Source organism: Oryctolagus cuniculus, chromosome 9 (assembly GCF_964237555.1).
Source record: "Oryctolagus cuniculus chromosome 9, mOryCun1.1, whole genome shotgun sequence".
In the NCBI taxonomy this organism is placed as follows: domain Eukaryota; kingdom Metazoa; phylum Chordata; class Mammalia; order Lagomorpha; family Leporidae; genus Oryctolagus; species Oryctolagus cuniculus.
Window position 1 is genome coordinate 8,809,491 of NC_091440.1, and position 72,089 is coordinate 8,881,579.

Here is a 72,089-nt window from a genome sequence, read left to right on the forward strand (position 1 = left end):
TCTTATCTGATGCCAGTGACCACAGGGCTGATGGGAATTTCGGACTCTAAAAAAGATTTGTCCTTGAAGACCCTCTTTTCTTGCTACATGGAAATTCCAGTTGTTTCAATAAAAAATGTTGTATCTGTGATGGGAAAAATTCTCCAACATGGGCTTAATGCTTAGAATTCCAGTAGTTTTCCATGGTGAATTTTGGTCCTGTAAATAGCTGCTTAAATATTTAAATATCTGTTTAATATTTGCTCAATAGTATTGTGCAACTCCAATTTATCTTTACTGATTTTCTGTCTGGATGATCTGTTTATTGATGAGACAGGAGTGTTGAAATCACCCATAATTATTGTATCGGAGTCTACATCTCCCTTTATCTAAGAATGTTTGCTGATGTATCCGGGTGGTCTTGTGTTGAGTGCATATATATTTATGATTTTTATGTGGTCTTTCTGAATCAAACCTCTCATAAATATCATTTTCTTTTTTTGTTTCATTTTACTTTTTTTAAAATTTAAAATCTGGCTTATCTGATATAAGGATACCTAATCCAGCTCATATTTTGTTTTCAGTTGCTTGGTATATTATCTTCCAACCCTTCACTTTCTGTCTATGTGTATCTTTATCTGTGAAGTGAGTTTCCTGTAGGCAGCATATAGTGGGATCTTTGTTTTTTACCCATTCAACCAACCTAAGACTTTTGGCTAGAGAATTTAATCCATTTATATTTAAAATTAACACTGATAGGTAAGAACTCTCACTTGACATTTTGTTTAGTGGATGGTGATTGTACATGCTCTTATACTTGCTCTGTTAGTGAATTTGGTGGTATCAGGTTTTTTTAATGTTTACTTCTAATACGGGACAATCTTCATAATTCTTTGCAAGGCTGGTCTGGTGGTGGTGAATTCTATGTTTTTGCTTATCATAAAAATATCATGTTTCTATTTCATTTCTAAAAGGTTGGAAGCTTTTGTTTTCTTTTGTTCTCCTTTTTTCTTTTATGACCGTGAATATATCATCCTGCTCTTCTGGTCTGTAAGGTTCTTGGGGAAAGTCTGCTTTTAGTCGGATTGACTTTCCTTTATATGTAACTTAATCCTGTCTCCAGGATGCTTTCCTTGTCCTTAACTTTTGACAATTTGACTACAACATGCCTTGAAGAAAATCTTTTTGGTTGAGTCTGCTTGGGTATGAATTTCTTGTGTTTGGGTGTCCCTGTCTTTTTAAAAATCTGGGAAATTTTCAAACATTGTTTCATGTAGCAGCCTCTCACTGCCTTTTCCCTTCTCTTATTCATCAGGAATCCCTATAATGCGAATATTTGTTGGTTTAATGGTATCCCATTATTTCATGAAGCCTTTTTTCATGCTTTTTAATTCTATTATCTTTATTTTTAGCTGATTGGGTCATCTCAAGAGTCTTATCTTTGAGGTTAGAAATTCTTTCTTCCATTTAGTCCATTCTACTATTAAAACTCTCAGTAGTATTTTTTATTTCACTGATTGAAGATTACATCTCCAAAATTTTGTTTGGTTATTATTGATTTTTAGTAATATTTTCATTCATATCAGTCATCTATTTCTTCATTTCTTATTTGTCTATCTATATTATCTTGCATTATATTGCTTTTTCTTACAACCATTGTTTTGAATTCTAATTCTGGAATTTCATATATTTCTTTCAGATCAGGATCTGATTCTAGAGAATTACTGTGTTTTTTGGAGATGTCATGCTACCTTGGTTCTTCATGTTTTCTGTGTCCCTACATTGATATCTGTGTATCTGGTGTAATACTTCTTCATGGAGTAGGTTTTATTTTTAAAGAAATTATGCTTTAGATGAAATGTCAGGTATCATTTAGTTCATTGCTTTGGCTTTGGTTTTCAGTCAGCCCAGAAGTATAGCCTCTCACTGATTTCCTCTGTTTTATTCAATGCCAATTGTGCCTAAAAGTGGCACAGTGATATAGTCCTCTGCAGTTCATGGGAGCAGAAGTGTGACTTTGAGATGAAGTAGGTTTCCTAGGGTGTGGGTCTTTAGTCCACAGAGAGTTCAACGTCAGAGTCACAATGAGAATTGTGATGGCCCAGGCATTTCCTGTGGTGCTGAGGGAGAAAAAGGAGCTGCCTACTTTTTTCTCTGGCAAGTCTGAGTGATGCTGGAGCTTATGGCACCAGTGATATGGCTTCTCATCTTTTAGGACTGTGTAATGTGGATGGGCCCTTCCTGAGTCCTGCTAGGAGAGTGCTACTAGTGCTGTGGCTTATGACAGCAACGTTCATAGCTGAACTGAACCCCACTCTAGTAATGCAGGATGACTTCAAGGTAAGGTATACTAGAGATTTTTCTCAGGCAGGTATGGGCCCAGAGAGTTGGAATGCAAATGTGTTTTTCTTTAGATCCATTGGGTAGATTCCAATGGAACTGAGGCAAATACAGCTGATTCTTAGATTTCTGGTATGGCAGAAATAGTACAGTAAAGTCATTATCTAAATCGTCTATGGTGGGAGTGGATTTTCTCATGGGTTTCTGCTGGTGCTATCCCCTAGAAGCTAAGGGGAATCACCCTGGATCACAGAGAATGAGCAAGTGAAGCTCCAGACCTCATGGCTCAGAACTCCCACAGTTGCGGGTTATCAGTAAAGGCTCTCAGCATCTCCCCATAACTGACCTGCAGCCAAGAGGGTAAGTGTCTATGCTTGCTCTCCCATGGCAGTTATCTTGACACTATACCCATATTGTTTGTAGTGTTGAGCAAAGAACCTGAGCTATTCCTAAAGCTTGAAGGGGTCATGTTTCTTTTTCAAGAACACATTGACTCTACAAGCCATTTCCACTTCCATTTTTGGTACTGGTATTAGGACTAAGACACATGGAAATTTCACTGTGCAATTAGGACTGATTTTCACCATATACAGAGCTAAATTCCAAGTAGTGGGAGGTAGGTGTTTCTCAGCTTAAGCTAACATCAAGCTACTATGATCACTGTTGATGATAATGATGGTAAAAGGAATAAGAGGTTATACTTATTACATAGAGTTTATTATTAATTCCATATGATGTTCTAGGTACCACATCATTAACATATTTAATCCAAAACAAGACTGTAATATTGATATTGCTATTGCCTCATTGAATAGGTGAGGAAAATGGAGGCTAGTGACTTGGGGCAAGGATAAGTGGCCAAAAGAAGATAATTAACTTTGTCCTAGACAACATTTGCTCCAATCATTTTAAGAGCCTGAACGAATCTGATTCAGGAATGGATATCACCATTGTGAAGTCATTATAAGGAGCTGTTAAAGGAAAGAATAGAAAATTATAGGCCTAGAATAAGAGACTAAGAGGGGACTAGCAAATGTGCTACTGAGGAGTATGGACAGACATACATCTGTAATAAGGCTACTAAAGCATGTTTGCCTGGACTTGACAGCTTATAGATAGAAAGGGAAGGAGAATATATTTTGGTTTTGATAATCTAAGAAACTACTTAATAGAAATTTTCAAACCCAGTGTTCTGCATATACATTAATGATTACCTATAACAACATGAGTTTGTGCCAGAATTTATCAGAGTCATTCACAATGAGTGCCTTATTTCAAAACTACATTCATAAGTAAATTATTTTATTGAGTACAGCCAAAACTATTCACATTTTTACAATTTCTGATGTTTATAGGTTCAGAATATAAGCTGATTGCATCATTGAATTAGGTAACTCACAAGCAAGGTGATCTCCACTATATGAAATGCAATATAATAGGCATGTGGATCATATCCTCAATAAATCGCAAGGCCATTTTGTGTTGACACAATCCTTTAAAGAAATTCCAATAGACAATGGCATGCTATCTGGATAATTAGGGCATAGGCTTTTTCTCTGACATTTTAGGAAATTGATTCTGTTATCCACTTCATCTGTGTATACAGACTTTGTTCTAGTGGCTAAATAACTAGACAGACACTAATCAAAGCATGTGCTCTTGTATTACATCTGATCTTTGCTTTAATGATGTTTAATGAACAATGTGGCTCATTAAGTGAATTCAAAATATGAAAATAGATTATGCAAATCAGAGGAACTAATAGCTAACTATTATTAAAATAATTTACTTATCTTTTATTATGGATCAATTATCATGGCAAAGGTTATTTTTATTTAATTTATAATAATCACTACTAATATGTTTAACAGTTGCAAACTGAATCCCATAAACTATATGAGAACATGGAATAATGTTAAAAATACAATACTTTGCAAATGATAACTTTATCTGAGAACTTTGCTGAGAATATGTTCAGAAGAACATTTGATTATAAGCATTAGTTCTTTGATATGTCCATGAGATAGACAAGTAGAGCTAACAAATGAATACTTAAATATATATATGTATTTGAAGATATTTGGAGACTTTTGTGTTAGAGATAAAATTTGAAAGTCAATAGTAGTTGAAACTGGCCGGCGCCATGGCTCACTTGGCTAATCCTCCGCCTGCAGAGCTGGCATGCCAGGTTCTAGTCCCAGATGGGGCACCGGGTTCTGTCATGGTTGTACCTCTTCCAGTCCAGCTCTCTGCTGTGGCCCGGGAAGGCAGTGGAGGATGGCTCAAGTGCTTGGGCCCTGCACCCACATGGGAGACCAGGAGGAAGCACCTGGCTCCTGGCTTCAGTTAGGCGCAGCGCGCCAGCAGTAGCGGCCATTTGGGGAGTGAACCAACGGAAGAAAGACCTTTCTCTCTGTCTCTCTCTCACTGTCTAACTCTGTCTGTCAAAAAAAATAGTAATTAAAACTATGAAGATTAATGCAATCAATTCAGGAAATGTTAATTTAGAAGTAAAAGAAAGCTAAAAACAAAATACTGAACAAATAATATTAAATTATGAGAACCTGAAAGAATCTCTAATAAAAAGTCATAAAAAAGAGTGACAGGAAGGGAGATAGAAAGGAGGCAAGATGGATATATATGGGACATATTCAGTACATTTTGGAGGGCTATTAGTCTGGATAGAGGTTGAGAGGCTTGGTTCCAATACAATTCTCCTGTAAGGATTGTAATCTTGTCTATTTTGAGGATATAAACTGTCCAGTAAACACTCATATCCATAACTACCCTCAACGTACACACATACACACATGTACAGACATAGATACTTACATACAGCTACATACACCCAAATATTCACAAACACATGTGTCTTGGCCAAAGCCCAATGCTCTACTAGGAGACCCTGGAAAATGAAGTGATAGGAGAGAAGGGAGAGAATTCTATTTGTTTGAAAGGCCATGTAGAATTATGACCTAAGAAAATTATTTCAGTTATAGATAAATGTGAATATTCCAATTAAATGGGAAGTCAGACTTGTTTGATAGGAGGAGGACAATCCAACTTTAATGCAAATAACAAGTGATAAATAACTATAGTTATCATTTAATGTGATCTTATTATACAAGAGGAATTATATTAATAGATAATTTTAAAGAAAATGTCCAAGTTAAACATTTTAACAAACTCAAGACTTAGAATCCAATATATTACTATTAGATGTTTGGTCAGGACTCTGCTTAACTGAAACTGAGAGCCTGGAACTCAGTCCAGGTGTTCCATGTGGGTGGCATAACCTTGTGACTAACAGGAAGCAGATAGGCAAATACTGAAATGAAAAATGGATTCAGGATTTGAACACAGACACTCCAATGTGGGATACTAGTGATCCTACTGCAAGCTTATCCTCTAGGATGAACGCCTGTTCTGATAATGCTTTTTTATACAATGAGGGTTCACCTCACCCCAGTTAGAATGGCTTACATAGAGAAATCAACTAACCACAGATGCTGGTGAGGATGTGGGGAAAAAGGGACACTAACCCACTGTTAGTGGGAATGCAAACTGGTCAAGCCACTATGGAAGTTAGTCTGGAGATTGCTCAGAAACCTGAATATAGCCCTACCATACAACCCAGCCATCCCACTCCTTGAAATTTACCGAAAGGAAATAAATTGGCAAATAAAAGAGCTGTCTGCAACTCAATGTTTATTACTGCTCAATTCACAGCAGCTAAAACATGGAATCAACCTAAATGCCCATCAACAGAAGACTGGATAAGGAAATTATGGGATATGTGCTCTCTAGAATACTATGCAGCAATAAAAAAAATGAAATCTGGTCATTTGCAATAAAATGGAGGAATCTGGAAAACATCATGCTGAATGATATGAGCCAGTTCCAAAGGGATAAATATCATATGTTCTCCCTCATCAGTGACAACTAACTGAGTACCAAAAAGGAAACCTGTTGAAGTGAAATGAACACTATGAGAAACACTGATTTGATCAGCCCTTGTTCTGACTGTCGAAGAACAACTTACTATTTTATTCCTTTTAGTATTTTTTTGTTCTACTGAATACCATTGGTTGAACTCTTTAACACACAATTATTCTTAGTCATTTAAATTTAACTGAAAAGTTATCCCTGTTAAATATAATAGTGGGAATAAGAGAGGGAAGAGATGTACAGTTCGGCACATGCTCACTCAGACTTAGCCCTAATGGTAGAGCTAGAAACATGCCAGGTGATTCCAATTCGATCCCATCAAAGTGGCATGTACCAATACCATCTCGCTAGTCAAAGTGATCAGTTTCAGTTCATAATTGAACAAAAAGATAGGATTAAGTGTCAAAGGGATTACATAAATAAGACCAATGCCTGCAAATAATAATTGATAGAATTAAAAAGGAGAGAATGATCCTATATGGGAAGTGGGATACAAAGCAGACTCATAGAATGGCAAATGTCCTAAACAGAACTCTGGCCTCAGAATCGGCCCTTAAGGATCTGGCTAAAAAGCCCATGAGAGTTTCTCAGGCATGGAAAGCCAAGACACTGTGGGAAAAAAAATGACCTAAATGAAAGATCTCTGCGAGTGAGATCCCAATGGAAAGAATGGGCCATCAAAGAAGGAAGTACCTTTCTCTGAAGGGAGGAGAGAATTTCTACTTTAACTATGGCCTTGTCTAAATAAGATGGGAGTTGGTGAACTCAAGAGGCTCCCATAGCCTTGGCAGCTCATGACAAGAGCCTCAGGTGATTACTGACGTCATAAATAAGAGTGTCAATTGTGAAATCAACAATGGGAGTCACTGTGCACTTACTCCCCATGCAGGACCTCTGTCCTAAATGTATTGTACTATGCGAATTAACAGTAAAACTACTACTCAAACACTCAAACAGTACTCTATACTTTGTGTGTCTTTGTGGGTGCAGTCTGTTGAAATGTTTATGTAGTATATACTAAGTTGATCTGTATATAAAGATAATGGAAAATGAATTGTGATGAAGAGTGGGATGGGAGAGGGAGTGGGACATGGGATGGTTGTGGGTGTGAGAGAGGTTATGGGATTGGAAAGCTGCTATAACTCAAAAGTTGTACTTTGGAAATTTATATTTATTAAATAAAAGTTTAAAAAAATTGTTGTTTATGAGACGTTAGGAGTTTTTCTGGATAGCATATAAGTAGTAGAAGTAGATGTAGATCCAGCTATGTCAGGGTTCAAAGGTCACAGTTTTAAATACATTGGCACCATTGCATGTACCTCCATAGAAATAAAATAAGGGTACAGTGGAACATCTCCTAGGTGGAACTAGCACCACAAAGCACACATAGAGATTTCATGTTTGTGTTTGATTTTCAGGGAAGCCAGGCTGGTAGGCAAGTGTTCCTTTTAACTCACAAAGGAAACTGAGTATGTAAGTAAGTAAGTAATGTAAGTAAGTAAATGTAATGTAAGTAAGTAAATTCTTCAAATAAAGTATGGCTTCTCTCCAAATTCCTGTGTCCTCATTAGTATCTTTCTGATATCTTACTTTTGTTCTAAGTTACCTTGCCCATTTGCAATGGCTGCAGTAGTGAAATGAAGACCAAAGGAATAATTAAAATTAAGAACTCCAGTAACAAGATTTTTCAGCATTGATTCCATCAATTAATATACTTAATTTGAGTATGATGCAATAGATCACAAAAAACAATTCCTCCTTGAATTAGCTGACTAAACATTACTTCTAGAACTTAAAACCAGTATTTGACCTTTAACTCACTGTGAATGACTACAATGGGTTGCTCTAGATGCAAGACCACCCTGTTGTCCATTCATAATGAATGAAGCTGATGTTAATTCATCAGGAATTAAGCTGATGTTAATTCCGAGGCATTGTTTCTCACATGTTCTCTTTTAACACTGTTTTCAAAAGAAGGTAAGTCCTTCCTTGTCTATCTTTACAGTTTTTGATTTAAAGCTTATTTTATCTGATTTGAGCATAGCCATTATTGTTCAAATTTGGGAATTTTTCAACTATGGCTTAATTTAGCAGGTTCTAAATACCTTTTTCCTTTTTTCTTTTTTTTTCTTCAGAAATCCTTATAATATGAATATTTGGTCCCTGAATGCTATCCAATTTATCACATAGCCTTTCTTAATTCTTTTTCTTTCTTTTCACTTTATTTTTGTCTACTTGGGTTATACAAAATTCATATTCTCCAGATCAGAAATTCTTTCCTCCACTTTTTCTATTATGCTGTTGATGCTCTCTGTAATATTTTATATTTCATTGATTGAAGATTTCTTCTCCAAAATTTCTGTTTGGTTCATCTTAATTATTTCTATATCCTTAGTGAATGCTTCATTCATGTCACATAGTATTTTCATCATTTCTTTATTCTAACTGTATTCTCTTGCATCATTTACCTTCCATACAAACATTATTTTGAATTCCATTTCTGGCATTTCATAGATTTCCTTCAGTTCAGGAACTATTTTGGGACAACTGTTGTGTTCTTTTGGAGGTGTCATGCTATCTTGCTTCTTACGTTTCCTGTATCTGCATTGATATCTGCACATCTTGTATAATAGTCTCTTCTTCTTTATGGAGTAGGTTGGATCTGAAAACACTTTATCTTATAGATGGAATTCAGGGTATCCCTTGGCTTTTAGTTTTGGCTCTGGTCCTTAATGAACCCAGAAGTGTGACTTCTGAATTATTTCTTTAACTTAATTTCATTGCTTTAATAAAGGTCAGCTGTGTCTATAAGTAACACTGCAACAGTTCATAGAGCAGATGAGATTTTGAAATTAATGTGGGCTTCCTAGGGTGCTTATCTTCAGTCCACAGAGATATGGATGTCAGTTACATTAGGGTTTGTGATAACCAGGGCCTTGTCCTTGTGTTGAGGGACTCAAAGGGGCTGTCCTGTTATCCAACTAGCAAGCCTCTGTGATGTTGTGGTTTATGATATCAATAGCTGTGGTTCTATGAGTGTGTGATGTGGATGGAACCCTTCCCCAGGTCCTTCTGGGAGATTAGTGTTTGGCCTTAAAACACCAAAATCCCTTGCCCCAGTACTGGGGGATGTGAGTTGAATCCCACTCCAGTCTCACAGCGAACAATCAAAAGATATACATGGGATTTTTCAGTTGCAGTTATTGGTTCAGAGGTGTAGAATACAGGCAGACTCATCTAGGTCCAACTGGATAGAGTCCAGTGGGTTTGGGGCAATTAGTCCTGGTGTTGCAGGATACAGTGGGGTCATTATCCAGATCTCCCAGGGGGGAACCAGGTTTGGGGAATGGTGATGGCCACCGGCCTGATGCAGAATGATGCCGTAAGCACTCCAGGTATTGGACGTAGATTTGAGTTACTACAAAGATTGTCATACTAACATCATCATCGCCAATACAGATTGGGCAAGGCATAGATGCAGATGCCTCCAGTCCTCATGTAGCATGCACAGGTGATGCTGTGATCTGTGCCCCTGTCTCCCCACACAGTGAACTAGTAGGCACTGGACAAACTTTGTATGGTTCAGCTAGGAATTTTTTTTTGGATGTTGCTTGTGGTAGCTCCAAGAAGTGTAGGGGATCCCCTGGAGTAGTTTGAATGAGTGAGCACTTTGGGACATGCCCCGAACTCCCCAGAAACTATTGATACATTCATATACATACAGCCAACTGAATGCTGACAAAAGTGCCCAACACATACTTTGTAGAAAGGATACTATTCTGTCAAAACTGGATGCATATATGTAGATGAATGCAATTAGATCCTCACCTCTCACCATATACAAAAATCAACTCAAGATGTATCAAATGTATACATTTAAGACCTGAGACTATGAATTTGCTAAAAGAAAATGTAGAGCAAACATTTCAAGCGATTGGTATAGGTGCTGACTTCTTTAATACGACTCCCAAAGCACAGGCAACAAAAGCAAAAAAAAGACCCTTGCATTTTCTAAAGTGATTGTGTTCTCTACATACTTCATTAAAAAATTACTGAAACACATAGCATGGAATAACTTGTCTTAATTTCTTGTTGGTTTAAATTTTATTTTATTATCTATCTTTGTGTGTGTATACAAAGGTACACATACATGAGGTTGACCAAACTTTAAATTTAACAAGTTTCAAAGTATTGATTTGTTTTTCAATTCTGAAAATGAATGTGATGAAGTCAATATATCTATATCTATTTATCAGAAATTCTATGAATTATTGTGAAGAAATTTTAGTTCTAGTAAATCACACTGAAATGTCTTTTGACCTTCCATTCATACTATTTCTTCTAACTTTTCCATGTGTCAAGCCTGGAATTTGACAACACCCTAATGGTTGAATATTTTTATCTCCTCTAATTTTTTCTCTGATTTTATGATGATTAAGTTAACCTTTGCACACATGCCAATAATAGGTTTTTATTGGTTATTGGCTGTCCAATAATTCTTCTCTCTAAATCTAATAACTAATTAACTTACAAATTAATTAAATATTATTAGTCACTAATGAAAATATGAATTCTAATCATGTAGAAATTTCTTTGATTTTTCTTTGAATATGTGAAAGATTATCATGAAATTATATTTTAGTAATTTGCAGTTATATTGGATATTTAAGAATCTTTACAACAGAGTATTCTAAATACATTAGTAATAAAGCTAACACTTTCCATGTGCTACCGCAAAAGGGAGCAAAGTAGTCATCACACTTGATAAACACATCTTGTGATTGGAATAAAGTATGTACACAGGAAGCACACTTTCAGTTATGAGAAAAATAAGAAATAAAATACACCTGCTGAGGAAGCATTTGTGCTTCCTCCTTTAGCTACATCCATCCAGAATAGCATAAAAAGGGCTGAATACATGAGTTCCCTCACAGGCAGAATGAATTAATAACCTCAAACCCATGAAGTTTAACAGTAGATCACATGAGCCAATCCATGTAGTGTGTTTAAAGTCATGTAAGAGCTTAATGCATGGAAATAAATCATTAATTTTTATTGCTCATCATTTTTATCTATTCTTTTGCATAAACCCAGGATAATTTCTACTTCACAATGTTCAGTGTTCTTAGAGTATTTTTACTACTAACTGTCCCAATATTCCATGTTACTTATTATTAGGTGAAAGCTAAATCTCACTCAAATGAACAGAGTAGCCCACAGTTACTGGGTCACTCACTACTGGAGCAGGGGCTGTGGACACTAGACTTACAGATTTCAGGTTATCCCATTAAACTACAACAAATCATATTTAGTTGGAAAACTCATTGTTCTGTGTATAACGTTTGAAAATGAAATTTTATATGCATATTTCTAGGTCTGAGCAAATATTAAAAATAGTACACTTAAATGCTTTTGTCAAGGTGCACATTATTTAAATGAAAGTATAATCAGATAGGGAGCATGCTCTGATATTGACAGGGAAACTGATATTTAAGCATATAGTCTTTGTGAACTTTTAAGCTTTAATTTTGAATGAATAAGTTATAACTTTATGTACATTTTTATTCAACATATGGTTGCAAAAATGGGCTCATAAATAGATTGTCTTGATTCAAAAATATTGTGGCAATTCAAATTATATACTTGGTATAGCATAGCAACATATTTTTTTTGCTTGCCTCTTTTTGTTTCTTCCTTTACAACACATTCTTTATCCCTGTTTTGTTTGTTTATGCTTGTTAAGATAGTTAAAATTTATTTTGCCAAGTTAGTGCAATGCCTTCTTAAATGCCTTGAATTGTAAAATTTATAAAGAATTAGTTATGTAGAGCACAGCATCAGTTATACATAGCATTATGTGACAATAATTCAAAAACCCAAGGCCTATTCTCACATTCTCACACTACATCTCTGCCAAATCAGTTTCTGCTGCTAAATGGAAGAGTGATTGATCCGCTGAAGCCTAAGAATCTACAGCCAGTTTTTGTCTTAAGGGTGACAAGATGTCTCAATAGCAAACTTCCACAGCTAGTAAAATAAGGCAGAAACTCGAATAGAAAGAACTCTGATGAAAATGATTTTGCTAGACAGGAAATCAAACAAATTGCTTTGAAAGAGAGAATCAAAAGAACAGATGACTCTGAAAATGCAAATGCATTATCCATGCAAAATATGTCTAGGGAGGACTGAGTAGCAGCTGGACCGACAGTGTCAGACAAGGCACTAAAATCTGAAGAGTGCAATAAAAGAATATTTTTACTGTACTTATCAAGTAATGGCAGACTTGAATTCTCAGACATACACGTAAAAGTACAGAAAGGATATCTGAAAGGGCTAAAAATTGAGAACACAGAGTCGCAGAGCAGAGCAAAGGGCTGAAGTGATGAGGTCCTCACCTCACAATAGGAGGATAAATGGCGATGCGGTGATGATAATATCTCATTTGGAAGCACCACATCCTGAGATCAAGGAGCTTGCCTGAATTGCAAGGAGCCAATTCACACAGGTTTTGTTCACCTGAGTTAAGCATGCAATTTTAAAGTAGATCTATTTCTGGAAATACATGAGAGTATTACTCCATAAAGTTCATGGATAATGGAATTAAAATATTTTGTGAAAAACATTATGAAATTTGTGCATAGTTTTTTTTATAATATGCATTATCCATGAACGTTCTGAAGCTCACTTATATGCATGATTTCAAGATTTTAGCAGCAAAATGAACTTATCCTTTAATTCCATTTTCTTTTTCACAACTCCCTTGCTTAAGCTTTAGAGTATATAAAGCAGTTGAGGAAACCGCCACAATAAGAAAATGAGTCTTTTGTATGTGTCTTCAATGAAATATATGTTTCATATATTTACTGGCATTAAAAAGACTACAAAAAGGGGGAATCTGCATCATTAGTTCATATCTATGCAGCGTCTATTAGTATTATCCTTCCCAAGCAAGAATTAAGAGAGCAGCTGTGAGAACATAAAACAGGGAATGCTAGCAAGCACTGAGAAAAATTTAATTTATAGGCTCCCTTTGAATCTTTTTCCTCATCTAGTATTTCAAAAACATATTTTAATTTGTTTTTTTAAAGTATCAATGGTAATCACACTACAAGATAAGTTCATACATATATAAATATATATATATATATTTCTTATTCATACATGCATCGTCAGGTAAATAATGAGCATGGATTTTGTAGACTTGAATATATTTGGACATTGTAGAATATAGACAAAATACACATTTAAAAAAACTAAACAAAAGTACAAACATTTTTTCCAAAACAACTTATATTTTTTTAAATTCTGGCTAAGATATGTGAGTCCCGATTTGAAGGTGAGTGTCTAGCACTTTCTGAGCTTTGTTTTAAGATGATCGGGTGGAAAGAAATGTGAGCATTTCATGAACAAGAGTCTGTAAAAGTAATTTTCTGTCACTTGAATGGAATTCACTATAAATCTACTGGTTGGTTGCCTGGTTTGCCCATTCACCCAACACTGCCATCCGGTGGGTCAAAATACCACTCAATTTTCTGTTATAAATGTCTGGGCAGGGAGGGGACTTAATACTGTCCTGGACATTTAATGGAAACAAAGGAAGGTGGTGTGAACATTCAGGTGATGTATCACAAAATTCTCACTTCCCAAGTGGGCACCTCCTGCTGGATAATCCACAGAGAAACTCAGGGAAGACATTACCAGAGGCAATTGTTTCTTTACACTGGTGATTTTGAGTGTTCCCTTGAATAGCAAAAATATTTCCCAACTATTAGCTCTGCTTCTAATCTTAGTACTACTCAAAGGCATCCCAGGGAAGACCAGTGAAAGGACTCAACATTACGTAGATACTAACCATCATCTTCTTTTCCCAAGCCATCTTCTCTATTTGAGCACACTTCAGCCCCAGGACTTCCTCAAAATCAAGTTCTATTTCATTTCTTCTCATTCCAAAAAAAGTATTCTTGACTTCCAGCTTTGAACATATGAAAAGTGTATTTGCCTTTTTACCAATTCTGTTGTTTAAATATAAATCCAAAACAATCACATCAGAAACCAAAATTTCCCCCTTTTTAGACTTTGCTATTTGGTTCTCAGTGTAATCTAATTTTTCCAGAGTCATTGTCTTAAACAAATTCTCTTACATACTATCATGAAATTTTGGAATTGAACTCTTCTGTTTCAGATCTCATTTAAGTTTAAAATCACAGATTATTTAAACACTGATGTGATCTAGATGGCTTACAAAAACCATCAACACACCATTAAAGGAATTAGTTTATGTAAGGATTCTTCTTTGGCACATTAATAAATTGTCTACTGAATGCAATGTAAAGCTTGGGATTGAGAGTTTAAAGAAAGACAAGTATATATACACATATACATTATGTATTATATATATATATATAAATCAGAGGACTTTAATAGATTCTGAAAATAAAATGCTGCTATAAAATAAATAAATTTAAATATTTTGTCACCTTCACACAAATAGATTCTAGCAAATAAATTTAGAAGGTAAATGAGACTTTCAAAGAGGATTGAACCCTGCTTTAATGCAGAATTTCAAAACATATTCTGCAGCATAAGAGAGGTCATTATAAATACCTTATTATTAAAATTATAAATAATTCTATTAAAATAATCTTACTACTAATAAAACATTTTGACAGTATTTTATAATTCTGTTTTTAGTTGAAACTTCATTAGTTACATATTTTAAACTTTTGATTTTTTTCAAACACGTACTGAACTTCATTTTAAAATATTTTGATAGTGGTCAGCACTGAGACACAGCAGGTGAAGCCACTGCTTTTGTCACTGGCATTGCATATCAGAGCATGGATTCCAGTCCCAGATGCTATGCTTTGATCCGGCTCCCTGCTAATATGCCCAGGAAAACAGCAAATGATTTCCCAAAAACGTGGGACCCTGTCACCCACATAGGAGATCTAAATGGGGTTCCCAGCTCCTGGCTTTGGCCTGGCCCTGCCCTGGTCATTGTTGCCATTTAAGGAGTAAATCAGCAGATGGGAGATTTCTTCTTCTCTATGTATCTCCTCTCTTTATTGCTCTGCCTTTCAAATAAATAAAATAAAGCTGGATTTTTTTTAATGTCCTAGGTATTTAACTTATGTGTGTCCCGTACAAATTCCATTAAGCAAATGCAGATACATAAGGAAAAGTAATGTATATATGATCAATGATGATGCTGTAAAAGGGCTCTTTCAAATTGATTACTTCTTTCAATTGTGATTTAGTTGCTTTTAAAAAGAAAAGCTTCCATTTATTCTCCACTGAAGGGTACCATCTTTGTCTTAAGGAATGTAAAGAAATTGAGTGGTGAATTTCCTCTCACATTCCACTTGTAAATACTATCATTTATAATATTCATTTATAAATAAAGACAGTATTTTTTTCAAGTCTACCATCATCATGTATTGGAATCAATTTCTTTCAATGAGAATTGGAAGCCACAAAACATAGCAATTACCAATAATTTTCAAACTAATTTTATTCTCTTTGCCTGAAAAGATTTCCCCTTACCTGTCAGCTATTCTAATGACTATCTCCTTCCCTTCTTTCAAGACACCTGTTCAAATGTCACACCATCCTTGTGGCCTCTCTGGACCTCTCACTTAGAATCACAAGATTCTGCATATGGTATTTTATGCTGACTCAATGTCTCTACTCTGGGATTTTGTTGATCACAAATTAAAAAAAAAAATCAAAATTTCCAACAGATTGTGAATTTCATTGAACCAAATGTCTTACATCAAATGCTTTTTCTTTAAGGCCCTTTTCCCAATAGATTTTCATTTTGTTCCCCACGTCTCTGAATCTTGCTCCACGTCAGGGACAAGCTGTGTGTAGCTGGAGAGGCCATCTGTTTCTCGTCAGGAAACTCCTGAGGTTGTGTTTACCGTGGATGATGGTGGCCACAATCACACAGACTTTATGCTTTATCGAGATTGCTCAAATTACAACTCTATACTCTCTTGAACTTAATTCAAATAAACTTCCATAGACCTATGTGATGATATGTCAACACATTCTCTTGCTAATCTCCACCCTCCTAGTGCTTCTAATGCGGATGGAAGATGAAAACTAAGTTTTCACATATGTCTTTGGATGGATGCACACAACCATATCCCTTGAAAGAAGTTCCCCCATAGTATCAACATAAGAAATAATTCCATCACAGTTGTTTTTCTTCCTTATCTAGATTGATTGTCTCACTTCTTTCATTTCTTTCTTTTATGAAGATTTTATGTAAATTTTTGAAGAAAATACATTTCTCAACAGCGACATTTGAAGACGCAAAGATGATTCTCCCTGCCAAAACTGTCAGGGAAGCATCCTGCATAAGATGAATTCTGAACATCATTTTGAAAGTAGTATTAGAAGGAGAATTTTAATGCTCATCTTTGAATACTTCCATATTTCATGCTGAGCTTGCCAAGTAGACAATTATAAGCCTTGACCAATGTGTCTTGAATGTTACCCAGAAAAACACAACCTTGTCATTATATCCCAGTGAGGAGGACTAGAAAATCTACTATGTCAGCTGTTCTATTTTGTGATTGGTCTCAGATAGCCTGAAGATTTTATCTTCCACAGGTAAACTACAATGTCTTCTATAGGAAACACTTTAATGTTTCATGTAAAAATTTACTCAAGAAATGATTTGAAGCTATCTCATTTGCAGTACATGTAAAATAAATTATGTAGTGTTCATGATTCCTTATACCCATGTCTCTGTACTTCTGTACATTTCCATGTTTCTCAAATGACACTCACGCATATCTCACAGTATTATTTCAGTTGATGATTATTATGTTTGAATTGTTTCAAGCAAGGATAAAGTTCATCTTTAAATATCTTCATTGCTGTCTTTAACACACACACACACACACACACACAGAAAAGATGAAACTAACTTGGATAGTGAGACCATTAGTTCAGGGTGAAAGTAATTCTGAATAAGGAAGAAAGTTCTTCCATATTAAGTGAAGCATTCTAGAGGGTTCTCCATATATAGGATTTGTCGTTCACAGTCCAGGAGGAGCCTCACTCTATTTTATTTCTTAATTTTTGAAAGAAAGAGACAGAAACAGAGAAAGAGATAGGTAGAGAAATATCTCCCTTTCACTGGTTCATGTCTTACAAGCATATAAGAGCCAAGGCTCTGCGAAGTTGAAGCCAGAACCTGGGAACTCAATCCAGGTCTCCCATGTGGATGGCAGGAAGTCAACTACTTGAGCCATTGTCTGGTGTATCCCAGAGTGTGCATTATCAGGAAGCTGGAGTCAAGAGCAGGAGCTGATAGTTGGACTCAGGCACTCTAATATGCAATGAGGGCATCCCAATTAGTATCATGTCGCTGCATCAAGTGTCACCTTCAAAAGCAGATAATTTTAAATAAAAACACTTAATTTTTTTTTGTTATTTTCTCGTGTTAAGCAGTCAGTACTGCTTATATATGTGAATGAAGCATAGGATTTCTTGGTTTGATCTGAGTGAGTGAAAACTTAATCAATTCAAATCATTGTTACCTATATTGTGCAAAAGACTCTGGTTAGGGATGGTAACACACTCACACACACACAAAAAAAGGCTGATCACCGATGAAAGAGCACCCAGCAATGAACACGTCTGACACAAAGCCAGGAGAAAATGTGGCTTTAGGTGAGCCTAATAGCTACAAGGTAATTCCCTTGACAGCTTGCTTCTCAATAGCTTTCAGGACATATACTAAAATCACGGGGTTGAAAATTAATACAAAACAGGATCATTTTCATGTCAAGTAGGATGATAGTCTCTTTCTCCCCTTTCTATTTGGAGAGTTTTCTATCACCCTGATCTCTCTGTTTCTCTATTTCTCCTCAAAGGGTTGGATTTGAAATTATACTTTGTGGCTGTGCTTTGGGAAGTCTAACATTGCTGCTTTCAGGGTGTAATGAGTGCACATGGCCATTGATCCGTGGGAGATTAGTTCACTCTCCATTGCCTTCGATGTGAACTTTGACTAAAGTATTCCTAATATCACTTCCAATGTGAAGCCACCAATTACCCCATTATTCCAAAGTGCTACATGCCCTTGCCTTCCTTTTTAGATATTATTATTTTAAATGACCTCAATACTACTGTCATAAAGACACTGCCTTCAAAAGAAAAAGAATTTTACTTTATATTTTCTTTTCTTACTAAAATTGGATTCATTTGAACCACATTGAAATGGGTTAACCATATTACCTTGCAATTTTCTCGTGATTTTTGAAGTTATGGGACGAAGTAAATTCATCTGATTCAAATTGTTTAAACCTTTCTGACTTGGAGGTAGCTTAACCTCAAAAGTTAATGCTCTATAAAATGTTCTAAAGAACTTTTTTTCTACTTTACTGTCCTGACTTACGAGCACTGGATTTCAGAAACAAATTTCAGATCTGTCTTTTATGTTTCCAGATGGAAAATAACTTGCGATTAATCTCTATTGAAACCCACTGATTTTGTCACTGTAATATCTAACTGAAACAAAATTTGCCTAAAACTGAACAACAAAATTTCTAAATAAAAACTATTTAGAATATAGTCACCAAAAAGAGAAATCATACTTCTGTATGTATTAGCAAATATGGATACATGTATAAGGTAAAATGCATATGTAAGTTTTATAAAGTTCATCTTTATCTCTTTTCCATATTATCATATTTTATTATTGGGGCATAAATTAAGGAGAGCGTTTCAGAAAGTATTATTTCCATTTCATCATTTAGCAAACTGTAGCACAGAAAGTTTAAATAGCTTACCCAAGGTTGTGGTTTTGTGTTGAAGTGGTACCAGATATTGGGTTTCAGTCTTTGCTGAGCAATGTCACCTGTAATTAGGTATCTAATCAAGGTGGGTTTTGTTGAAAGTTTCAGCACTGGTTTCCACTTCTACGACAATATCTGAAAAATCCTTCACTAATTTAATGGATTAATCAGTTGCCAAAGCCATGTCATATCTCTAAATTAGTCTCTTAAGTGGTGTCTTTAATTTCGATTTATCAAAATATTTGTGCCCAATAGGAGTAGCAGCATACTTGTCTTACTTTTCAATATTTGGAGTACTATGTTCTAAAATCCCTCTTAAAAAGGTCGAATCTGTAGGATAAAATTTGAGAAGAAAGTTTGTTCCTTGATCATTCAAACAAATTTTATATGAATACCATACATTTTATTTCATTGCAACTATTTCCAGAACCTATCCACTTAGATCACAAACAGGTGCACTAATGGCTAGGTCCTTTTTGACTCCATAATGGTTAATCTGGTAGCAAGCAGTGACTTCACAAATTGATAATTGAATCAAGGTGGGAAATGTTGACTACTGTCACTACTGATAATGTTATTGTATTGAAATGCGAGAGATACAAAGAAGATTGTTTTGGGAAAATGCACGTGTCTCCATGTTTCCATCTCACTATCTCTGACATTTATAGTACATCCGAGGCATCAGCTGTTTGGCCTTGACTACAGTCACATTTGTAATGTGATTTCCTCCAAAACCCACTCACACTGAATATTTTCTATTTAGTGTACAAAGTGATATGTAGCAGCAGGTATCTGGTAAGATCTAGTTAAACATAGTAACTTTTTATTTCAAAATAGTTTTAAATTTATAAAACAAAAAGTTTGAACAAATGATAAGACTCTGCATATACTCCACTATTAACATCTTATATTACTCTGACGTGTTTGTAACAATCTATACACCACATCCAGCTTCCCCTGTTATTAATATCTCATGTTAGTTTGCCTGTCCCAGTTAAAGAATCACACCAAGCTTTCCCTACATTCTTTGTCCAAACTCCTCTATCCCCACCATCCCTCTCAGCTTCTAGTAATCAACATTCACTCTTCAGATTGATTTTTTGCTTATTTGTTTATTTATTCAATCCCCACATATGGGAAAGAATATGTGGTATTTGTTTTTTATGTCTGGCTTATTTCACTTAACGTGCTGCCCATCAGTTATATCAGTTTTGCCACAAAAGATAGGCTTTAATTATTTGTCATGGCTGAATAGTAGTCCATTGTAGTTATATACCATATTTTCTAACATTTTATGAAATACAGTGTGCATACTAAGAAATGAACATAAGTATACAGATAAATGAGTTTTGTCCTCTGAGCAAACTCATAAAAACACCCAAAATAAGAACAAAATATTACTAGTACCCCAAGAGTCCTCCTTATTCTCTGCTCTGCATTTTGAGTCTCTTAGAAAAATCAGGCTCACAAACTAGATGAGAGTGGCCAGCAGATGGAAGCCTAGGAGATACACAGAACATGAAGCCAGGCCTTCTCTTAAATCTGTCTGTCTTGTCTAATTACACATTAAACACTATAGGCCTTCAAGGGCAAGCTGCTCACGGGTGATCCTCAGACATAAAATAGTGTTTAGGGAATTTTTAAAGAAATGATTCATTTAATAAGAGAAGGAACACCCAGAAAATGTGGATCAGGAGAAGCAGAAGAAGTGATTTAAAGTGACTGGATGATACTGATGTGAAGAGAATGAGTTCTTAGAAATCCAGGAGAGGAGCTTCAGGTTGGGAGACCAAACACAGAGAAAAGGAGCAGTGGCTGAATTAATCATAATTTCTATGGGGTGCTCCAAGGAGACAGTAGCTAATTCAAAACTTTAATGTTTATGGAAAAGTAGCTTTAAGGAAGAATTGAGGTATTCCATTAGAGTTCAGGAAATAAAGATTATTGAAACTTTGAGACACCTAGGACAACGTAGAAGGCTAAATATAAAAATATGACAAAAATACTGAAATGACCAGAGTGAAAATGAAAAGCTCATGGACAAAAGATTTGATATTTTCAATTTTCAGTTTTTAACTGAGAGGCAAGAGCTTACTGTTCCACCAACCATTAATTATCTTTAAAAATTCTGTGTAAGAAAAAGTCATGTTCACAGTGTTGTGAAATGGACAAGGTAGAGGAATACAAGTGGGATGTGAAAGGTGGTGAGGAAGTGAATCACTACCTGAACAAAAGAAAATTGCTGGAAATAAATACAGAGGAAACTACCTTTAAAGATAGATTTTTAAAGGTTAATGTGGTCTCACAATGCATGATATTGTCAATGTAATTTCTTTTTACTGAGTATTGCAGGCATTTTTCCACTTCACTGATTCTTTATCATAATTTTGATGGCTCTGCAGTGTATCATTTTATCCCATAATGCACTTAATCACACTTCTATTGTTTAGGTTTGTTTCACAGGTTTCATTGTTATAAACCACATTGTAATAAACATCTGATAGGTTTATCCTGATCCACTTATTTTATTATTTCAGAAGAGCACGTATTTTTGATGACAAAAAGTACTTATGAATCACATGTGATGGTTATTGTGCTCTTGGTATTCATTGATTGAGAAACGATCTTAAAAATATTGGAATCTGGCACATAGAAAGAACTCAGCAAGCATATGCAAAGTGAAAACATTAACCCTTATAATATTTCAACGTTAAACAGCAGCTACACATATCTTAAAAATATGTCCCTTACTTTGCTGGTGTTCCCTATACTTACTCACGTGTGAACAATTTTGCTAGTAATTTACTGAAGTTTTGCTATGAATACTGTTCATAGATCTGGCCCTATTATAAATGTTCTACCCCTCTCAAGAACACAAAAAAAAACTGAAACAAATGTGTGTTTCAGGATTTTCCCATGGCTCTCCAGTACCAGAGTCAAGAATAATGCATGGAGTGACAGCACGGTGATCGACTTGGTGGAGCAGATAAAAGGAGAGATAAAGAAAGAGAAATAAAGACCTGGGAAACAGCACACAGTTAGGTGCCCATATGATTCTAGTCCACAGTCTGAAATGTGACTTGGCAAAACATTTCTAGACTCCAGATGCAACCTCGGTCTGCTCCTACTAAGAATGATCAGTTTTTGTGTTAGAGAGCACCTTTATGCCTTTACAGATGTGTCAGAGACACACAGCATAGTTATTCTCATGCCATAACTCCAACACCTACAACAACTGCTAGAGTATAGTAGGAATTCAGTAAACTTTTACTGAACCTTTCATTATGTTACTATTTAGTACGTCTGAGTGCAATGTTATCGCATATTAGAATCTTCCATATTGCAATAATTCTGAAGTCTTTCAGTGGGTCAAGGGCAACAGCTGTCAATCAATGCCTTACATTTCCACATTCTTATTGACACCACCTTTTGGCTCCTGCTGTGATTCAGGCTTGTGGCCAGTAAACTCATCCCAACACTTGCTTTATACCCTCTTGATCAAAGTCAATGATCTGAGGCAAACTAACCCCCAATAATCTATATACAGCTGGCACCAAACATCAAATGCATTAAAAATTACTAATACTATAATATAGTAGCATTATTATTGCCATGCTATGATATAGCTTTAATTATTATTAATTGCCACTGGTATACAATAGCAATATGAAATTGGAATATACAATTGAATGCTTGATGTTTCTTGCTTATTTTACTGCTATGTACTCACATTAGAATTTCACAGTAACTATTACAGATTAATAAATCCAAACTAATTTCTGAAACTTTAACACCTAATTAATAAATTTGAATAAGAGATCATGATGTGAGGACACTTCAGCTACAATGAAAATTTCTGAATCAATGGGTATTTCTTTTCAATCCAGTTACCTTCCTCTACAATTAAACAATAGTGAAGTCCTCAGAAAATTTCCACTGACCTTGGTGTACTCTTCTCTCACCAGATTGATATTGCATCATCACAAAGGAAAAAATACTGGTGATTTTACAAGTGTATAAAAAATTGAAGTCAAGCATTTCCTATTCAGAATTTACCTTAGTCAAGCATATACATATTAATTAGCCTCAGCAAATTCTTTATTATGTTATCAAAAATAGTGCATGCAGTAAATAACAGCTTTACACAATATCAAGTACTTGCTTTTTTCAAGTATGATTTTGTCTGAATTAATATTTGATAAAAAGTATTTTAAGTATTTTAACAGTTTGTCTTAAGGTACATAATTTTTAAATTAAAAATCTTGATGTTATTTTATTTGATATTTAGATTTGTATAAATGTTGACATCACTGAAATATACTCATTATATAATAATATTATTTCTTTTTTCATTTTATGATGTAAATATACCCACCCTTGCTTTTGTGTTTGTCTTTCCTCAGTACATATTGAATTCTCAAACTTTCCAAATCTTTTTGTTTAGATATACCTCATATACAATACAGTTAAAATGGTATTAGTGCTTTAAGTTAGTAGTTACTAATTATAAGTAAAATTTACTTCTAATAAGGATGAGTTGAATAATAGTTGCAAAATTCTATAGACAAACAAAGTTTATGTAAGCCTGCACAAAAATAAGCATGACATTAACCCACTCAGCATCTATGGAATGGCCTTTTTAATTAGGGTTAAATTCACTTAACACACAATTAACTATTTAAAATGTATAATTCATTAGCTTCTAGTACATGTGTGCTGCTGTGTAGCCAACACTTGTTTTCAAAACATCTTTGTCACCCGAAGAGAAAACCCTTTACCTGTTAAACTCCCTTGTCTTCTTCCCCACAGTTCTGGGCAACCACCAACACAATTTCAGTTTATATGGATTTGCCTATTTTGGATATCCTATGCAAGTTAAATCACACAGGGACTTCACACAGTCTACCTTCTTTCACATTATTTGTTTATCCATATTGTAGCAGGTACCAGTGCCTTGCTCCTTCTGATTTCTTTGCATGTACGTATCATGTCTTCCCTGTTCATTTATCCACAGGTGAAATTTTGAATTACTTCTGTCCTTCGATTGTTGTGAACAACACTCCTATAAATCTCTGTGCACAAGTGCGTGCATACCTGTTCTCAATTCTTTTTTGGTATCCTCCCTTAGCAGTGGAATTCCTGGATCCCATAATAGTCTAACTGTAGCTTGTTGGAAATGGCCAAACTGCCTTAACAGCAGCCATACCAGTTTCTTGCCCTACTAGCAATGCGAGGGTTCCAATTTGTCCACATATCCTGGCCAACACTTTTTATTTTCTGTATAGGAGCTTTTAAAAATAATTACAACCATCCCTATTGGGTAAAAAGTGGCATTCCTCAGAAACCTGAATATAACCCTACCGTTCGACCCAGCCATCCTACTCCTTGGAATTTACCCAAAAGAATTTAAATTGTCAAACAAAAAAGCAGTCTGCACCCTAATGTTTATTGCAGCTCAATTCACAATAGCCAAGATCTGGAACCAACCTAAATGCCCATCAACGGTAGACTGGATAAAGAAATTATGGGATATGTACTCTTTAGAATACTATACCGCAGTAAGAAACAACGAAATCCAGTCATTTGCAACAAAATGGAGGAATCTAGAACACATCATGCTGAGTGAAATAAGCCAGTCCCAAAGGGACAAATACCATATGTTCTCCCTGATCGGTGACAACTGACTGAACACCAAAAAGGAAACCTGTTGAAGTGAAATCGACACTATGGGAAACGGTGACTTGATCAGCATAGCCCTGACTGTTAATGAACAACTTAATACATTATCCCTCTTAGTAGTTTTTTCGTCTGTTCTACTTAATATGACTGGTTTAATTCTGTAATTAATACACAGTTATTCTTAAGTGTTGAAATTTAACTGAAATGTGATCCCTGTTAAACACAAGAGTGGGAATAAGAGAGGGAAGAGATGTACACTTTGGGACATGCTGAAGCTGACTTGCCCCAAATGGTAGAGTTAGAAACATACCAGGGGACTCCAATTTAATCCCATCAAGGTGGCATGTACCAATGCCATCTCACTAGTCTAAATGATCAATTTCAGTTCACAATTGATCATAATGAAAGGACTAAGAGTCAAAGGGAGCACATAAACAAGTCTAGTACCTGCTAATACTAGCTGATAGAATAAAAAAGGGAGAGAATGATGCAACATGGGAAGTGAGATACACAGCCAACTCATAGAATGGTGGATGCCCTAAACAGCACTCTGGCCTCAGAATCAGCCCTAAAGGCATTCGATCTGGCTGAAAAGCCCATGAGAGTATTTCAGGCATGGAAAGCCAAGACACTCTGGCGAAAAGATCTCTGTGAGTGAGATCCCAGTGGAAAGAACAGGTCTTCAAGAAGGATGTACCTTTCTCTGAAGGGAGGAGAGAACCTCCACTTTGACTATGACCTTGTCTAAACAAGATAAGAGTCGGAGAACTCAGAGGGCTTCCATAGCCTTGGAAACTCATGACTGGAGCATAGGGAGATTACTGATGCCATAGACAGGAGTGTCAATTTGTAAAGTCAACAACAGGAGTCACTGTGCACTTACTCCTCATGTAGGATCTCTGTCCTTAATGTGCTGTACATTGAGGCTTAATGCTATAACGAGTACTCAAACAGTATATTTCACTTTGTGTTTCTATGGGGGTGGAAACTGTTGAAATCTTTACTTAATGCATACTAAACTGATCCTCTGTAAAAAAAAAAAAAAAAAAAAAAAGAAGAAGAAATTATCAGTTCCCAACTTGACTCTCACTGGGATTAAACATGACAATAGGTCTGATCTGATTTCATCATCATTTAAAAAATCATCTATTATTTTTCACTTTATGTTTCTGTGTGGGAGCAAACTGTTGAAATCTTTACTTAATGTATGATCTTCTGTATATAAAGAGAATTGAAAATGAATCCTCATGTGAATGGAAGGGGAGAGGGAATGGGAAAGGGGAGTGTTGCGGGTGGGAGGGATGTTATGGGAGGAAGTCATTGTAATCCATAAGCTGTACTTCGGAAATTTATATTCATTAAATAAAAGTTTAAAAAAAAGTGGCATCTTTTTATTTTGGTTTTCATTTCCGAATGATGAATGTTATTTTAATACACTTATTTTCCATTTATATTCAAGTCAAGTCCCTGTTCAGTTTTATTGGGTCATTTGACCTTTTGAGTTGAATTGTAAGAAATCTTTGTATTTTGATTACTAGACTGGCATCAGAGATACACTTTAAAAATATTTTCTCCCAGAGCTGGCATTGTGGTACAGTGAGTTATGCCTCTGCCTGTGATGCCAACATCTCACATAGGCCTTGTTTCATGCCTCAACTGCTCCACTTTTGATCCAGTTCCCTGCTAATGCACTTGCAGAAGCATGGGCCCTGCATCCATGTGGTAGAAAAAATGAAGCTCCTGGATCCTGGCTTCAGCCTGGCCCAGCTCTGGACATTTTGGCCATTTGGTATGTAAACCAGCAGATGGACGATCTCTCTATCTCTATTTCCCTCTCTCTTTCTCGTAACCTTGCCTTTCAAATAAATAAATAAATCTTTAAAAAATATTTTCCTCATTCTTTAGCTTATCTTTTCTCCTTCTTGATAATGCCCTTGGTTTATACAGTTTAAAATTTTATTTCTTGGGCAGGCACTGTTGCGCAGTAGGTTAATCCTTTGCCTGCGGTGCTAGCATCCCATATAGGCGCCGGTTCTAGTCCCAGCTGCTCCTCTTCCAATCCAGCTCCCTGCTGTGGCCTGGGAAGGCAGTAGAAGATGGCCCAAGTCCTTGGGCCCCTGCACCCAAGTGGGAGACCCGGAGGAAGCACTTGGCTCCTGATTCGGATCGGCGTAGCTCCGGCCATTGCGGCCACTGGGGAGTGAACCAATGGAAGGAAGACCTTTCTCTCTGTCTACCTCTCACTGTCTGTAACTCTACATCTCAAATAAATAAACAAAATCTTTAAAAAATAAAATAAAATTTTATCTCTTATGCTTTTATTATCACTTCTAAAAATTACACTTTTGACCATTTTCCATTTTTCTGACAATTTTTGCTGTATCTTTCACAGTTCATATATAGTGAAGGGTTCTGGATCTACCTATTATACCTCTTATGCAACTCATTTTTGCTATTCATTATTGCTTGCAAAAATAACAAAGCATGCAGACATTGTAATGTAGTGGGTTAAGGTTACATTTGCATCACCAGTATCCCATATCAGAGTGCTGATTCAACTCATGGCTGCTCCGTTGCTGATCACATTTCCTGAAAATGCACCTTGGAAGGCAGCAGAAGATGGCCCACCTACTTGTGGCCCTGCCACCCATGTGGGAGACCAGGATGGAGCTGCTGACTAGTACTTTCCTCCCGGCCCAGATCTGGTTGTTGCGGACATTTGGCTATTGAACCAATAAGATGGAAGGTGGCTTTCTGGTTCTCTCTTTTTGTCTCTCTTTCTCCATCTCTGTCACTCTGCCTTTCAAATAAATAAATCCTTTTAAAAATTGTTGGAAAGTATATATTTTTAGTTATATTTACTTGGATATATATTATTTTACATATATTAAGCATCTTATATTTGATGCTGTTTGAGGGTGTATAGTTCATAAGAATGAAGTGATTTGAAGTGTTAGAGAAATGAGTAACCATGGAACTTATAGTAGAACGATTCCATCTTGAATGCAACATTTTACTTCATTTATTCTTTAAAATGTTATTTATTTTGCCTCTAAATACTTAACTGCAAATATAAGCAAGCTATATGTCAGAGCATTTGTGCGATCAAACTTCCATTGTGCCTGCAGGCTTGTAGCAGCCGTCTTCCACATTACCTTCGCTTCATTTTTGGCAGCAAACAGCTGAGTGCTTTTGCATTGCATCATTGAAGAATCCATTAGTCTTATTATCAAATATGCAAAACAGTTTCTTCCATCGGAAAATCAAAGTAGAGAAGTGTTGCACTTAACTTTGAATTGCATGACTCATAAAAATCAGAAAACTAAGTAATGCATTCTGAACAAGCTAGTCCTCCTAGTAATGACTATTCACTTAAAAAAAATGATTCAAAAAGCCTGTACAACTCATTTAAACCTAAGGTAACCTTTAAATGGAGGTCTAGTTTATGTGAAATATTTTAAAATACACTGAAAAGTAATTTTCTTTCTGAATCATCTGAGTAGTTTACTTTTCCTTCTCATGGTTTTAAAACTTTACTGCACACATAAGCAAACATTACCTAACTTAAGAAATTACAAAGAATTAATTTGATCTTTTATATCTTTCATACATGTCTTGTAAAGTCTTCTTTAAATCATGTCTCACTCAGAATTATGTTCCAAAAAAATAAAATTCGAAAGATAGGCATTACATTGAGTTACTTTAATGTTATAAAAGTTATGATAGTCTATTTGAATTCCATTGTTGGAGCTTTTCCAAAAATGTGTCTTGAAAAATTTATGACAATTGGAAGACACACTCAGTTAAAATTTTACTCCATCAATAAAAGCCTATAGTTAGTTGTATGGATACCAAAATATTTCATTATTCCATGCCTGTAGTAAATATCAAAAAATGCTTATGAAAAAATGAATCAATGAATGAAAACTAAACAGATGAAACAATAAAGAACAAATCTAATATAAATTGCTCATCAGATGACTTCATCTTTGTAGAAAAATATTTCTTTTCATTTGTAATTTTCAGAGTTAATTCTCTTTAGATTTTAAATTATTTAACACTGATTAAGGAATTAGATACTGCAAACCCCAAATGGAATTAGAGCAGCATTATCTACAATATATCTCCAGAAGAAATTGACAACTTGAGAAGTAAAATAAACTCCCCAAAAATAAAACATGAAGGTCTTCTACTCTACAATCATTATATTTATATTCAGAAATAAAATACTTATGGAACAAAGAAGCAAGCTACCTACGCACTAGTAATTAAGTGTTAGGAGTTCAACTGTCTTTAACAGCTCATTTTAATGCAAAACTTGCAGTAAGTCTAAGGTAATAATCATTGCTCCCATTTTATCACTTTCTGAGCCCAGATATATAAAGGGAATTACCTGTGCCATCTAGTTAGTGAGTAACTAAGATCACAAAGGCTTCTAACTCATTAGAACAGACATGAAACTCAAACTCTTTCCACTTCAACAAGGTGGAAGTCATGCACCAGTGATGGTTGCAAGTGAAAGCAATTACCATGTTATCAATGAAAGAAGCAAAGGGACAGAGGTGTATAATGGCCCAAATTTGGCTAACTGAGGAACAATGAGTTGTAAGATAATGGTGTATTCGGAGTTTTACATTCTGAGTTTTAAATATTTTGCAAAATTTGGCATTGTTGAAACTTACTGGGGCCAATGTTAAGAAAAACAAATAATGAGATAGTATGGAAATGTGGTGAAGTGCTCCATGTTAGCTAACATGCACTGGGATATGTAAAACAGAAGATAAAAACATTTGGCCATCAACCAGGAGAGACTCCCACTGTGGAAACAGAGGCAAGGTTTCATTTATTTTTCTAGAAGTTTGCTTATAAAGCTCTCTGTTGAACTATTTATTTGAGAATCAGAAATAGATAAGAGAGGAGATAGAGAAAGAGAGAGAGAGAGAGAGAGCTCTTCTTACCCACTGATTCACTCCCAAATGATTGCCCCGTCTGGAGCTAGTACAGAACTGTAGCCAGCAACTGGGAATGCAATCCAGGTCCCCTCTGTAGGTAGTTGGAACCCAATTTCTTGGGCCATTATCACTGCCTTTCAGAGTCTGCATTAGCAGGAAGCTAGAGATGGGTATCAAACTCAGGTACTCCAATGTGGAATGCAAGTATCTTAACCACTTGGCTAAATACCAATTCCTAAAACTTTCACTACAGTTTTTCTGTTTATGATTCTATGTACTGCCATGCTTTCAAAGAGTTGATTCATTTACTCCTTGATCCATTCATATGTTTGGTGTTTGTTTTGGAAAGAACCACAGTCACCATGCAGCTTTGGGATGTGGCTCTTACCTATTTAAAGATTTTCCCTTCTGCCTCTGTACCAGGCAGTCCCAACCTCTGCTTTAAAGTCTGGGTCTGCTGTATCAACCAACATTGTTGTTATATTCATATTTGACAAATCTCTTTTGTTTTATATATTCTTTCCTTTGTCTATAGGTTTTGCACTAAAGAAATATGAAACCAACACAGAAATTTCCCTCTAACAATCCCTTGCTTTATTTAAACACAGTTATGTAAATAAAGCATTTTTTTCCTCCCCATTCTCTATATTCATCTAAGCAGCTCCAATACTTTCAAATATTCCTTCATCCTTCTGGACTTGCTCTTCTAGATTGTGACATGAACACAAGATTCTGTAAACATTTCATTGAGGAGACCAGGAAAATGCAGATATATCTTGTAGTTCAAGGTTTTGAGAATCTTGTACAGTTCCATCTCAAATATATTTATCCTCATCTCCTTATCAAAATTAGCCAAGCCCCATCCATTCTTCATCAATTGCAACCTATCAAATCCCTTTCTTTATTGATTCTACCTTTATCTCAAATAATCTTGCATATTTTCATTTGCTTGTATATTCTTGACCTGGTCCCACTTTTGGAACATAAACTTTGCACAGAATATATTATTTCTCTCACTCCTATGCCTTTGGCATCAGTAAGACTTTTTGAAACGTGTTCAACATAAAATACATATTTACTAATTTAACAAATCTAATAAAATACATTGAATATTTCCACAAAACAAAAGGTTTTTTAAATTAGATATTGCAAAGATTAGAAAGTGGTAAATTCTTACAGTCTCAAAGCCAGGATTGAAACTTTTTAGCTTTGCCAAAATTATTCGTGAATCCAAAGCTTATTCTTAATCTGGTAGAAAACAGGATAAAGAAAGTCAGTTTTCTGCTTGAAAAGTGGGGAAATAATCACTAATATAATTCAGACTGGCATTGGTTAAACTTCCACATTTGAGAGAAAACATGAAGTTGGGGGAGAGATGTCGAAGGGGTTTGGAAATAGATATCAGCACATTCAGACAAATGTAACAGTGTTCTGGTGTTGCACAGCACAGTGGAAAGACTATGGATGCAGTAATATGTGCTATATAAGGAGCTAGAGGAGAGGAACTGTTAGGTTCCAAACATAGAGAAAGTGTGGGAAGTAATGGAGAGTGGTTGTTTGATCTAATCAATTCCACTATACACATGTGTTGAAATATTGCATTGTGCCCCATAATGATATTCAAATAATACATTTAAATAAAACATAAAATACAGGAAATAAGGTATGGAAATATGTCAGTGTAGTCTTTTTGGTGAAAGCAATGTAAGGAGGTAAGGCTATGCCTAACAGGAGAGAGAACTCAGCAGAAGTCACACAGCAGGGACTGTTAGCAAGCACAGCTTCATGCTCTTAGTCAACATTTGTGCATATATCCTTTATTAACTGTCCAGTCCAATTTCTTCTTTCTTTTTCAGAGTTTCCAATCTAAATACAAATAGCCCACACTATTTGCCAGGGAGCCACTCAAAAAGTATGTATTAGAATACTCTGTGTGTAAATATGTAGCAGATGCTATATCATTTCTTTGGAAAGAGATCTGGAGCTATGAATGATTACTAAATAACTTTATATAGTGTATTCTTTATAAGCATAGCAAGTTTTAGTGAGTTGATTCTTTAAAACACTTGAGGGACTCTAAAGTAGAAACTCTTGTTATGATAATTTAGCTTTACAGTTCTTTCTTTGAGCATAAATGTATCTATCTGAAGGCTTCCATAAAACTAATTTATCACAATTCAGCTGCGTGATGTATATTTACTACCTTACAGCATGGAAGTTAAGGAAAACTCGCTTATCTTTCCCTCTCTCCCTTTTTCTCTCTCTGTCTCTCAGTCAGGGTCACATGCTTTAAAAAACAAGGGAGAACAAAGTTCTAAGCATGATTTGTATGCTACCCAAAACAGAAATTGGAAAAAGACATTTCAGTAGGACAAACAGACAAAAACAATGACTATCATGTGAGTGGAAGGGATGCTCAGACAGGAAGGTGGTTTTTCAAAGGTAGCTGAAAGCAGCAAAGGTGCAAACCTGTCCTGGTGGCCCTTGAGAACACTTAGGTATGGAGCTGAGGTAAACAGGTTGATTTCCGCCCTGAATCCAGAAGGTCTGATGGCAAGTCTCCTTTTCATGGCACAGGATTTCCTAGCAGGCAGCGTTTTACAGCATTTGCTGCTGCCTGTTACTCTGAGCTTCATCTCGCAGTGCTCAGGTTTCCCTAAAAGGAATGCAGGGGGTTGTTTTTGCACTATTTGTCCATTGCTTTTGTACTAGCTGTCCATTATTACCTCTGAGTACATCTATTTTTCCCTGTGCACAAACTTGCCCACCACACTGGCCTCTGGTTACTCCTATTATCTGAGAAAGAATCTCCCTTTTCCATGTTTTTTTTTTTTTTTCTTTTCCCTCAGTCTGGGACACACTCCTATCAGACATCACTTGGCTTTCAGTGGGCTTCCCCCACAGGAGATACTAACATCACTAAGTGGAAGGATCCAACAGAGCAAAAATCCAAACAAGGATGCATTGCCTACCTCACCCCTGTGCACAGTGGAACCTATTCTGCCAGGCTTGCCAAGAAGCAGTTACAAGGTCTCCCAAATTGTGTGCCAGAATCAGCACGAGAAACTCCTGTCTTGGACTGGTGGTGGGCTCCTGCTCTGATGGAGAAAGCCACGGGGCAAACAAGAAGACTCACAACTAGTGCTCCAGGTGAAATATCATTAGCCAAGGTGAATCTGTCTACCATAAACGTTGCTGCAGTTACTTCAAAATACAACATTGGGTTGAGGGACACCAAAGGTCTCTTGTGGCATCCGATGTCAAATGCCCACTTGTGACTGCCCTGGTTAAAACCCCCATTCCCTCACCTTCATGCTCAATGCCTCCTGTCCTCACTGTTTGCTTCTGCGGAATCTCCATTTGATGGTTTCCAGTGGTTCTCACCAAAGGAGTAGGGAGTGCTTCTACCTGGGTAATGGCTATCGACAGGCGCAATTATAGAGAATCAGACATCCTAAACCCATCAACATCTTTCACTCTTCATTTTCATCATGTACAATTCTAAACAATGTCAATTACAACACAATTTTCTGCAAGACTGACCACCACCCATAGCTCAGACTCCTTTATTTTTTTATTTGTTCACTTAAATTCTGACTCAGCAAAATGTACTTTCTCTAAGAGTTGCTTTTCCTCTTTTTTTTTTTTTTTTCATGAATGCAATGTCAGTGTTTAAAATGTGTCCAACACACACAATCATTGATGGAATATGCACATGTTCTGCCTTTTCTCCCCTGGCTCCTGCCCCACCCATCATCAGAACTAAGCCTTGTGCTTTAACACAGAAGTCTCCTTTATCATTCTAGAGGGGAGTGGCTGGTCGAAATCTGGGAATGCTAGTGCTTCTGTTTCAACGTTATGACAGGGAGGGAGGGAGGGAGAGGGAGAGAGAGAAGTAGTAATCTCCTTACATTTGCTCACAACACAGCAACAACAGAGGGGAAAATGGGATAAGCTGCCATAGGACGAAAAGGGGCTGTATGGATACAGGTTCTTTGAAGTAACAAGAATTAAGCACTCACTAACCCCACCTTTGGCATGCAGTGATGTCCTAAGGACTCTGCTGATGCCTTGACACAGGAAAGGTTTGGGGAAGTTCCTCTGTAGATCATTTGTCTCAGTGATTGGAGCCCAGATTCGAGTCAAATTGTGAGTCTGGACCAGTCCTAAACCCCAAATTTACCACAAGAAATCAGGGAACTAGTTTTTTCCTTCCATTGGAAACCTGTCCATCAAGGTATTCTTGTTTAATAAAAAGAAGTGGAAGATCCATATGAGCAACTGACATTAGACTTCAGGTCCACATCAAGGTAAACAGAAAGCAATAATTCAATTCGGTGTTTAAAGGAATGTGATCCTTCTTGCTTGTGGAAAGTACTGGAGTAATTATTGTGCTACCTGGTCTCCCAGCCTCACATCTTTCTATCCCTCTTTCCCTCCTACTCCTTTCTTCCTCCTTCCTGCTTTCCTTTTTCATTTTCCAATAAATACTTTGAAATATCATCTATATGTTATTGTCTTATTAGTAAAATTTATTCTCACAACAATCTTGCATGCTGTGAAGAGAAAAATATATAAATCGTGCAACCAAGTTCACATAATAATTAAACGCTAGACATGGAGCCCAAACCCTGGTTGGTTGCTTGACTTCAATTAGCCACTCTTTCTCATGCACCAGTTTTCCTTCTACTCTTGGTCTTTTCTCTTAACCCGTATAGCCCATCAACTGTTCCTGTGCTGAATACAAAAAGGTCCTCTTTCGACAGAGCACATACCAGAAAAATCTCTGGCCATGGGAAGTACACTGGCCCTCAGATCCTACTTGTCCCATTATCCTGGAATTCTGCCACTTTATCTTTTACCAATTAACTTCTAGTACCTCTCCCTCCTCTTTTTCCAAGAACTATTGTGTTTACACAGTGTTCAGGATTTTCTAAACAAATGAAAACATACCCATTTTATTATTTTTAGCTAAATTACCTACGCAAGCTCCAGGATTTAAAAATTCAGTGGCTGAGGCCACCATTGTAGAACAGCAAGTTAAGATTCTGCCTATAATGCTAGCATCAGATATGGGCACCGGTTTTTGTCCCAGATGCTTAATTTATGATCCAACTCCCTGATAATGCTCCTGGGAAACAGTGGAAGCTGTGCCAAGTGCTTGGACCCCTGCTTCCTACATGGGAAACTCAAAAGAAAGCTCCTGGCTCTTGCCTTCGTCCTGGTCTCATCCTGGCTGTTGCTATCATTTGGGGAGTGAACAAGTGGATGGTAGCTCTCTCTCTGACTCTTCTCTCCCTCTCTCTCTCTCTCTCTCTCTCTCTCTCAACTATGCCTTTCAAATAAATAAATAAACATTTAAAAAACAAAAAATAAAAATTATGCTGATTAAACCAAAGCTGGCATCATCGTTATACGGGACTATAGCTATGCCTATAAAATCATCTTACAGAATGAGGCCAAGTGATTGCATAGGATGGAGAGGTGTTTGGTTTTGTCCACGGTGATCATGATGACAACATTCTACAGATTCCCTTTTTCCTTCCAACTATAGAAAAAGTGAGGCAATTAAATATTATGTGTATATAGAAAAATCATTTTGGGAGAAAGAGGAGAAAGAACAGAGAGAAGGAACCATGAGATGACCTGAAGGACTGGGAGCTCCTTAGTCTTGCCTCTGCCTCTTCTGTACAAGAGAGTCTGCATAGCCGCTGGGCAGAGTGATTCAAAATACTGCAGGAAAAACAAAACCCTTAAATTCCACTATTTAAAGAAATACAACTGCACAGTACAATTACAGTCTTTTCTGAAATGATACTATTTTTACTTAAAACTTCATTGATCAGGTCTTAACATCTGTCTTTGACAATCAATGATTTTAAGACTAAGTTTGGGGGCCGGTGCCATGGCTCACTTGTTCTTCTAACTGCGGCACCAGCATCCCATATGGGCACCAGGTTCTAGTCCCGGTTACTCCTCTTCCAGTCCAGCTCTTTGCTGTGGCCCGGGAAGGCAGTGGAGGATGGCCCAAGTGCTTGGGCCCCTGCACCAGCATGGGAGACCAGGAGAAAGCACCTGGCTCCTGGCTTCGGATTGGTGCAGTGCCAGCTTTAGCGGCCATTTGGGGAGTGAACCAACAGAAGGAAGACCTTTCTCTCTGTCTCTCTCTCTCTCTCTCTCTCACTGTCTAACTCTACCTGTCAAATAAGAAAAAAAAAAAAAGACTAAGTTTGAACCTTAGAATTATCTGACCTAAATTTGGTCTAAGTCTTTCTTGTATTGGTGACCTTAATCAAATGAATTTAAAGCATTATATACAATTCATGTATATCTGAAGTGTCCCAAGAACAACAAATGCAAAAAAAAAGTTTTTCTTTGTTTTGATTTTAATTATGCTATAATTTACCTTGAAATTATGTGGTGGTATATATGTAGAAAAATAGATGGAAATAGGTAGATACATTATATAGCAAATAAAAATTACATGGTTAAAATTTTCAGTGGAAGAAGACAAAAATACTAGAGACCAGAGAACATAAGTAAAACTCCTACATTTAAAAGAGTGCATTAAATATATAAATATAAAAACATTTACACATTTCCTTAAAATATTTCCTGGCTCTGCCCAGTGGTATGTCTTAAAACAGTGAGCAGCCCAGCAGCCACAGCCACCTCAGTTGCTTATAAGAAGAGAACGTGATGAGCAAGCGAGGCCAACCTTCACATTTTACTTCAGCCAACTAACCTAATTTTAAAACAGTATGTGTTTTTTTAATTTTTATTTAATGAATATAAATTTCCAAAGTACAGCTTATGGATTACAATGGCTTCCCCCCAATAACGTCCCTCCAACCCGCAACCCTCCCCTTTCCCACTCCCTCTCCCCTTCCATTCACATCAAGATTCATTTTCAATTCTCTTTATATACAGAAAATCAGTTTAGCATACATTAAGTAAAGATTTCAACAGTTTGCTCCCACACAGAAACATAAAGTGAAAAATACTGTTTGAGTACTAGTTATAGCATTAAATCTCAATGTACAGCACACTAAGGACAAAGATCCTACATGAGGAGTAAGTGCACAGTGACTCCTGTTGTTGACTTAACAAATTGACACTCTTGTTTATGGCATCAGTAATCACCCTAGGCTCTTGTCATGAGCTGCCAAGGCTATGGAAGCCCCCTGATTTCACTGACTCTGATCATATTTAGACAAGGCCATGGTCAAAGTGGAAGTTCTCTCCTCCCTTCAGAGAAAGGTACCTCCTTCTTTGATGACCCGTTCTTTCAACTGGGATCTCACTCGTGGAGAACTTTCATTTAGGTTTTTTTTTTTTTTTTTTTTTTTTTTTTTTTTTTTCCCACAGAGTGTCTTGGCTTTCCATGCCTGAAATACTCTCATGGGCTTTTCAGCTGGATCTGCATGACTTAAGGGCTGATTCTGAGGCCAGAGTGCTGTTTAGGACATCTGGCATTCTATGGGTCTGCTGTGTATCTCACTTCCCATGTTGGACCATTCTCCCCCTTTTTGATTCTATCAGCTAGTATTTGCAGACACTATTCTTGTTTATGTGATCCCTTTGGTTCTTAGTCCTATCATTACGATCAATTGTGAACAGAAATTGATCACTGGGACTAGTGAGATGGCATTGGTACATGCCACCTCGATGGGATTGAATTAGAATCCCCTGGTACGTTTCTAACTCCACCGTTTGAGGCAAGTCAGCTTGAGCATGTCCCGAATTGCACCTCTCCTCCCTCTCTTATTCCCACTCTTATATTTAACAGCGATCTCTTTTCAGTTAAGTTTCAGCACTTAAGAAGAATTGTGTATTGATTACAGTATTCAACCAAAAGTATTAAGTAGAACAAACAAAAAAAATACTAAGAGGGATAACATATTAAGCTGCTCATCAACAGTCAGGGTGAGGGCTGATCAAGTCACCGTTTCTCATAGTGTTTATTTTAAAAAGAATAATGATTAAATAATTTTATGAATGTTAAATTCAGAACTTGGTATATTCCACACATCCCATCTTAGTTTGAACCAATTTCCAATCTTTCAATGAGGGCAGCATACAAGGTTTTTGGGTTATAAAAATGCAAAATACTTCTTGTACCCCTTTAGCTCTGACCCTTTAATTCTCATTGATCTCTCTTTTATCTTTTGGATACAGCTGAAGAGTCTAGATGTAACAATTACATCCAAAATCCATATTTCTGTATGCAGATGACTTATCTTTGTCTTTAAAAATATGAATTAATAAATGAAAAGAGGTCTTAATGTGTGCTTGAAATAACAAATTTAATATTGTAACAAACCTACCACCAGTTTTCTGTTTAAATAAGTGTTGTCATACATGGAAACTATGCTTATTCTAACATGTTGCATTGGTTAAATATTTTTGCACATTTTTGACTTTGAAGCTAGTGTGTGAACATGGAAATCAATATGAAATCAATGAGCACACACATAATATGGTGTTTATTATAGGCATTGTTGTTTGCTTTGAAATAGGAGAAAAATATCTTTGTAAAGCATAAAGGGAAAAGGAACTTATTATACCTAATAGATTTTCCTGGTTCTCAATTTGTTTAATATTATATAAAGACACATTGCATTTCTAGTGTCTCATGGTTAAAAACTGAAATATTCTCAAAAACATCTGAATATCAACATGAAAGTCTTTACATATAAATAATGGCAGCTCAGACTTAATAGAAATTTCAGAATGCCAGTAATTGTCAAGAAGTGGTCATTAAGCCTGAGAGAGGCTGTGTGGATACCGGATCTGCTGTTTTGTGGCCTCAGAGAAGTAAGTTAAACCCTTAACATCTTTGTTTTTTATTTATAAAGTAGTGTCTACCCAGTGAGGACTTTTGAAGATAAAATGAACTAACAGTAATTTATATAACACTTTTAGAGAGTGTCTTCCACAGGGCAAATGTTAAATAGGCTAGTGCCTTTCATGTTTCATTTACTATTTCTAGTTGCCAAACCTTCTTTAGATTTGCCTTTGTCTCCTATTTTCAGCATTATTAAAATGCTAAAGTTACTGATTTTTCAAATTATAATGCCTTCCAGGGGCTGGCATTGTGGCCCATTAGGTTGAGCTGCTGCTTATAATGCTAGCATGCTATAGGAGAACTGATTTGAGTCCAGGCTACTCCATTTCCCAAATAGCTCCCTGCTAATGTACTCGGGATAGCAGCAGAAGGTGGCCCTTAGTGACTGGGCTCCTGCCACCCATGTGGGAGACACAGATGGAAACACAGGGTTCTGTCTTTAGCCCAGTCCAGGCCTGCTCATTGAAGTAATTGGGGACTAAACCAGTGGATGGAAGATCTTACTCCGTGTGTGTGTGTGTGTGTGTGTGTGTGTGAATATGTCCTTCTCAGTCTCTGTAATTCTGATTTTCAAATTAAAAAATAATCTTCCTTTATAAAAGGAATTCTTTGTAATGAAAAGATGTGAGCCTTTTATAAATTAAGATTAAGCTAACTGTATTTGGTTGCCCCTAACTTGATTTATTCTGTGATTTTTTTAATATTACTTTGCTGTGCTCATATCATGAGTAGGGATGCATGCACTGAGATAGAAAGCATTTACTAACCAATCATAGGCAAGCCGAGCCGAGCAGTGAAGCCAATCAATGTGAGTTAGATACAGATCTTCTTTGAAATTAATTTATATTTTAGGAATAGAAATAAATCAAACATAAAATATCACCAATTTGAAATGGAAAACAATCAGTGTCCTACGAGATTCAGGGATAAAGTTCCAAGAGGAAGGGGAGTGTCCATGGAAGAAAGCTTACCCAGCAAAGCCATGGTCAGCCAGGAAGAAGAATATTCCCTTCCTTACAAAATCCTGAGCTGTGTAAAGGACTCCCTCACATCTCAAACACAACAGCGTTTAAACCCTAGATGCCATCACTTAAGCCATTGAAAAAGAGGTGTAGCCCATGAACCAGTGATTCCTGTGCACTGTGTAGGCACACAACTAGATAAATACAGAAACTGAGTGTAAGAATTTTCAAAGTTTTAAAATAATTTTGGCAATTTAGAGTACACTGAATGGCATCATAGTTTTAAAAATGTGTTTGTGTTTTATATGCACTTTTCCTTTTTTGTATTAATTTATTTTCATTATATTTTTCTAGTTTATAAGTTCATGATCTATTGAAATATACAAAATTAAAGTAATTTTCTCAAGTATTTGAAATGCTCTGATATAGGACTTTATCTGGAAAAGGCCCACAACTAAACATACAGCACTGGAGGGCCTCAGGCCAAATCTCTTTCTCACTCACCCATCCCATAAGGCCATACCTGAAGACAGCTCAGATCACTACTAGGAAATTTAATTATTTTTCTTTGTATCCAAACTCATCCAAATTGAGTAGGAAGGCATCCAAGGAATAAAGATAATTACTTTTCTTTAAGAGAGAAAATCTTTGATATCTCGTTATGCCCAGTGCTTGCACTCGCACTCGAATGTTCAGAGTAGGACAGCCTAAGTGAAAGAGCACAGACTCATGATCCAAGGACTTGTTCCACCTTCAGCTCTCTCCTGTGCTAATGGGATGACCTTGAGCACTGCTGCGTCGCTGTCTCCAAACACTGCTGCTGTCTAACCCTGTGAGGTTTTTGCAAAAGTAAGATGAGGTTTGTGATACAAAGATTTTCTGTGATATCCAGAGTTCTTTAGACAAGCAATGATTTAATTTATTTATGGTGGGTGTATGGTTGATTCTTTCGGAATATTCCAAATAAGAAAGATATTAGGGCCGGCGCTGTGGCTCACTAGGCTAATCCTCCGCCTTGCGGCGCCAGCACACCGGGTTCTAGTCCCGGTCAGGGCGCCGGATTCTGTCCTGGTTGCCCCTCTTCCACGCCAGCTCTCTGCTGTGGCCAGGGAGTACAGTGGAGGATGGCCCAAGTGCTTGGGTCCTGCACCCCATGGGAGACCAGAAGCACCTGGCTCCTGGCTTCGGATCAGCGTGGTGTGCCGGCCGTAGCGCACCGGCCGCAGCGGCCATTGGAGGGTGAACCAACAGCAAAAAGGAAGACCTTTCTCTCTGTCTCTCTCTCCTTCACTGTCCATTCTGCCTGTCAAAAAAATAAAAATAAAAAAAATAAAAAAGAAAGAAAGATATTAGGCAAAAACAAAAACATTAACTTTTCTTCAACCTTCCTGTAAGGAATTTGGCCTAAGACTAAAGAAAAATCTATATAAAGTAACAATTTTCACTTTTCAATAGCAGACATTCAGTACAGATCTCTGAATGTTTTTTTCATCATCATCCATCACAAATGAACTGTTAAAATATTCAAATGACTTGACTTTTTTAGATCTCTTTGTCTCATTCAAACTAGAGAAATTGAATGGTGTTAGCAAATTTCCCCAGAAAGGTTTTTAGAATACACGTGAAAAAAACTAGTAGAGTCACACAGTTATTCAAACAATGTACCCCCAAAACTCCTAATAAAATCACTCTCCAGTGGGATACAGAGTATTCATTGTTCCTCTGAAACCAGAAGCATTTCATAAATATTGGCTGTGGTAGTTCTCGTTCTTTGAATTTCTGTTTGAGTGTTGCTGTGTATATTGGTAGATAGTGGAGTAAATTTTCCATATATGTGATGCTATCTTAGATCATATATACACGAAGAACTTAGATTGGCATACTTCCTGTCTCTGGTAAAAAATACTAAGACCAAACATACTTATACTGAGATCAGGTAAAGAGAGCTTTTCTTTCTGCTTCAGGAATCACCTATTCTTGGAAGATAAGAATGTGAACCAAGTAAACTATGTACTTATCAAGAATAATTTTCTCATCAGGACTTGCTTCAAGATTCTCATCTCTGCTGTGCCTGAGAAACCAAGGCTGCTATATTATAAACTATGCCCCATCACAACATCTCCACACCATAAACTATCCACCATAACATCATTTATCCCAACATTTTTAAAACATCAAGGCAACCTCCATTCTGAAAACCAGAAGGAGATCTTCTAGCAGCTAATAGTGTAACAGTGGATTTGTGAAGTGGGGACAAAGAAATAGAGCAGAAACATCCTTAAATATACTCCTACAATCACCACAAGGAGACGCTACTAAGAATATGTCTTGGTGGTTTTCTTCTCGCTTCTCCAGTCTAATGAACTGACGTGGCTAATTAACAGAATTTTACACTAATCTTTTGGGGGAAAGGACAGCCAGCAAGTTGTCTAAAATAATTTAATTAAAATAGAACTCTAAGTTAATATGAATACTTGTATTTTGTATCAACCATTGCCATTTTTCTTTATTCTTCTCTAAGAAATTCACCATTATCAGAGACACTATTTTAACTCTTTTACTTGATACATTTCTCCTACATTAAATGTAAATTGACAGCTCTTTCTTATGTAGCCTCAATATAAACTTTTTTATCCACTCATTAAGTTTGGTCACCCACTAAATGTTTTGGTACCTCCCTTATTTTATGAAAAATGGCTAAAAAAATACATACATTATGTCAGTGTTTATATGTGGAAACATTTTAAACATAGGAAAACTGAGCCCAAGCATGGATTTTCCATGGGAGATTAAGTTGGAAACCTGTTGTTGGACACAGATTAGGAGCTAACTGCAGAAGACTGCACAGTATGAAGACCACAGCCCCGAGAACTATAATCAGGATAAAAGAAGTACAAGCTCTGGAGGCAGATGGAATGACTGAAGGATAAAGTGAGCCACTGAATGGCCTATATAACGCCTCAGCCTGAGGATAATTAGGAGGATGCCCAGGTCAGAGGCCAGTAGTCCCAAAGAGCAAGGGTTTTACAAATGTTTCAAATTCAAGTAATGTTTTTCTAAAAAGACTTTGCCTATGAATTAAATCTCCAAGGACAGTTTTATCATTCACAGAGACAATTTAAGACCAAACTAATTTCCCAACATAGCAACAAAAGTTTATAGCAAGGGGGATAGGCTTATATTCTACCCAGGAAGAATCGCAACTAAGTGCTGGTAGCACACATTTACACAAGTTGTGGGATACGTATTAATCAGTTTTGCCTTGCTACTCATTGCTTTATGGGCAACCCTGTGGATTGTTTGAGCATAGACATTACAATTCAAATCTTTAAATTTGGTTTTTAAGATTTCATTTATTTATTTGAAAGAATTACAGAGAGAGAGAGAGTGAGAAAGAAAGAGAGAGAGAGACCTCCCATCTGCTCCTTCACTCCTGAGATGGCTGCAATAGCTAAGGCCTAAGCCAGGAGCCAGGAGCTTCATCCACTTCTCCCACATGAGTGGAAAGGGGCCCAAACATTTGGGCAATCTTCTATTGCTTTTCCCAGGCCTTTAACAGGGAGCTTGATTGGCAGTGGAGCATCCAGGACACAAACCAGGGCTCACATGGGGTGCCAGTGGTGTAGAAACCAGTGTTACCCATTATGCCACAACTCCAGCCCCTTAGATCTTTAAATCTTAACATTACTTACCATAAATTGTATATCACAAATAGAGCTACATGCATGAGAAAATGCTGGCAGAAGTCAAAGACATTGCAGTGTCCACTAATTTTGCAAATATACTTTTGAGCTCCAAGAATTTTCACTCCAGACACTCAAAGAGAGATTTCATTAATCACTTCCATTTCACATTTTTGAGCCTACATTTGAGAAAAAATACGAGATGGACAAATACGTCAACAGATATGAAAGGCACCAAAAATCTTATAAATTGGGGCCAGTGATTAAGATACAGCGGGTTAAGTCACTATCTAGGATGCCAGCATCTCACATGGGCACAAGTTTGAGTCTTGGCTACTCCACCAATACAGCTCTTTATTAATGGCCTGGGAAAAGCCACAGAAGATGACCTGAGTGCCATAAAAAAAATCTTCAAAAAAAGATTTAAAAATTTAAGTGATCTTGTCTGTGCTCAAACAATCTACAATGTTATTCATAAAAGTCACCCTCATGGGAGATCTGTACCTCCTGACCTCCACCTGGGCCAGCCCTGACCATTATGGCAATTTGGGGGAGTTAACCAGCATATGGGAGATCTTTTTCATCTCTTCCTCTCTCTCTGAAATTCTGACTCTCAAATAAAAAAAATGTATATATTGAATGGTTTTATGTGTCAACTAAACAAATATTTGAACTAAAATAACATTATATATAAAATATTATATAGCCATATATTATTTATATATCTATTTTGTTTATACTTGTTTATACATGTTATTTGTATATTTTATAAAATATATATAAAGCTACATAATATAAAGAATATCATATAAAATATATAACATTTAATATATTTAATTTTATATCTAAAAATTAAATAAATATCTAGGTATATATATATTTTTGGTAACAGTTCTCTTAGAGGAATTTTACAAATATATCTAGACATTGTTATTTGAGTTGCAGTTTAATAGCTATCGTTTTGGAGATTCAAGGATCAGTTTTATAAGGAAGCCAGCCAAACCATGTATTCTAAAAAATATGGTGAGTTAACTAAATACATAGTCTAATAAGCATGTGTTCAACTAGGAAAATTTATGTAAAATTTTGTCTCAAGAGGGAATTCGAATACTTGCCAAAGATTGTATCCAGTGTAAATTACTTTTTTAGTTCATTCTGCTTTCTTTTTAGCTTGTTATAGAACACACAGTGCCTGCTACCAAGAATGTACAGAGAGTCATTGACTCAGTCTGTGCCTGTACAGAGTTCTCGACACACAACGTGGTAAATCACCTAACGGAGATCGTGATGATTAATTGTACATGTAAGTTTCATTGATACAAGTGGTGCTCAGATATTTTTTAAGAATTTTTCTAGGCATATCTATGGGGATGTTTCTGACTAGAATAAGGGCTGACCCTTCCCTGAATAAAAGAAAATTTTTCTTGTCTGAATGTATTTGATGGGAACCTGGGCCTCCAGCTTGCCCACTCACCTATAGATCTTGCACTTTGTCAAACTCTCTAATCATGTGAGCTAATTCATACTAAATCTCTCTCTCTCTCTCTCTTTCTCTCTCTCCCTGCATATATATATATATATATATATGTATATATATATATGCATACATATACAGATAGGAAAAAGAAAGATAAACAGTTAGATACAGATATATATGGGTACACACACAAGCACACACCCACATTCTACTGCTTTTATTTATCTGCAAATCCCAATTAATTTTTCAAAGAAAGATCATATAGTTAAACATGAGGATGGCTCCTCAATGAAATGAGGAGTTTAACTCCTCATTTAACATGAATCTTAATTTAACAATTTTAAAGATATGTGCAAATTTATCTTTATCAAGTTAAACATATACCTATGCTTCCTAATCTTTCTAAGTGTTTTAGAATCAGAAGTTCTTTCAAATACCATTTTATAACAAACTCTACTGAATGAAGCAGGTGCATCTCTGGCTGCTTCAGCTGATGTAGTAGAAATGCCCACTGGGAACCTAGCCATATTTGCAAATCCCACTCACTCTTCTCCATAGACCACTATGCTTCCCACAGTGGTTCACAAGTGAAAAAGCCAAGCAAGGAGAGTGGTTCACACAATTTCCCCTGATTAAACATTAGAAAATTCCAACCATCTTACTCTACAATGAATTATAACATCAATGATTTATAAGCTATCAGTTCTTATGAGGAGCAAGCATTTTTGAGTGTAATTATTCCCCTTGCATTTATTGCTATACCTAGTCTGTGTGTGACAGAACAATTAGATAAAGTTATTAATCATAACTTGTTTTTCTCTAGATTAGTGAGGAAAGAATGAAAGGTATTTTGCCCATCATAGGGTAGATAAGTAGGGAGTTATGTCTAGGGGCCTGGGGTTTTTCTTGCCTGGGAGGAGATTTAAGAGATGCTGTTTGTTTGTAAAGACTAGGATGATAGAAGTAAAAGGCAGCAATACACTCTAGGTGGAGGGGTGAAAGAGAGGAGGATATTCAGATTATACTAAGATGACATATCAATGGGAAAAATACATTACTCAACAAAGGAGAAAAACAAAGTAGTATTTGAAGAAAAACAGCAATTTGAAAATTCATTTCTCACCTTCACTTAAAACAAATTCAAATGGATCAATGGCTGAAATAGTATAAAATATAAAATTTTTCTTTAAAAAAGGAGAAATAGATTTTATTTTGTAATTTTATAATTGGCATGGCATCTCTAAGTATGAAACAAAGCCCAGAAGACACAAAATGAAGCACTGCTAAGTTTTAATACACATTTTACAATCTGTTACATAACATTTCACAAATGCAAAGATTAATACTAATTTGAAGAAATATTTTCAATTAGCTATTAGAATAATAAATTTTCTGATATAAAAGTACTCTGGTAAATTCAAAGGGGTGATAAAACAAAACAGCACCTAGAGAAATAAAATGTAATTCACAGGAAGAAATGAAAAAAAACAAACAAAAAACATAGTGTCGTTAAAAACATACAGTTCTGATAAGAATCTACATTTGTTCAACTGTGATGAAATATAATTGACAATAACTATTGAAATATAAATAGATATACCTCATGACTCAGCAATTCCTTTTCCTTGACATTTATTCTTGACATTTATCCTACACATTTGTAAAATGTTGCATGTATAAGGACTTCCATAACAGACATTTTGTTATTATGAAATAGTAAAATTATCTGCACTTACCCATTGACCACGAGTTAAATAAACTATGCTCCATCAATTGCAATGACATGGTTTATAGCATCTCAATACACTAAATTGAATATTAAATTACATGCCATGTTTTATATGTGTGCAAAAAGTAGCACACACATAACTATTGGAGGTACATAGAAACATCTGGTAGGACTCTCAAGAGTGACTGTGTCACCAAAACATCTGGGAATGACATCCATGAACCAGGAAAAGGTTGTAGTTCAGTAGGCGGGTAGATGGGGGACATTTTTTTCACAGGGTTTCTTCATGTACTTTCAAGACTTTATGCAGTACATGTGTGACCTCCATGATAATAAGTAAAGGAGATGTGTAAAACCAACCCCCAAGCCATTTTTTACAGTTTATTTTCTGTTTAAAAGTCAGAGTTACAGAGAGGGAGAGAGAAAGCTCTTCCATGCTCACTCCTCCAATGGCCACCAACAGCCAGCGCTGGGCAAGGTCAAAGCAAGGAGACAGGAACTTCAACCAGGTCATCCATGTGGTTGGCAGGGACCCAAGCACTTGAGTCATCCTCCACTGCTTTTCCCAGGCCATTAGTAGGGAGCCGGACAGAAAGTGGAGCCACTGAGACATGAACCAGCACCACTGCTGGATGCTGGCATCACAGCAAGATGCTTAACCAGCTGAGCCATATGCTATCCCCCAAAGCCATTGGCTGAAGAATAATATCAGATGAAAAACCACAAAAACAATACTTGGGATCAAATGACAACAATGCATTTGTATAAAATGTAGTCACATACAACAAAAGCCGGACTAAAATGAAAACTACAGCGTTAAGTGATATTTTTGTAGAACAAGAAACAGTTAAAAGAATTAAGCTGACATTTCGCTTGAAGAGAAAAAGAATATGGTAGAATCAAATAAAATGAAGAAAAAATAAAACAAATTGTATAAATAAGTAAACAAAAACTCTGAAAACCATCAACAAATAAAAAGGAGTTTAAAAGGAAATCATCTATTAAAGAAGTTAAACATTGAAAATGAATCTTGATGAAGAATGAGATGAGAGAGGGAGTGGGAGATGGGATGGTTTGCAGGTAGGAGTGTGTTTATGGGGGGAAAAGTGCTAGAATCCATAAGTTGAACTGTGGACATTTATATTTATTAAATAAAAGCTGGAAAAAAAAAACAAACAAAAAAGAAGTTAAACAGGGAGAAAATAAAACAAAAAGAGGATCCTGTCTCCTAAGAGAATAGTGACTGAAAGAGAATGTGACTGAATAGTGACATGAGATTATCAAGAACACCTTTATTATTATTATTATTATTATTATTATTGATTTGAAAGGTAGAGTTACAGAGAGGCAAGGCATAGGGAGTGAAGTCTTCCATCTGCTGGTTCATCCCCCAAATGACAACAATGGCCAGGGCTGAGCCAAAAAGAAGCCAGGAGTCAGGAGCTTCATCTGTGTCTCCCATGTGAGTGCAGGGTCCAATCTTCAGCTTGGGCCATCTTCAGCTGCTTTCCCAAGCACATTAGCAGGAAGCTGGATCAGAAGTAGAGCAGCTGAGACTTGAACTGTAGCCCATCTAGGATGCTAGTGCTACAGATTTAACCCACTACACCACAGTGCCACCCCCAGGAACACTTTTCTAGCAATGCATGGTTTAGTCTAGATTACATGGGCAAAAGCCTAGATAATTCCATCAACAGGATGATCAACTTTAAAAACAACAACAACAAAATACTTGGTAACACAAAACTTAGTAAAAAAATTCATTTGAGGCCCAGCGCTGTGGCATAGTGGGTAGAGCCGCCACCTGCAGTGCCGGCATCCTATATGGGCACCAGTTTGAGTCCCAACTGCTTCACTTTTGACCCAGCTCTCTGCTATGTCCTGGGAAAACAGTAGAAGATGGCCCAAGTCCTTGGGCCCCCTGCACCCACGTGGGAGACCCAGAAGAAGCTTCCAGCTCCTGGCTTCGGATCTCTGTTGCGGCCAAATGGGGAGTTAACCATCAGATGGAAGACCTTTCTCTCTTTCTCTTTCTCTCTCTCTTTCTCTCTCTCTCTCTCTCTCTCTCTCTCTGCCTCTGCCTCTCTGTAACTCTGTCTTTCAAATAAATAAATAAACTTTTAAAAAATTCACTTGTAAATAACTTGCTTTCTCCCCCACAGCCCCTCCAAAATATTTTAGATGTATTCTTTTATACATATGCTTTCTAATTTTCCAAGAAAAGAAATAGCAATTGTATATAAATAATTCTTGAAAAGGAAAATTTTGAGATTATCTAACTTCACAAAACTTCTGATACCAACAAGAATGAAGTTTTGCATAGAAATATCAACTACATTTAATTTAGCAGTACATTTGAAAAATATATCCTAATCAAGTAATCATAGCCTAGAAGCATAATATTGATTCTAGAAAATTGAATAACATAATGTATGCCATTAATAGATAAAATTTTAAAAGTGGTTCTCTTAATACAAATATGCTATATGACATATGCAAGTATGCTTTATATTCCCAATTGGAATAGACCTGAAAGTAATTAACCTAATAATGATGTTGGCTAAAATGAAAGTATAATATTGCAATTTTTACTGCTTTTTTGTATGTTCAGGAGAAAAAGCAAGAATGGCAATATCACAACCATGTAGCATTATGTTAGATACTCTAGCCAAGGAATAATACATTTAAAAGATTGCAAAAGGTTTGGAAGAGATGACAAAATTCACTGCTTTTCTCCTTTAAGATTTATTTATTTATTTAAAAGGCAGAGTTACAGAGAAGCAAAGGCAGAGAGAGAGACAGAGAGAGAGAGAGAGAGAGAGAGAGAGGTCTTCCATCTGCTGGTTCACTCCCCAGATGGCCTCAATGGCAAGAGCTTTGCTGATCCAAAGCCAGGAGCCAGGGGCTTCTTCCGGGTCTCCCACATGGGTACAGGGGCCTAAGGATTTGGGCCATCTTCTACTGCTTTCCTGGGCGGTAACAGAGAGCTGAATCAGAAGTGGAGCAGCCTGGACTCAAATGGGCTCCCATGTGGAGTGCTGTCAGCGTAGGCTGTGGCTTTACTCACTATGCCACAGTGCTGGCCCCTAAAGTCACTATTAAATGCTCTTACTGTCTGAACTGAATTCAAGAGAATTAGTTAATTAAAGTCGATCAGGAGTACTAGAATAGAACTACATTTTAAAATTACAAAAACTTTCAGCTATGATAAACAAAATAAAAAAAAAGTACAGTAGAAAAAAGAATTCCATCCAAGAGAGAAAATAAAACTATAACTCTTCTGGGATAAGACACTAATTCAAATGCATAATTTTGGTAAAAATCACAAAACTTATTGAGGGCGATTAAAATGATAAATTCAAATATAGAAGCGCTGTGAAATGTGTATTTCTTGGAAAATACATATACTCTAGAATTAATATTTCAGATGTAAATTTCCCACCAAAAATTGACAAATAAGTTTTTTTGACATTTCTGGGTTTGTGGTTATAGTAGCAATCTGACAGTTGATGAGCTGGCTTTAAGTGAACGTTCAAAGTCAGTGACAATACCCTGTCTTCTTCCACTACTGGAGGTATTATGATAGGATGTGGGAAAGAGATCTCCAAACTCAACACCAAGGCACACTGAGGGTCAGTGCCACTAATTTTCACCCCAAGAAGGGCCAAAAACGTCATGTGTGCCATGGAAAGACTTCCATTTCCTAAGTGTGGTTCGTGCGCTTCTCAGAGCCAGAGCTTCTCCAGGAACCTGGAAAGACATGCTATTGATAGAAGCAAAGACAACTTGTCAGTACTGTAACCCTGGACAAGTGAGATGTGGGCAAAGCCTTGTATGTTCACGGACATCCTGCTAGCAGAGGTAGATGCTACCAGCTGCTGGGTGCTGATGAGTCTGCACTGTAATGACATCTTTGCTGTCCTTGTCACTGAAGACCTAGACTTAGTGGGGACACAAACAAATAAGTGATGTAGTACATTAGATGACTGTTCCCAATTCTGTGGAGTAGGCTTCATAATACGGGAGCTTATCGATAAGCTTGAGCTCCCGTTATAAAACAGCATAGACTGGATGCCTTAAACAACAGGCATGGGTTTCTCACTGTTCCAGGACCTGGGGATCAGATACCCGTTTTGGTCAGTGCTCTCTCTCCCTGGGCTGCAGTCAGCTACTCTCTTGCTTACTTCTCACATGGCCTTTCCTAGGTGCCCTGTGTGGGACAGGGATCTCTGGAGTATCTCTTCTAAGGCACAAGTCACACCACAGGAGCTACATGCTCAGGACCTCATCTAGCCCCGAAAGATCTCTTCTCCAAATACCATCACGTGGAGAATGATTTTGGAACAAACCAAATGTCCAGTTGATAACATGGAACATGTTGCTTTAAATATCAAACTGACCGATCCATGTTTGTGCTTTGTGTAGAAGAGCTAATCAATGTATTAGACAGTTAACTGAATTTTTTTGCTTTAGGGATTTCTTGTATGCACATATCTTAGCTGCAATAAACATATCTTAAAAGTTAGACTCACTTTGATCTTTTAAGACCACAATCAATACTGACTAAAGACAAAAACCTCTATGCTAATCCTTCATGATCAATAACAGGGAATTCTCAATCATCATTGCTTGTATTATTGCTGAATTCTCCTCTAGAATATAAGTGGCAAAATCACCGTCTACATATTTCATAACATATGGTATTTTTATTTCTATGAGTTTAATATTTTGAAAAAAATTCATAAATCTTTATGAATGAGTGAAATCACCTATCAGTTCGGGGATGTTTCTGAATCAACAGACTACTCACCCCAGATCTAATCAGGCATAGCTCTAAGATGGAGCTATTGCCTAGCATCCTGACAAGATGTTTCCCAAAAGTATACGTTTTATTCATTCAAATGAAAATGAAAATTAAGTCAGCCATTTAAATTTAAACATTTAAGAAGCTTCTTTGTCCTTCACAAATGTTTTCTTCCTCCTTTGCTCCTAAGCAGCTTGAAAGACAGAAAATCGCTCCATATTCATGGAGCCCTCTTCCCCACACAGCCCTTCTTCGTGCCCTGGGTATTTGTGTTGACAGCCTGAACGTGGGGCCTGTTTTACGTAATACTCCACCAGTCATATTTTCTCCAGTCTTAGTCATTTCCACTCTATTCATTCCCTGGCTACATTTGAAATTTGAATTTTGTCATTCTGCCTTCCAAAGGCTGTGGATTGGGAGAGCTCCAGCATGTTAGATAATGGAAGACAGCCTGCTAATCTTTGATAAAGTGCTGCAATACTATAGAACATGGTGTCAGGCTGCTTCTACTCCTTCATGTTTAATCTGATGAAGAATGGCTCAGCACACTTAGCTCGTCACAGCACAGAAACGTGCTTTGAGAATCTTTTGCTTAGGTGACAAATAACATTACTTAACCTATATCTTTTGGACACATAACCCTGAAGCCTTTTCGTAAGGACACCACCTCCTCTCTGTCATCCATCCTTTTTGGTCGACAGGTTGACAGGAGATCAATCAGGGGGTGTCTGATTAAGATGACATAGCTCTGAAAACCAAATGTTGATGCTGGTAGTCAGCCCTCCACGGCCTTCAGTGTTTGAATACAAGTTTTTAGGGAATCCATCCCAATTTAAAAAAAGAAAAATAAACACCTATGAACCATGGCTCAAAAAAAATCCAGAATCTAAAATCTTTTAATCAGAATACCACAGCCAAGCTTTTTAGCCCAGAGCCCTCTGGTAACATGTTCTAGTTTACAGACCAGATGACATATTGGCTTTAGAACCCATCAGCCAGTGACAAAAGCAGAAGTGAAATAGAGATCTTTTGCTGACTGCTTTTTTTCTACTGTGCCCGATCTTAGCCAGTTCCACTCTGCACTTTGAAAAGAACCTCCAAATTTGGAATAAATTCCTACTTCAGTTTTCCATCCTAGATATCTGAGTCTGAAGAAATCATCATACCTGGCCGGCGTCATGGCTTAATAGGCTAATCCTCCGCCTGTAGCGCCGGCACCCTGGGTTCTATTCCCAGTCGGGGCTCCGGATTCTATCCCAATTGCTCCTCTTCCAGTCCAGCTCTCTGCTCTGGCCCGGGAGTGCAGTGGAGGATGGCCCAGGTCCTTGGGCCCTGTACCCACATGGGAGACCTGGAGAAGCACCTGGCTCCTGGCTTCAGATCAGCGTGGTGCGCTGGCTGCAGTGCGCCAGCCTCGGAGGCCATTGGGAAGTGAACCAACAGAAAAGGAAGACCTTTCTCTCTGTCTCTCTCTCTCACTGTCCACTCTGCCTGTCAAAAAGAAAAAAAAAAAAAAGAAATCATCATAGCAACAATACAATTTTACCCCCATTACATTCTGTATGTAAAAGTTACCTTCTTCTCAAAATGATCCAAACCATTGCTGATGGTTCTCTCTGGATTAAAGAGCTCAATTTGGCCATGACCTCTGCCATGGCATTTCCTCCCTTGAGGTAAAGAGCATGGTGGTGATGGTGTGGCATGTTAGCAACGTAGAAAATAGAGATTCTCGAGAGTGGCCAAGGACTCTGTAAGAGCTGTGGATGCAACTATTGGTTCCAATACTTTTAATTTTCCCAGTGTAAAGTTAAAGAAGAAAGAAAAGTTGGGCTGTGGGACTTCCACTGTGCTCATGTCGATCATACTAAATAGGTATAAAGGCCATTATCTTGTGGTTGGCAGATATGAGAAACATGTCTGTGTTGGTCAGGATCAACAGAAGATACACACACTCACTCACACATGTTGGATTATGTGTATTTATTCGTAGGGCTAAGATGTTCATAGAAGCCAAAAAGTTCCACAATGGCCACCTGCGGCCAGAATTTCAGAGAAATTGGCAGCTTGGCTCAGTCCAAAAGACAAAATCCCCACAATAAAGGAGGACAAAGCCCCTCGCATACCAGATGGCCATGGTTGCAAGTCCCAGAGTCCAAAGGCAGAAAATCATGGAGTCTTAGACACAAGGGTAACAGGAGAAGAAAGCACATGAAGCTAGACCAGAGAAGGAGTTTCCTGTTCTGTCCCTCTTCTGTTCCATCCAGGTGCCTCATCAATAGGATGCTACCTGCCCACACAGTGGATGGGTCTTCCCCACTCAGCTCACTGACCCACAGAGCCAAACAGCTTCACACACACAGTCAGAGGCAATGCTTTATTAATTCTCTAGATATCTTTCAGTTCAGTCAACTTGACACCCAAATTAACCATCACAATATCCGAACACCTCTTCTCATCCAACCGTTTTAAATTCTTGAACTTGATTAATTTCTCCATATGGCAGAAGAATTTTATTCTTGTGCCTTAGAGAATCTCCTTCCTAATAATTTACTTCATGCCTACATTTGAGTGTTGAAATTAATAGATGGGTCAGTTCTTCAGGCTTTTATTAATGTAGTCTGACGCTACATATCACTCTGGCTGCTGTGTAGAGAACTGAATGCTGGGTAATAAAATAGAAGCAAGGAGTCTAAACAGAGGAGAAGACAAGATTCTTTGAATGGTGATGGCTTGGATTAAGGCACTAGCTTAAACATGGCAAGTTAGGTGAATGGGTTTCTGCTACCTTAGGGAGATGACATTGACCGTGATTTCTAATCAGTGACCTGATAATTTCAGGAAAAGGAAGTATGACAGACACCTCACATGAGTTTGGCTTAGGCAACTGAGTGAATGGCAAGATTATTTGCTGAAATGCAGATTAACAGGGAATGGAAAGATTTGAAGATAGAGAGGAAAGATCAAGTGCTCTGCTTTGCACAAGTGACCTTGGAAATTCCCATATAATCCCCCATAAAATCACCAAGAAGGAACTGTGTACAGCTAGGGGTTGTGTGTGAATAAGTAAAATTTAACATCATAAGTTCCCTCTCCTTACCAAGTCAGTCCATGTTCATGCACAGAGCAAAGAGCAGTGCTAAAGGAACGAAAATCTGATTTCACATTCTCACAGATCACTTAACAATAATTTGGGTGTTAACATGTGTACAAAAGACAGGCATGCCACATGGCTTCTTATTGCAGCTCACGTTCAGCGTGGGGAGTAGCTGTCAAGTAAGTGAATGGAATGTCAGACATTTCTTCGGTATCTGAGTTTTGGGATGTCTTCCTGTCGAAATTATTTCACCACCTCCCAAAATAGCTCTCACTAGCCCCATCCTTCTGCAGGTTCAGGGATTGCTCATAGCACCCAAGTGTCCCATAGCACTGCCGTCACACCCTCACAGCATGGAAACAACCAAAGTATCAATTAAATGTGACAAACAGCAGTTTATAATCTAAACTGCAATTATGCTATTATAAAATTTAGCTACAAAACAAAACATGTGTGCCTAGAATCAAATATCCATTGCCAAGTCTAGAACTGAATTTTCATGACCAGCTGCAGAGAATTATTGCTATTGAGGGGGGAGAAAAGGAAAATATGAGAAGAGTGGAAAGGCAAGATTGCCAGATTTCTGAGTCTTTAAGGCATCATTTCATCTGTGCCAAAAATCTTTTCATGACAACCTGCATAGATAAAACCAACTGCTTGAGATGTCACTACAAGGTTAAGCTCAAAATGTAATGACGAGTAGAGTCATGTTCAGACCAAATATTCCCGTGTTTAGATTTCAGTTTTGCCAAATATTTGAAGTTTATACTGAGACAGAGAATGTAACATCTCTCTTTTTCAAATTACTCACCTTCAAGAGAGTTGCAATAAATAATATTGTCTGACTCTTGTTCTGTGTAGAGCCTGCACAAGGACATGTGCTGTGCAAGCCCACGTAGGGTTATGGATCTCCATTTTGCTGTTCTGAGGCTGCCATAGGCACGTCATTTCTCCATGACCTAACCAGGGTTTATTTTCTCTTCCCTCTTTGTAGTCACATTTTTTTTTTTCTCTCCAGAGGCAGATTCAAATATTTCTAACACACCCAGATAAGGGAAAAGTGTGGTACAATAATCCATATTCTAGGCCAGCACTGTGGTGCACCCGGCACCGATTTGAGTCAGCAGCTCTTTTGATCCACTCCCTGCTGATGTGCCTGGGAGAGCAGCAGAAGGCTGGCCCAAGTGCTTGGACTCCTGCCTCAACTTGGGAGACAAGGAAGGAGTTCCAGGTTCCTGGCTTCAGCCTGGCCTAACTCTGGTCATTGCGGCCATTTGGGGAGTGAATCAGCAGAGGGAAAATATCTCTCTCTCTCCCCCTCTTCTGTAACTTTTTTCCTTTCAAATAAATAAATGCATATTTAAATAATAAACATAATAATTTTTTGCTGTGCAAAAATTTTTCTCCATGTAATTTCTCTTCCTATATGAAACTGTAGCTTATTTAATATTTCTTGTGTGCCAGAAAATGGTGATTTATAAACTATTTTTCTTTTGTTTGTCATAGGCACTGCATGAGGTTGGTAGTATTATCATCCCCATTTTAAGAAAAAAATTGAGGAGGGGAGGAGAGAAATATTAAGGAATTGCTCAGGATATCACAGCTTGAATGTGGCAGAGCTTAGATTTGAACCTTGGCAGCCTGGCTCCAGAATCTGTTCTCTGCATCACTCTGATATGTGGTCTCTTGTTGAATACAAAAGATACCGTAGAGTTACTTAAAATACTTGGTGGAACAAAAAATGGCAGCCTCCTTCTCTGAGGCCATCACAGATTCAAGTACCTATGTGAAAAAAATGCAGCATTTATCACAGGGCTAATTAGCATATTAGTGATTCCAGTTATGGAATGAAGGAACTTGTCTAATTATCAAAGTTAACTTTTCCCAAATTGGCTAAGGCTTGAATTTTGGCATACATATTTACGGATTTTTGTGGCCACTCATATTCTAAGGAACTGAGTTGAGGAATGCTGATCCAAGTTCTAGACTCTTGTATAGAAATAGCCTGAGAAAGGACAACTGGCTCTTATTATCATCAGTGAATCCATTTACGGAGAAATAGGAATAATGATCGTTTTAGATTGTCTGTTTCATTTATGAACGGAAACTAAGGGGTCCCTCAGCAGTGGAGATGATGAAAAACTCCAGCATGTTGATCTAACTGATTTGGTCAGCTGGGTGCTAGCAGGTTTCTGACAGCCCTCACGTGCTATGAATTCTGAAGGTATGATGTTCAATGGGACAACCACACAGACTCTTTAAACACCTGTAGGCATTTAGTTTACATTTTCTGACTATTCTTTAAAAAGCATTTGGGGAATTTTGCAGGAAAGTGCCTGCTCTCTCTTTCTTTCTGTCTCCCTCTTTCTGTGCCTCTGACCCACCTTGGTGTAGCACTACCCTGGGGTTAGCAGGTGTGCATATGATTCCCAGCCCTATAGACTGTCCCCCTTCCCTTGGCAGCCCCAGCTTGCTTTGCTCAGCCCCTCTCAAGACAGCAGACAGTTTTGCTTTCCTTGTGTTTAATTCTTCTTCATATTCAATGTTTTTTTATGACAAAAGACTATGTTTTCTTTCAAAATTAGATGCTGTTCTGTCATATCAAAAGTTAGAATTTATCTGTTTAATTCAAAGAGGGTATTTTCACTTTGGTGCTATCAAGGTTGGAGGATTAAAATGTTTTAAAGAGGAATGCTACTAGTACTCAACATACATTGCTTACTCTGTCAATCCCCTTAGCAGGATTCTGGAGGCATTATTTCATTTAATTCCCACAGCAACGTTCTGCACCAAGCAGTAGGTTCCATTTATCACTGCTTCAGAATTGAATAAAGCAAGGTTGCAAGATGAAATAATGGACAGTAGGTAGTGAGGACAGGATCTGAAACCAGGCAGTATAAATCCAAACACCATGCCATTAAAGACCGGTTCCCAACAGTCACCTTTTCTGCACACCATGTTTTAATGGGGTGTGGGGAGGCTGGCGCTGTGGCACAGTGCTTTAAAGCCCTGGCCTGAAGAGCTGGCATCCCATATGGGTGCCGTTCTAATCCTGGCTGCTCCTCTTCCAATCCAGCTCTCTGTTATGGCCTGGGGAAGCAGTGGAAGTTGGCCCAAGTACCTGGGCCCCTGCACCTGAGAGACTTAGAGGAAGCTCCTAGTTCCTGGCTTTGGATTGGCGCAGCTCCGTCCGATGCAGCCATTTGGAAAGTGAACCAGTGGATGAAAGACCTCTCTCTCTGTAACTCTGTCATTCAAATAGATAAACTAAATCTTAAAAAAAAAAAAAAATAGAGCATGGGGCAAAATCTGGCACTGAATCTTAAATTGTCACTTGGGACACCTGCATCCCTTATCGTAGTGCCTAATTAAAGTCCCAGCTGCTCCACTTTCTGTCCAGTATCCAGGTAAGATATCCTTGGAGGTAGTAGTGATGGTCCAGTGATTGTGTCCCACTATGTAGGAGACCTAGGTGTAGTTCCTGACTCCTCTTTTTCAGGCATCTGGGGAGTGAACCAGTGAGTGGAAGATCTCTCTCTCTCTCTCGCTCTCTCTCTCTCTTGACTTTCAAGTTGCTGAAAATAAATAAACATTTCAAGAAAAGTAGGATTATAGATGTGATATTTTCTCATTAAAACATTCAAACACCATCTATTTATCTTACATTATTTTTATTGTGGTAAAGAAAACATGTTTGAAAACAGATAGGAAAATCATTCTTCATCCAGTTAGTATAGTGTAGCTCCTGTAGTGTCTGATTTTTGTCTGTGTGCCTTGTGCATCTCCATCCATTCAAGAAGTTGTATGTCAGGCCGGCACCGTGGCTCAATAGGCTAATCCTCCACCTTGTGGCGCCGGCACACCGGGTTCTAGTCCCAGTCGGGGCACCGGATTCTGTCCCGGTTGCCCCTCTTCCAGGCCAGCTCTCTGCCTGTGGCCAGGGAGTGCAGTGGAGGATGGTCCAAGTGCTTGGGCCCTGCACCCCATGGGAGATCAGGATAAATGCCTGGCTCCTGCCATCGGATCAGCGCAGCGCGTGGACCGTGGCAGCCATTGGAGGGTGAACCAACGGCAAAGGAAGACCTTTCTCTCTGTCTTTCTCTCTCACTGTCCACTCTGCCTGTCAAAAAAAAAAAAAAAAAAAGAAGTTGTATGTGTATGCAATACATATGTATTTGTATGTATATGTATTTGTATGTGTGTATTTGAGGCCACTTCAGAGGTCACAGGTTGATCGCTTCTCAGCCTTTTGGCTAAGATCAAGTGTAGAGGTCACAGGTCGAAGGATTACATATATGAAACATTTAAACAAATAGCTAATTTAAATTTGTTTTATTTACATCACATACTCTCTTATTTGTTGGACATTGTGGTAATAATAAGTTTCTGTGTTTGAAGGAGGTTTGATATTGTGAGTCTGGTTCTCAAGTAATTTATGATTGTCTCAGACATATTTATCAGTAGAATCATGAAGTATGTGCTCTTACACACAAATTCACAAGTCACAGGACATCATTTACACACCAGGTACATAATTTCAACAGCTCCGTGGGCTAAGACTCATTGCCGTCATACTATATTTGAGAAGACAGATACCTCGGCAGAACTTTAAATGAACCCATATCATAGCAGACCAGAGTCAACAGATGATCTTTGACATCCAGGGTGCCTTTGACTCGAGTATCACATCAGAGTTCTTGCTCTGCAGCTGCTGTTTTCTGATCCTCAGCCTCCATGTTTCTCAGTCTTACTGGAGATTCAGTGCCCTGGGCTTCTCTGTCATAGAAATCTCTTGTGTTCCTTTAAGTTTATTGAAACATTTTGGGCTACAAGAGATCATAACTGACACCATTATACAATCCTAATTATATCTTCCATTGCAATGATAGATTTAGTGGGACACCCTCAGCTGTACCTAATAGGAGAAGGTTTCAGGGAAAAATACTATGTCAGTTCAGACTAAGAAGGGAAGTTGGAGGAGAGAAATGACATATCTTATTACTCATGGCACCCTCTAACCACCAAGACATAAACTCAACTAGAAATCTGTGAGACAACTTCTTGAATTCATAGAATTCAAGGTAAAGTTGCTGCTGTAAGGCAGGGAAGCATTTTTTCCTAGGGATTGTAATTAAACATGTATTTAATGTTTAAATGATACCAGGAGCCAGAATATGACCACGCAAGAGAAGCTCTCTACCTACCACATTTACCTCATATGCAGACTCGTTTCGAGCACCAGGGCTGACACTTGTGTGATCAATACAAGAGCACATACTCGTAGCCAGACCAAGGTACTAAGAAAAATGCTATGTGTGGTTCTCAGGAAGTGGTTACTCCTTGTTGATTTCAATTCTGCTTTCCCATTCTTTTTTTTTTTTTAACTTTTATTTAATGAATATAAATTTCCAAAGTACAGCTTATGGATTACAATGGCTTCCCCCCCATAACGTCCCTCCCACCCGCAACCCTCCCTTTTCCCACTCTCTCTCCCCTTCCATTCACATCAAGATTCATTTTCGATTCTTTTTATATACTGAAGATCAGTTTAGCATACATTAAGTAAAGATTTCAACAGTTTGCTCCCACACAGAAACATAAAGTGAAAAATACTATTTGAGTACTAGTTATAGCATTAAATCTCAATGTACAGCACACTAAGGACAAAGATCCTACATGAGGAGTAAGTGCACAGTGACTCCTGTTGTTGACTTAACAAATTGACACTCTTCTTTATGGCCTCAGTAATCACCCTAGGCTCTTGTCATGAGCTGCCAAGGCTATGGAAGCCCCCTGAGTTCACCGACTCTGATCATATTTAGACAAGGCCATGGTCAAAGTGGAAGTTCTCTCCTCCCTTCAGAGAAAGGTACCTCCTTCTTTGATGACCCGTTCTTTCCACTGGGATCTCACTCGCGGAGATCTTTCATTTAGGTGGTTTTTTTGTTGTTGTTGTTGTTTTTGTTTGTTTGTTTTTTCCCCAGAGTGTCTTGGCTTTCCATGCCTGAAATACTCTCATCGGCTTTTCAGCCGGATCCGCGTGCCTTAAGGGCTGATTCTGAGGCCAGAGTACTGTTTAGGACATCTGGCATTCTATGGGTCTGCTGTGTATCTCACTTCCCAAGTTGGATCATTCTCTCCCTTTTTCATTCTATCAGCTAGTATTTGCAGACACTATTCTTGTTTATGTGATCCCTTTGGTTCTTAGTCCTATCATTATGATCAATTGTGAACAGAAATTGATCACTGGGACTAGTGAGATGGCATTGGTACATGCCACCTTGATGGGATTGAATTGGAATCCCCTGGTATGTTTCTAACTCTACCGTTTGAGGTGAGTCAGCTTGAGCATGTCCCAAATTGCACATCTCTTCCCTCTCTTATTCCCACTCTTATATTTAACAGTGATCACTTTTCAGTTAAGTTTCAGCACTTAAGAAGAATTGTGTATTGATTACAGTATTCATCCGCATTTCTTCTAGTTTCTTCCTGTGTAGCTTCTTTGGAAAGAGTAATGTTGTGTAGTGTTCCATTGAGAGAAAACCTTTGCTCTAGATAATCCTAGAATAGACAGCCTAGGAAAGTTCTGCTTTGAGCAATATGCGAATTCTCCCTGTACCTTGATGTGGTTGTCCTTGGATGACTCCACCCCCATCCCCAACACCTTCTCTCTCATTCTGTGTATGAGACAGTAATTACTAAGCTTGTAAAGTAAAACCAAAATGGTCAAGTTAGGGGGCAAATATGACCCCGTATCCTCTACTTTTTTCAGTTCCATGTGTTTGGACAAGATGTCCAATCGAGAAGTGTGGAGACAAGTTGTCTTGTGTTTAAATATAGTGTGAATTTAATTGGAAATACTCCTTATGCACATTTTCCTTCAAACTGGTGGCAATATTAACACTTGGGAAACAATTCAGCTCTCGGGATTCTTTCTAGTCAATCCCCCAACTCTCTATGAGTTAATGATGATTACTAAATTTCTTCTTTGTAGTACTGATTGAGTAGCTGAAGGGGCTTTGAACAATTGTTGAGTTTATTATGAACATTTTATTTGGGAGGAATATTTAGTCTGTGTTAAAGATGGGGAGAGTCACTCAAGAAGTTAGAGACTCACATAGAAAAAAGGTTACTCAAACACACAGCCATTTCCTGGAATCTATCTAGAAGTTAATTGAGGAAAGCCCCATAAACCTCTGAGACAAGCCAATGGGAAATTAATTTCTTGTCTATTGGACACAGTCAGCTTTCCAAGGGACCCTGCATTGATGACCAACTGATAAAATTGCCATGATTGGCATGCACTTTCCACTGGTGGCATTGACTGTTTAACCCAGGATCAGGAAGGCAGCCAAGTCAAACTAGGATTAATGGCCTCAGTGGAAGACAGGCCAGAGATCACAATAGCAGCTCAATAGAACAACAAAATCTGAAACAAGTTAAATCAAAATAATGAAATCTACTGCAGATTTTAAAGAGAACAGCTGCAGGTAACTGATCTGGACCATACCAACTTCTGTGGGTTCTGTGGTACGCAGGAGCACCCTAGAGGGCACCATGACTTATCCATGGTCACAAGATGGAAATCAGTCCAGGATTGGCATAGAGGATGCTAAGGAAGGGCTAAGAGGACTGGTTGGTGAGAAGACAGGAGCACAAAAGAGTACTTACACTGGCTTAACTTAACAGCTTTGTAATTAGGAAAGTTATGGAGACTTCGTGTACACCATGGTGACTACAGTTAATAGTAATAATGTATTTACAAGGCTACTGTAATTAAAACAGCAGGGTACTGGCATAAAAATAGACTTATAGACCAATAGAACAGAATAGAAAATCCAGAAATAAATCCACACATCCAAAACCAACTAATCTTTGACAAATCTGCTAAAAACATTCCCTTGAGAAAGGACAGTCTTTTTAATACATGGCATTGGGAAAATTAGATTTCTATATAAAGAATTTTGAAACAGGACTCCTACCTTACACCCTATACAAAAATCAACTCAAAATAGATAAAGGATCTAAACTTAAGACCTGAAACTATTAGAGTACTGGAGAAAAACAAAGGGAAACAATGTAAGACATTGGTGTAGGCAAAAACTTTTTGGGTAAGAACAAAAAAGTATGGGCAATAAAAGCAAAAACAAGCTAAGAAATGTCCGTACAGCAGAGGAAACACTTAACAAAAGACAAACAATAGAATGAGATCAAATGTTTGGAAATAATATGATAAAGTATTAATATCTAGAATATATAAGGAGCTCAAAAAATTCAACAACATGGCAATCAACCCAGTTATGAAAGAGGAAATGATATGAATAGAAGAGATATTTTTGAAAAGAAGAAATACAAATAGCCAAAAGACACATTAAAAATATGCTAAGGATCACTAGCCCCTAGGGAAATGCAAATGAAAACCATAATATGAGTTACCATCTCACTCTAAGAATGGCTATTCAAAAATCAAAACATAACAAGTGGCTGATGAGGTTGTAGAGAAAAAGACACCCTGATGCAATGTTTGCAGGAATGCAAATTAGTACAGTCATTATGGAAAACAGTATGGAGAGTCCTCAGAAAGCTAAAAATAGATCTACCATATTGATCCTGTTATTCCACTCCTGAGAATATATCCAAAGGAAGTGAAATTAACATATGAAAGAGATATCTGCACTCCCTGTGAATAGAAGCCCAACTCACAATAGCCAAGATGTAAAATCTATGTGGATGTCCAACAACCGATGACTGAATAAAGAGAATGTGGTATATTATTCAACCATAAAACAGAGTGAAATTCTGACATTCGCAAAAAATGGAGGGAACTGGAGATCATTATACTAACTGAAATAAGCTACACCCTGCAAGACAAATAGAATGTCATAGTATTTGGTACAAAATTACAAATATTGCTTCGCTGAATTATGTATATGACAACATACCCTCCTTTCATCACATTATGGTCATTGTCATGAATAATGTGATATCCATAACTCTATTTTCAAGAAAAATATATAGCGACATATAATAATATCTATATTATATGAAATAAATGTAGCAAAATGTTAAAAATGTTAAATCTTAATGTTAAAAATAAATTTATAAATAAAATGATTATGCAGCTATCAGAAACATTTTGAGATAAAAAAGCAAAAATAAACAGACTTCTAAACTCAACGGGAAAATATTATATTAGGTTCTTGGAAATTGCTGAGAGTAGCTCTTAACTCTTCTTAAATAGTTCAGATATAAATATACTTAAAGGTAACTATATGAGGTGATGATTATGTTAATTAGCTTAATTGTGGCAATAATTCCACAATATATAAATATATGAAAACATCATCTTGTACATCTTAAATATTTGCAATATTTATTTGTTAATTATGTTTCAATACAGCTGAAGATAACAAAGCCATTGATTTTTCTCAGTGGCTTGAATCTCTTAGGAAAATGTAGCTGACACAGGCAAATACCGAATAAATGCTGTTGACATAACAGGCTGGAAGAAGGAGATCAGACAGGTGAGTCTCAGGCATAAAATCTGTATTTCATATAATGTGTTTTGTATTTTAAAACATTGCAGTAAGAACATTTGTGAAAAACTTTAAGTTTGAGATAAGGAATAGAGGAGGTTTGATTTTATATACTTAATGTAAGTGACAATTTGGGGCACAATTGCTCAGACTGGTATTTCATATGCAATTAGAGGAAATAGAAGGACTCTCTTAACCCTGTGGTTTAGAGTTTAAAACACAGGTCATATGTTCAGAATACTCAAAACCTCAGATGTGAAGAGCAATCAGCACTTGACTGAAAAGAGAATGGGATGGCAATAATACAAAGTAGAACTGTTAGAGTCTCTAAGGTCACTTTGCAGGTGTGCTTCTTAATATATATTTTTCTTGGATTCAACTGCTTTCCACTTTTAAGCCTCCGCTTTTCTCATTCCACATGATGATGCATATCCTCCTTTCTGTTTCACAGTGTTGCAGCTAACATTCATTGGCATAATGTACACAAGATGTTCAGCATAGTAGCTGTCTCAGAATAAGTCTTGTTACAAATCAGCTACTGCGGCAAAGGCTGCCAATGGTCTGAGTAATGTACATGGTTTCCTTTTTATGGACAAATCCTTGCTTTGTTGGGAGTTGCATTGTGTGCACTAAAATTCTACATTTTTAGCACGTTCTATAGATAGAAGTGACCATGTGAAATAGATACAGTGTAGGATGCCATGAAGCCTGGGAGTGCAGCATCAAAGAAAACTTATAAAAGGTGGACACTTCCAAATGATGGAACCTCTTTTATTTTCATTCTGTCCTGCTTAGAATCACAGCTATGTTGCATGAGCATTAGCAGCCATTTGTAACCATGAGGCAACCTGGAAGAGGATGGCATGTGTTGATTGTGAGGGAACAGAAATATTGATAGACTTTAGGTCTCTGAAGCAGGCATGCAGCTGCCATATACGCCCTTGGTTACCCACCTCACACCTGCAATGGCTAATTTTCTTTGTCAGCTGAACCAGGCCAGAATATATAGACATTTGATCAAACATTCTATGAGGATTTTTTTAGATGAGCTAATATTTAAATCAGTACTTTGAATAAAGCAGATTACCTTCCATAAAGTGGAGGGCCTAGTCCAATCATTTAAAAATCTTTAAGATAAAGGCTGATTCCCTGAGAAACAGAGAAATTCTGCAAGCAGATTACAAACTACATTTGCATTTGAACTTGAATTATAACTCATTGCTGTTCTCCAGCCTGCCAGACTCCCTAGTGTGTGATCTTGCCAAGTCTCCACCATTCTGTGAGCCAATTCCAATTAAATAATCCCTCTCTCTCTCTAACATAAAACATTTAAGATAAAACCTAACTCATTTAAATCTATTTTCCAGAATTCCAAATTTCTGTTACTCATTGTTGAAGACATGCAAAAATGATCATTATTTTTTCAAAGATTTATTTGTTTATTTGAAAAGCAGACTAATAGGGAGAGACAGAGAGAACTTGGATCTGCAGGTGTACTTTATAAACTACCCCAACAAACCAAGGCTGGGCCAAACTGAAACCAGAAGCTAGGAATTTTATCCAGGTCTCCCATGTGAGAGTCCTTGGGTTATCATCTACTACCTTCCACGGTACACATTAGTGAGACACTGGATTGGAAGTGGAAGTGGGACTCCACTTTAGGATGCCAGGGTCCCAAGTCATGACTTAACAAGTTGTGTCACATCAACCATGCCAGATGACCATTATTAATTGTGTCAATGTTAGCCTTACTATCAACATGTTCTCAAAGACAAACTGTTTCGTGCTTAGATGCTGTTGATGGCTAATTGTCTCTGAATTTCACACTGGTCAAGAAGGAAAGCAACAGAAGCAATACAAAAATAAATCTGAAGTCTCAGTCTGGGGACCAGTGTTGTGGAGTAGTGGGTAAAGCTGCCACTTGTGATGCCAGCGTCTCCTGTGGGTGCTGGTTTGAGTCCCGGCTGCTTCACGCCCAATCCAGCTCCCTGCTAATGTTCCAGGGAAAGCAGTGGAAGATGGTCTAAGTGCTTGGACACCTGCCACCCATGTGGGAGACTGGGAAGAAGCTCCTGACTCCTTGCTTTGGACCAGTTCAGCCCCAGCTGTTGCAGTCATTAGGGGAATGAATCAGTGGATGAAACACATTTGCTGTCTCTCTCTCTCTCTCTCTCTCTCTCTCTGTAATTCTGACTTTCAAGTAAAAAAAAATCTATTAAGTAAATAAATAAATTTCTGGTCTTGAGATAACAAGCTAACACATCAGGAATCAGGCAATGAGGAGTAGATTTCTTCTTACAATGAGCAGCCTGGTATTCTCCAGCCTTGTGCAGGCTGCACCAGCAACTGAGAACCAAATTAACATGTTCATGAAATTCTTTAAACTCCTTGTCTACCAGATTTAGCTTAACTACAGTGCTGCTAGAAACACTAACTATCCTGGTAATTTAATTTAATTTAACTCAAGGAATACTATCTGAATATTTTAAGCTGCAGGTTCCTTTCTCTAAGTGACATTTTGTATACTTTGTTTGGATAGATAATGTTCCAAAGATGCTCTTGCTCTCTTCCCATTTCTGTGTTCTCATTTCTGCCCTCTGAGCTCTCTTTCTCCTCCCCTAGCTCAGTGAATCACTGCTGGACCCCTAAGGACCCTGCTATTAGGATTAAAAAAAAAAAAAAAAAACAAAAAAACAAAAACAAAAGCTGCTCTGCAGATGTTTTGGGAGAGCTGTAGTCATGTTCTACATGTGAGCACTGCAGGTTAGATTCATGCCCTTTTCTCTTGATTTAAATTCAATTGCACATCTACCATTTGCTTCACTCTACAAGCTTATTGTTGTCCCTAGATTCTACACCTAAGTGGTGTAGCTTCACAAGTTTTACTTTTTAGGCTTTTGTAGACTCATTCATTCCTTCAATTTTACTAAGTAAAAATGCTCCCCCATATGAAATCACTCTTGTCACAGAAATCATTTTGAATAATATTTATTGAAAATGCATGTACATTGCTATATGGATGATTTTTTTAAAGATTTATTTATTTGAGAGTCAGAGTTGCACAGAGAGAGAAGAAGCAGAGAAAGAGAGAGAGAGAGAGGTCTTCCATCCACTGATTCACTTCCCAATTGACAGCAACAGCCGGAGCTGTGCTGATCCAAAGCCAGGAGCCAGGAGCTTCTTCCAGGTTCCCACATAGGTGCAGGAGCCCAAAGACTTGGCCCACCCTATACCGCTTTCCCAGGCCATACCCGAGAGCTGTATAGGAAGTGGAGCAGCCAGGAGGTGGTTCTACCCGCTATGCCAAAGCACCGGCCTCAATATCTGGACGAATTTAGTATATCATAGCTAGAAACCTCATCTGTGCAAGGACAAGTTCATTCGAGATTTGGAAAAGATAGCAATGATTTGTAAGGATCCCTACAGTCAGTCCTATGATCTGCCATTGAAAGATAGTGTAAAGGATGGATGATTTGAAACCGTGATTTTCGTGTTTACCATATGTTGAAGAATGTCTTAAGAGTAGAACTTATGCATGAATATTTTACTGACTATCAAAATATCTACTCCGTTTTCATATACCATTATAAAGATGGCTTATTGTATGGTACAGGATTATTCAGATAGTGTTATTTTGTGTTACCATATGGATTAAACATCTGAGGATATTAAAATGATATTCTTGTAGTTTTATCCATCTTGATAGATTTTTTATTTATGTATTTTATTGATATATATATATATATATACCAAAAATGCACATAGCTAAGTGTACAAATAAATGAGTTTTTGTCCTCTGATTCTCATAATAAATACCTGAATGAAGAACATGCATTACTAGTACCCTAAAAGTCCTCACTAGGTAGACTTCTAGTACAAAATATTCCATACACTCAAATTTATTATATTGCTAAGTATCATCATTAAAATTTTCTATAAAAAGAAGTATGTTGAGATACTTTGTAAACATAGTTAAGAAACTAGGAGTTACTTCAGTTTGAACATAGAGACAAAATTCAGTTTTTACTATGTAGTTTTGGAGGTCATTGAAAAATTCACAAATAAAAAAGGAACACTGATTTTCAATGAAACAAGGAGACAGCTGGGAAGCCAGACACCAAAACAGATGGAATGGCTACTAATGAAAACATAGATGAGGCTGGCATGCAGGAAAAAGCGGAGCCAACTTACAAGCAGAAAGTTCAGTTCCAGCAAATCCCAAGCAAAGACAGAGGAAGTGCACCTGTCAAAAGTTCAGAAGCACCCATTTATTTGCAAAACCACTGGGTTACTATTTAGATAGCTGGTCCATAGAAAAACAGGAGGCAGAGTATGTGATGATTCACTGAGAGGAAACAATGCCGTTTTTACAGAAAATTAGAGGAGAATGTTGGTATTGTGTTTTTTGTAAGAGCTGTTTATCTCATTAAACTAGGAAGAAGAAGAGCATGATCAAACTCAGTCAAAAACAATGGGTCTGAGAAAACAAACATTTAACAATCAAAACTCCAATTAGCTTGGAAAATGTCCAGGCAACTCCTAGAACACTTCATTTGCAAGTAACTACGGGAAGAGGGATTCCTTTATTTCCATGTTGTGTAACAAAACATAGTCTTTGTGAATATACTACAAGAAAGAGAAAGGGAATTGGAGCAAAAAATAAAAGGTTAAATGTTCTCAACTCAGTAAGTACGGTAACCAGAAAAATTGTCAGGAGTGATTTTAATTAATTGGACAAAAAACATAAATCAGAAGGCAGACAAGATAGGTCAAAAGAAACCAAAGTACCTGAAAGTAAAACTAGAAGGATTAAAGAAAAATGGGGGGCCTACACTGTGGCACAGAGAACTAAGCTCCTGTCTGTGGTGCCAGCATCTCATATGGGCGCCAGTGGTATCCCAGCTGCTCCTCTTCTGATCCAGCTCTGTTATCACCTGGAAAAAGCAGTTAGAAGATGGCCCAAGTTCTTGGGCCCCTACACCCATGTGGGAGACCCAGAAGAAACTCTTGGCTCCTGACTTCGGATCAGCTCAGCTCAGCTGTTTAGGCCATTTGGGTAGTGAACCAGCTGATGGAAGATCTTTCTGTCACTCCCTCTCTCTGTCTGTAACTCTACCTCTCAAATAAATAAATAAATCTTTTAAAAAAGAAGATGAAATAATCATAGAAATACAGGAAAAATTAAAATTTAAAAAACACATTTAAAACATCTTTGGGGTTGGCGTTGTGGTGAAGTGGGTAAAGCTGCTTACGATGGATGCTGGCATCCCATATGGGTGCCAGTTTCAGTCCTGGCTGCTCAGCTTCTGATCCAGCCCCCTGCTAATGGACTATGAAAAGCAGCAGAAGATGGCACAAGTCCTTGGATCCCTGCACCCATGTGGGAGACCCAGAATTTTCTGGCTCCAGGTCCAGCTTTGAGGCCATTTGGGGACTTGGGGAGTGAACCAGTGGATAGAAGATCTCTCTCTCTCCCTCTCTCTAATTCTGCCTTCCATATAAATATTATTCTTATAAAAAATTAGAACAGAAAATGCTCAAACTTTGGGTGAGTATAAATGTACTACCAAAAAACTATGTAAAAGTTAAACTTTTGAGTGAAAAACCTATTGCAATACAAACAAAACACCTAGAAATAATATTTGTTACTTACATATGATAAAAAGACTAACCAAAGAATATGATCCTCCTATGCATAAAACAGGATTGTTCTTTAATATTTAAATAAATTAAATACAAATTAAACCACACTGAGAGGTGGCCATTTGGTGAGTGGTTAAGCCATCCTCTGGGATATCCCCAACCTATATTGGAGTTCTCAGGTTCCAGTTTGGGCTCTGCTTCTGATTTAAGCTTCCTGCTAATGTACACCCCAAGAGGCACAAGTGTTGTGTTCCTGCCACCCACAAGGGAAACACAAATTGACTTCCTGGTTCCTGCTTAGTCCTGGCCCAGCCCTGGCAGTTGTAGCCCTTTGTGGAGTGAACCAGTGGATGGAAGATCTCTCTCTCTCTCTCTTTCTCCCTCTTTCTCTCTCTCTCTCTCTCTCTTTGTATGTATCACCTTCTCTCTCTGTAACTCTGCCTTTCAAATAAGTGAAATAAATCTACAAAATAAACACATATTTTGAAAAGAAATGCACTCAGCACTTTTTTTTTTCTTGTTGTTATTCAAGAGATCCAAAATGAGGTCAAGCTGTTCTTGGTGAGTGGTGTAAAATGCAATTTTATACATTGCCAGTAGCAAGTCACTTGCAGGAATCTGCCATACAGATAAAATTGTATACTTTCAAGGTAATGAATGTGTAACGTTAATATCTCAGAACTTTTTATAGAAGCAAAAGATGATAAACAAGTCAATTGTTTAACAATAGGGGCTTTGGCCGGCGCCTTGGCTCACTAGGCTAATCTTCCGCCTTGCAGCGCCAGCACACAGGGTTCTAGTTCCGGTCAGGGCGCCGGATTCTGTCCCGGTTGCCCCTCTTCCAGGCCAGCTCTCTGCTGTGGCCAGGGAGTGCAGTGGAGGATGGCCCAAGTGCTTGGGCCCTGCACCCCATGGGAGACCAGGAAAAGCACCTGGTTCCTGCCATCGGATCAGCGCGGTGCGCCGGCCGCAGTGCACCGGCCACAGCGGCCATTGGAGGGTGAACCAACGGCAAAAAGGAAGACCTTTCTCTCTGTCTCTCTCTCATTGTCCACTCTGCCTGTCCAAAAAAAAAAAAAAAAAAAAAAAAAATAGGGGCTTTTACACAGCTGTACAGTAAACTAAATTCTAACATGACAATGAAGAAAAAAGTCTTTTAGATTATAATGTGGAAGCATTAAAGGTCATTATGTAAAAAATTTACATCATGCACAAAACAGATTTTTTTTAAAGATTTATTTATATATTTGAAATTCAGAGTTACACAGAGAGAGAGGAGAGAGAGAGAGAGAGAGGAGGGCTTCCATCTGATGGTTCACTCCCCATTTGGCCGCAACAGAGATCCAAAGCCAGGAGCCAGGAGCTTCTTCTTCTTCTGGGCCTCCCACTTGGGTGCAGGGGCCCAAGGACTTGGGCCATCTTCTACTGCTTTCCCAGGCCATAGCAGAGAGCTGGATCTGAAGTGGAGCAGCTGGGTCTCAAACGATGCCCCTGTGGGATGTCGGCGCTTCAGGCCAGGGCGTTAACCCGCTGAGCCGCAGCGCTGGCCCCTAGATGTATTTTTAAAGACAGTGCATGTGTGTGAGAAAGACGGAGACAGAATGGATGGGTGAATGGGAGGATGGGTGGGTGGGCAGGTATGTATGGATGGATGGATGGGCAAAAAGATGCATAGAATTACATTTTCTCGTATATGCATGAAACGCTTGGAAAAACACACCAGGGACCTCCAATGCTGACTGCTTTCTGGAGGTGAATCCAGTGACTTTGTACTGGGTTTAGGGGGATACTGACCAGGATATATGTGCAATGCTCTCCTGTTTTGAATAGTAAACTATGTGAATATAATATCTAATCAAAAGCTAAATAAAATGTCCATAGTATACATAGTATAAGTAGTTAATAGATGTGGCTACAGGAAATTTCTGTATGAATTTAGGAGAAAGCCCTGAAACATCTCTACCTTGCTTGTAGACTATAACATCTCTGTCTTTCTTCAGGTTAATTTTTAAAATATTGGAATTCATGGGTTTTGGTGCTTGATTGTTGGAGATTTCCTGCATTTATATTTCCCTATAATGGACTATCTGGTGACTAATGAAGAACTCCATGAGAAATCATCTCCATGTGTCTTAGTGCATTTGGACCACTATAAAAATTCCATCATCTAGATGGAGTATTAACAACAAATGCTTATTTTCCAGTTTGGGGTTCTGTGAAGCCAAAGAGCAAGGCACTTTCAGACTTGCTGTCTGATGATTTGTCTGCTTCACGGCTGAAAGATGACGCCTTTTGTTGTGTTACCCATGGTACCCATAGTGGGAGGGGCAAGGCAGGTCTCTGGGATCATAAGAACACCAGTTTCATTTGGGAGAGCACTGTCCTCACTCTCTAATCACCTCACTAAAGGCCCCATGTCCTAACCCGATCATCTGGGGTTTAGAATTTCAACATAGAAATTTGGGAAGCTGTAAATAATTCAAACCGTAGCATCATTTAATGCTCCCTTATTTTTTAAGATGCCGTTCCTCTTTTCTTTTAATCTCCAATTAGAAATTCATTTATTGAGTCATACCACTGAAGCATCTTAAATACCCCTTTCC